Source organism: Canis lupus, chromosome X (genome assembly GCF_011100685.1).
Source record: "Canis lupus familiaris isolate Mischka breed German Shepherd chromosome X, alternate assembly UU_Cfam_GSD_1.0, whole genome shotgun sequence".
Taxonomy (NCBI): domain Eukaryota; kingdom Metazoa; phylum Chordata; class Mammalia; order Carnivora; family Canidae; genus Canis; species Canis lupus.
The window spans coordinates 49,796,480-49,868,568 of NC_049260.1; the positions used below are offsets into that span (position 1 = coordinate 49,796,480).

The 72,089-nt window shown below is 40.9% G+C and overlaps 1 non-coding gene and 1 pseudogene across 1 annotated transcript; one reads left to right on the plus strand and one right to left on the minus strand.

The window, feature by feature from the left end:
* Positions 1-4,772: 4,772 nt before the first annotated feature.
* MIR8834A-2 (microRNA mir-8834a-2) lies at positions 4,773-4,913 on the plus strand. The gene has a single exon (NR_128891.1). It is a non-coding gene; the product is annotated as a microRNA mir-8834a-2 (primary transcript).
* Positions 4,914-17,760: 12,847 nt separating this feature from the next.
* Positions 17,761-58,176, minus strand: LOC100855645 (annotated as a pseudogene).
* Positions 58,177-72,089: the final 13,913 nt, after the last annotated feature.

The following is a 72,089-nucleotide window of genomic DNA, read 5'->3' on the forward strand; positions in this document are numbered from 1 at the left end:
TTAACTTTGGTTATTAATTGATTGATATACTTGGGAGCTCCCACATTAGGGGCATAAATATTCATGATTGTTAGGTCCTCTTGTTGAATAGATCCTTGAAGTATGATATAGGGTCCCTCTTCATCTGTTACTACAGTTTTGGGGATAAACTTTAATTTATATGATATTATGCTAGCTATTCGTGCTTTCTTCTGAGGACCACTTGAATGGTACATGGTTCTGCAACCTTCTTTTTTCAGGCTGTAGGTGTCCTTATATCTAAAATGAGTCTCTTGTAAACCGGAAATAGATTGGTCTTGCTTTTTTATCCAGTCTGAAACCCTGCGCCTTTTGATGGGGTCATTAAGCCTGTTTATATTCAGAGTTACTATGGAAAGATATGAATTTAGTGTCATCATGATTCCTAGTCAGTCCCTGTTTTTGTGGATTATTTCCTTGGACTTGCTCTTTCTTTTACAGAATCCCCCTTAATATTTCTTGCAGAGCTGGTTTGGAAGTCACATATTCTTTCAGTTTCTGCCTCTCTTGGAAGCTCTTTATCTCTCCTATTCTGAATGAGAGCCTTGCTGGATAAATTATTCTTGGCTGCAGGTTCTTCTCATTTAGGACCTGGAATATATCCTGCCAGCCCTTTCTGGCCTGCCAGGTCTCTGTGGAGAGGTCTGCTGTTACCCTAATACTCCTCCTCACAAAGTTTAGAGATTTCTTATCTCTTGCTGCTTTAAGGATCTTCTCTTTATCTTTGGAATTTGCAAGTTTCACTCTTAAATGTTGAGATGTTGAGCGGTTTTTCCTGATTTTAGGGGGGGTTCTTTCTATCTCCTGGATCTGAATGCCTGTTTACCTTCCTAAGTTAGGGATGTTCTCAGCTATGATTTGTTCAAATACACTTTCTGGTCCTCTGTCTCGTTCAGCGCCATCTTGAACCCCATTAAACATAGATTTTTCCTTCTGAGGCTGTCATTTATTTCCCTCGACCTATCCTCATGATCTTTTAATTGTTTTTCTCTTTTTTCCTCAGCTTCCTTCCTTGCCATCAACTTGTCTTCTATGTAACTCACTCATTCTTCTACCTCGTTAACCCTCATCATTAGGACCTCCAGTTTGGAGTGCATCTCATTTAATTGATTTTCAATTTCTGCCTGATTAGATCTAAATTCTGCAGTCATGAAATCTCTTGAATCCTTTATGCTTTTTTGTAGAGCTACCAGTAGCTTTATAATTGTGCTTCTGAATTGGCTTTCTGACATTGAATTGTAATCCAAATTTTGTAACTCTGGGAGAGAGGACTGTTTCTGACTCTTTCTTTTGTGGTGAGTTGTTTCCTTCTAGTCATTTTGCTCAGTGCAGAGTGGCTAACAAGAAGTTGTACTGGAAAAAGAAAGAAAGAGAAAAAAAGGGGGGAACAAACAGAAAACAAAAAACAAGGAGGGGTATCCTCTGTCTATATACTCTAAGTCCCATGACTTCCCCTGGAACTTTCCAGCGAGGCTTGGTCAATAATTTGCTTTCCCCCTGTCCTTCCAGCTGGTCTTCTTCTTTTTTTTAAAATTTTTTATTTATTTATGATGGTCACAGAGAGAGAGAGGCAGAGACACAGGCAGAGGGAGAAGCAGGCTCCATGCACCGGGAGCCCGACGTGGGATTCGATCCCGGGTCTCTCTTGCTGATATGATGAATCACATTGATTGTTTTACGGGTGTTGAACCAGCCTTGTGTCCCACGGATAAATCCTACTTGGTCAGGGTGAATAATTTTCTTAATGTACTGTTGGATCCTATTGGCCAGTATCTTGTTGAGAATTTTTGCATCCATGTTCATCAGGGATATTGGTCTGTAATTCTCCTTTTTGGTGGGGTCCTTGTCTGATTTTGGAATTAAGGTGATGCTGGCCTCATAGAACGAATTTGGAAGTACTCCATCTCTTTCTATCTTTCCAACAGCTTTAGGAGAATAGGTATGGTTTCTTCTTTAAACGTTTGATAAAATTCCCCTGGGAAGCCATCTGGCCCTGGACTCTTGTGTCTTGGGAGGTTTTTGATGACTGCTTCAATTTCCTCCCTGGTTATTGGCCTGTTCAGGTTTTCTATTTCTTCCTGTTCCAGTTTTGGTAGTTTGTGGCTTTCCAGGAATGCGTCCATTTCTCCTAGATTGCCTAATTTATTGGCGTATAGCTGTTCATAATATGTTTTAAAAATCGTTTGTATTTCCTTGGTGTTTGTAGTGATCTCTCCTTTCTCATTCATGATTTTATTAATTTGAGTCTTCTCTCTCTTCTTTTTAATAGGGCTGGCTAATGGTTTATCTATCTTATTAATTCTTTCAAAGAACCAACTCCTGGTTCTGTTGATCTGTTCCACAGTTCTTCTGGTCTCGATTTCGTTGAGTTCTGCTCGAATCTTTATTAACTCCCTTCTTCTCTTGGGTGTAGGATCTATTTGCTGTTTTTTCTCTAGCTCCTTTATGTGTAAGGTTAGCTTTTGTATTTGAGCTCTTTCCAGTGTTTGAATGGATGCTTGTATTGCGATGTATTTCCCCCTTCAGACTGCTTTTGCTGCATCCCAAAGATTTTGGATGGTTGTATCTTCATTCTCATTAGTTTCCATGAATCTTTTTAATTCTTCCTTAATTTCCTGGTTTGCTCTTTCATCTTTTAGCAGGATGGTCCTTAACCTCCATGTGTTTGAGGTCCTTCCAAACTTCTTGTTGTGATTTAGTTCTAATTTCAAGGCATTATGGTCTGAGAATATGCAGGGGACAATCCCAATCTTTTGGTATCGGTTCAGACCGATTTGTGACCCAATATGTGGTCTATTCTGGAGAAAGTTCCATGTGTACTTGAGAAGAATGTGTATTCAGTTGAGTTTGGATGTAAAGTTCTGTAGATATCTGTGAAATCCATCTGGTCCAGTGTATCATTTAAAGCTCTTGTTTCTTTGGAGATGTTGTGCTTAGAAGACCTATCGAGTATAGAAAGAGCTAGATTGAAGTCACCAAGTATAAGTGTATTATTATCTAAGTATTTCTTCACTTTGGTTAATAATTGATTTATATATTTGGCAGCTCCCACATTCGGGGCATATATATTGAGGATTGTTAAGTCCTCTTGTTGAATAGATCCTTTAAGTATGATATAGTGTCCCTCTTCATCTCTCACTACAGTCTTTGGGGTAAATTTTAGTTTATCTGATATAAAGATGGCTACCCCTGCTTTCTTTTGAGGACCATTCGAATGGTAAATGGTTCTCCAACCTTTTATTTTCAGGCTGTAGGTGTCCTTCTGTCTAAAATGAGTCTCTTGTAGACAGCAAATAGATGGGTCCTGCTTTTTTATCCAGTCTGAAACCCTGCGCCTTTTGATGGGGTCATTAAGCCCGTTCACATTCAGAGTTACTATTGAGAGATATGAATTTAGTGTCATCATGATAACTATTCAGTCCTTGTTTTTTTGGAATGTTCCACTGAACTTCTTCTTAAAGGGGAATTTTAAGAGTCCTCCTTAAAATTTCTTGCAGAGCTGGTTTGCAGGTCACATATTCTTTTAGTTGCTGCCTGTCTTGGAAGCTCTATATCTCTCCTTCCATTTTGAATGAGAGCCTTGCTGGATAAAGTATTCTTGGTTGCATGTTCTTCTCATTGAGGACCCTGAATATATCCTGCCAGCCCTTTCTGGCCTGCCAGGTCTCTGTGGAGAGGTCTGCTGTTACCCTAATACTCCTCCCCATAAAAGTCAGGGATTTCTTGTCTCTTGCTGCTTTAAGGATCTTCTCTTTATCTTTGGAATTTGCAAGCTTCACTATTAAATGTCGAGGTGTTGAACGGTTTTTATTGATTTTAGGGGGGGATCTCTCTATTTCCTGGATCTGAATGCCTGTTTCCCTTCCCAGATTAGGAAAGTTTTCAGCTAGAATTTGTTCAAATACATATTCTGGCCCTCTGTTCCTTTCGGCACCCTCGGGAACCCCAATTAAACGTAGGTTTTTCTTCCTCAGGCTGTCGTTTATTTCCCTTAATCTATCTTCATGGTCTTTTAATTGTTTGTCTCTTTTTTCCTCAGTTTCCCTCTTTGCTATCAACTTGTCTTCTATGTCACTCGTTCTTCCACCTCGTTAACCCTCGTCGTTAGGACTTCTAGTTTGGATTGCATCTCATTCAATTGATTTTTAATTTCTGCCTGATTAGCTCTAAATTCTGCAGTCATGAAGTCTCTTGAGTCCTTTATGCTTTTTTCTAGAGCCACCAGTAGCTGTATAATAGTGCTTCTGAATTGGCTTTCTGACATTGAATTGTAATCCAGATTTTGTAACTCTGTGGGAGAGAGGACTGTTTCTGATTCTTTCTTTTGAGGTGAGGTTTTCCTTCTAGTCATTTTGCTCAGTGCAGAGTGGCCAAAAGCAAGTTGTATTGGGAAAAGGAGAAAAAGAGAGGAGAGAAAGAAGGGAAGAAAAGAGAAAGAGAAAAAAAAAGGAAGAAAAAAATGAAAAAAAAGAAGAAAAGGAGAAAGAAAAAGAAAGAAAGGAGAAAAAAGGGGGGTGGGGGAAGGAAACAAATCAAAAAGCAAAAAAAAAAAAAAAAAAGGAACCACCGGGGAGTATCTTCTGATTCTGTGTACTTTAAGTCCCTTGGCTTCCCTTGGAAGTTGTCAGTCAGTCTAGCTGGTCTTCTGGGGGAGGGGTCTGCTGTGCTGATTTTCAGGTGTTAGCAGTTGGGGGAGCTGCTCTGCCCCTGCCTGGTGCAGGGCTCAGTGGGGGTTGTTTACCCCGTGAGGCCCCAGGAGCTACAGCCCTAGTGGCGGGGCCAGCTCTGGAAACCTGGATTCAGCTCTGGCAGGAACTCCGGAGCTCTCCGTCTGCCGGGCCTGGAGGCTCCGGGGCGGGGCCGCTGATCTGCTCAGCTGGGGCAGGAGCGTCTTTGCTGTCCTGGGCCCTCCCGGCCTCTGCCTGTCCCGGGGGAGGCCGGATCCTGGGCTGTGTCCCGGCGCCCTGTGCTCCGGAGCCTGCGCTGTTGGATTCGCGCTCCCGGGCCGCGCAGCCCCCTCCGCGGAGTCGCCGCCCGAGCCCCTCCAAGCTGCTCCTGGAACCGCGCAGCCCCCTCCGCACGGAGTCTCTTCCTGTGCCCGAGCCCCTCCGAGCTGCTCCTGGGGCCTCGCAGCCCCCTCCGCGGAGCCGCGCCCCGAGCCCCTCCGAGCTGCTCCGGGTCCCACCGGGTCCCGCCGTGCGCGCTGCAGCCCTTAGGGAGCTCGGCGCACTCTCCTGGGCGCGCAGTTGCTCTGTTACTGTCCCGGGGAGCCCGAGGGCATCCTCGCCCTTCTGGGTCCTGCTCCACCTCCCTGCGAGCCCCTTTCCTCCCGGGAAGGTTGGTGCAGCTCCTGCTTCTCCGGGACGAGGCTCTCCTGTCCTGGGGACACTCGCCCCGGCCTCAGCCCGGCTCCTCGCGGGGCCCCTCCCCCGTGGAGGCCTTTGTTTCTTTATTTCTTTTTCCCCCGTCTTCCTACCTTGATAGAAGCGCAAACTCTTCTCACTGTAGCATTCCAGGTGTTCTCTCTTTAATTCTCAGGCCGAATTCATAGATTTTCAGGATAATTTGAAGGTTTTCTAGGTAATTTGGTGGAGACAGGTGATTTGGAGACCCTACTCTTCCGCCATCTTGCCCCTCTATTTTTCCATCTCTTTGTGTCTTCCTCCATTTCTTTCAGAAGTGTTCTGTAGTTTTAAGGGTATAGATGGTTTACCTCTTTGGTTAGGTTTATTCCTTGTTATCTTACAGTTCTGGGTGCAATTATAAATGGAATTAACTCTTTAATTTCTCTTTCTTCAATCTCATTGTTAGTGTATAGAAATGCCACTGATTTCTGGTCATTGATTTTGTATCCTGCCACATTGCCAAATTGCTGTATGAGTTCTAGCAATCTTGGGGTAGAGTCTTTTGGATTTTCTATGTACATTATCATGTTATCTGTGAAGAAGAAGAAGAGTTTGACTTCTTCTTTACAATCTGAATGCCTTTTATTTGAATAACAGTGGTGAGAGTTGACATCTCTGTCGTTTTGTTTTTCATAGTGGAAAGGCTCTCAGTTTTACCCCATTGAGAATGATATTTGCTGTGTTTTTTTTCTTTTTTTAAAAAAAGATTTAATTAATTAATTAATTAATTAATTAATTAATGAGAGAACAGAGAGAAATAGGTAGAGACACAGTCAGAGGAAAAAGCAGGCTCCATCCAGGGAGTTTTACTCGGGAATCAGTCCCGGGAGCCCAGGATCACGCCCTGAGCTGAAGGCAGGCACTTTAACTGCTAAGATACCCAGGTGTCCCTGCTGTGGTTTTTTTTATAGATGGACATTACGTCTCTGAGGAATCTTCCCTCTATCCCTACACTCTGAAGAGTTTTGATCAGGAATGGATACTGCCTTTTGTCAAATGCTTTCTCTGCATCTAATGAGAGGGTCTTATGCTTCTTTTTTTTTTCTCTTGTTGATATGATCTATCACATTGATTGCTTTACAAGTGTTGAACCAGCCTTGCATCCCAGGGATAAATCCCACTTGGTCATGGTGAATAATCTTCTTAATGGATCCTATTGGCTAGTATCTTGTTGAGAATTTTTACATCTGTGTTCATCAGGGATATTGGTCTATAATGCTCCTTTTTGGCGGGGTCTTTGGTTTTGGAATTAAGGTGATGCTGACCTCATCAAACGAGTCAGGAAGTATTCTGTCCCTTTCTATCTTTCGGAACAGCTTTAGTAGAATAGGTATTGTTTCTTCTTTCAACGTTTGATAGAATTCCTCTGGGAAGCCATCTGGCCCTGGACTTTTGTGTCTTGAAAGGTTTTTGAAGGCTGCTTCAATTTCCTCCCTAGTTATTGGCCCATTAAGGTTTTCAATTCTTCCTGTTTCAAGTTTGTTAATTTGTGGTTTTCCAGAAATGCATCCATTTTTTCTAGATTTCCTAATTTACTGGCTTAGAGCTGTTTATAATATGTTTTTAAAATCGTTTGTATTTCCTTGGTATTTGTTGGGATCTCTCCTCTTTCATTCATAATTTTATTAATTTGAGTCTTTTCTCTTTTTCTTTTTAATAAGGCTGGCTAAAGGTTTATCTATCTTATTAATTCTTTCAAAGAACCAACCCCTGGTTTTGTTGATCTGTTCTACAGTTCTTCTGGTCTCTATTTCATTGACTTCTGGTGTAGGTTTTATTTGCTGTTCTTTCTCCAGTTCATTTTAGGTGTAAGTTTAGCTTATGTATTTGAGTTTTTTCCAATTTTTTGAGTGATGCTTGTTACAATGTATTTCCCACTTAGGACTGCTTTTTCTATGTCCCAAAGGTTTTGAATGGTTCTATATTCATTTTCATTAGTTTTCATGAATCTTTTAAATTTTTAAATTTCCTGGTTGACCCATTCATGTTTTAGCAGGATGCTCTTTAACCTCCACATATTTGAATTTCTTCCAAATTTCTTCTTGTGATTGAGTTCAAGTTTCAAAGCATTATGGTTTGAAAATATGCAGGGGACAATCCCAGTCTTTTGGCATTGGTTGAGACATGATTTGTGACTCAGTATGTGGTCTATTCTGGAGAAAATTCCATGTGCACTTGAGAAGAATGTGTATGTATTCACTTGCTTTCAGATGGAAAGTTCTGTAAATATCTTTGAAAATCATCTCATCCAGTGTATCATTTAAAGCCTTTGTTTCCTCGGTGATGTTGTGCTTAGAATATCTGTCATTTGTAGAATGTGCCATGTTGAAGTCTCCTACTCTTAGTGTATTATTATGTAAGTATGTCTTTACCTTGGTTATTAATTTCATTGATCTACTTCTCAGTTCCCACATTAGGGGCGTAAATATTCATGATTGTTAGGTCTTCTTGTTGGATAGACCCTTTATGTATGATATAGTGTCCCTCTTCATCTCTTACTGCAGTCTTTGGAATAAACTTTAATTTATTTGATATGAGAATTGCTACCCCAGCATTCTTTTGAGGACCATTAGAATGGTAAATGGTTGTCCAACCTTTCATTTTCAGGCTGGAGGTGTTCTTAGGTCTCCAATGAGTCTTGTGTAGACAGCAAATAGATGGGTCTTGCTTTTTTATCCAGTCTGAAACACTGCGTCTTTTGATGGGATTATTTAGCCTATTCACATTCAGAGTAACTATTGAAAGGTATGAATTTAGTGTCATAGCAATACCTATTCAGTCCCTGTTCTTGTGGATTATTTCTTTGAGCTTCCTCTTTCTTTTACAGAGTCCCCCTTAATATTTCTTGCAGTTCCAGCACCATTGGTTGAAGAGAATATCTTTTTTTCCATTGGATATTCTTTCCTGCTTTTCAAAAGTTAGTTGACCATAGAGCTGAGGTTCCATTTCTTGGTTCTCTATTTTGTTCCACTGATCTATATGTGCCAGTACCATGCTGTCTTGATGATCAGAGCTTTGTAATATACCTTGAAGTCAGACATTGTGATACTCCCAGATTTCATTTATTTTTCAATATTCCTCTGGCTGTTCTGAGTCTTTTCTGGATCCATACAAATCTTAGGATTATTTGTTCCAGCTCTGTGAAAAAAAAACTTGATGATATTTGAATAGGGATTGGAAAGAATGTGTAGATTGCTCTGAGTAGCATAAACATTTTAACAATATTTATTCTTCAACCCATGAACAGAGACTGTTTTTCCATCTCTTTTTGTCTTCTCAATTCTGTTCCTAAGTGTTCTGTAGTTTTTAGAGTACAGATCCTTTATCTATTTGATTAGGTTTATTCCTAGGTGTCTTAAGGTTTTTAGTAGAATAGTTAATGGAAGCAGTTCTTTAATTTTTCTTAATTATTAGTGTATATAAATGCAACTTCTTTCTGAGCATTGATTTTGCATCCTGTCACATTGCTGAAATACTCTATGAATTCTAGCAATTTTGTGGTGGAGTCTTTTGGGTTTTCCGCATAGAATATCATGTCCTCTGTGAAGAGTGAGAGTTTGACTTCTTTACCAGTTTGAAGGTCTGTTATTTCTTTTTGTTGTCTGATTGCTGAGGCAAAGAATTCTAAGACTAGGTTTAACATAAGTAGTTGAACTGGTCTTCCCTGTCATATTCCTGACCTTAGAGGGAAAGCTCTTGGCTTTTCCCTAGTGAGAATGATATTCGCCACGGGCTTCTTGTAGATGCCTCATATGATATCAAGGTATTTTCCCTCTGTCCCTACACTGTGGAGAGTTTTAAACAAGAAAGGATGCTGCTGTGGATTCTCAAATCCTTTTCTATAACAGTTGATGGGATCATATGAATCACCCTGTTGATTTGGGAATTTTGAACCACTATTGCAGTAGAGGAATAGATACTATTTGGTTCTAGTGAATAATCCTTTTAGTGTCCTGTTTGATCCTATTGGTTACTATTTTGTTGAGAATTTTTTCATCAATGTTCATCAGGGTCTGTGATTCTCCATTTTCATGGGATTTTTGTCTGTTTTGGAATCCAGATAATGTTGGCCTCATAGATCAAGATTTTATGATTTCCTTCCATTTCTTTTTTTTTTTAAACAGCTTCAGAAGAATAGGTATTATTTTTCTTGAAATGTTTGGAATAATTTCTCTGGGAAGCCATGGGCTTGTGATTTTGAGGAGGTTTTTGATTATTGCTTCAATTATCTTACTGTTTCTGGGACTGTATAGATTTTCGATTTCTTGTTTCAGTTTTTCAGAAATGCATCCATTTCTTCCACATTGCCTAATTTGTTGGCATATAGTTGCTCATAATATGTTTTTAAAATTGTTTGTATTTCCTTGGTATTGGTTGTGATCTCTCCTCTTTAATTAATGATTTTCTTAATTTGGGTCATTTCTCTTTTCGTTAAGTCTGGCTAGGGGTATATCCATCTTATTAATTCTTTCAAAGAATTAGATCCTAGTTTCTTTGATCTCTTTTACTGTTCTTCTGGTAACTATTTCACTGATTTCTGCTCTATATTTTTTCTCTTCTGCTTCCTTTAGGCTTTATTTGCTGTTTTTCTCAGCTCCTTTAGGTATAAGGTTCACTTCTGTATATGAGTTTTTTCTAATTTTTTCAGAGAGGCTTGAACTGAAATGTACCCCCCGCCCCAGGACTGCCTTTGCTGAATCCCAACGATTATGAACAGTTGGGCTTTCATTGTCATTAGTTTCTTTTTTTTTATTTCATAGCATCTCTATTTTTTTAACAATAAATTTATTTTTAATTGGTGTTCAATTTGCCAACATACAAAATAACACCCAGTGCTCATCCCAACAAGTGCCTCTCTCAGTGCCTGTCACCCAATCACCTCCACCCCCCGCCCTCCGCCCCTTCCACCACCCCTAGTTCATTTACCAGAGTTAGGAGTCTTCATGTTCTGTCTCCCTTTCTGATATTTCCCACACATTTCTTCTCCCTTCCCTTATATTCCCTTTACTACTGTTTACATTCCCCCAAGAATGAGACCATATAATGTTTGTCCTTCTCCGATTGACTTACTTCACTCAGCATAATACCCTCCAGAGCCATCCACGTCGAAGCAAATGGTGGGTATTTGTCGTTTTCAATGGCTGACTAATATTCCATTGTACACATAGACAACATCTTCTTTATCCATTCATCCTTCGATGGACACTGAGGCTCCTTCCACGGTTTGGCTATTGTGGACATTGCTGCTAGAAACATCGGGGTGCAGGTGTCCCGGCGTTTCATTGCATCTGAATCTTTGGGGTAAATCCCCAACAGTGAAATTGCTGGGTCTAGGGCAGGTCTATTTTTAACTCTTTGAGGAACCTCCACACAGTTTTCCAGTGTGGCTGCACCAGTTCACATTCCCACCAACAGTGTAAGAGGGTTCCCTTTTCTCTACATCCTCTCCAACATTTGTGGATTCCTGCCTTGTTAATTTTCCCCATTCTCACTGGTGTGAGGTGGTATCTCATTGTGGTTTTGATTTGTATTTCCCTGATGGCAAGTGATGCAGAGCATTTTCTCATGTGCGTGTTGGCCATGTCTATGTCTTCCTCTGTGAGATTTCTCTTCATTTCTCTTGCCCATTTCATGATTGGATTGTTTGTTTCTTTGGTGTTGAGATTAATAAGTTCTTTATAGATCTTGGAAATTAGTCCTTTATCTGATACATCATTTGCAAATATCTTCTCCCATTCTGAGGGTTGTCTTTTAGTTTTGTTGACTGTATCCTTTGGTGTGCAAAAGCTTCTTATCTTGATGAAGTCCCAATAGTTCATTTTTGCTTTTGTTTCTTTTGCCTTCGTGGATGTATGTTGCAAGAAGTTACTGTGGCCAAGTTCAAAAAGGGTGTTGCCTGTGTTCTCCTCTAGGATTTTGATGGAATCTTGTCTCACATTTAGATCTTTCATCCATTTTGAGTTTATCTTTGTGTATGGTGCAAGAGAGTGGTCTAGTTTCATTCTTCTGCATGTGGATGTCCAATTTTCCCAGCACCATTTATTGAAGAGGCTGTCTTTCTTCCAATGGATACTCTTTCCTCCTTTATCGAATATTAGTTGACCATAAAGTTGAGGGTCCACTTCTGGGTTCTCTATTCTGTTCCATTGATCTATGTGTCTGTTTTTCTGCCAGTACCACACTGTCTTGATGACCACAGCTTTGTAGTGCAAACTGAAATCTGGCATTGTGATGCCCCCAGATATGGTTTTCTTTTTTAAAATTCCCCTGGCTATTCGGAGTCTTTTCTGATTCCACACAAATCTTAAAATAATTTGTTCTAACTCTCTGAAGAAAGTCCATGGTATTTTGATAGGGCTTGCATTAAACGTGTAAATTGCCCTGGGTAACATTGACATTTTCACAATATTAATTCTGCCAATCCATGAGCATGGAATATTTTTCCATCTCTTTGTGTCTTCCTCAATTTCCTTCAGAAGTGTTCTATAGTTTTTAGCGTATAGATCCTTTACCTCTTTGGTGAGGTTTATTCCTAGGTATCTTGTGCTTTTGGGTGCAATTGTAAATGGGATTGACTCCTTAATTTCTCTTTCTTCAGTCTCATTGTTAGTGTATAGAAATGCCGTTGATTTCTGGGCATTGATTTTGTATCCTGCCACGTTACCAAATTGCTGTATGAGTTCTAGCAATCTTGGGGTGGAGGCTCTTGGGTTTTCTATGTAGAGTATCATGTTATCAGTGACGAGGGAGAGTTTGACTTCTTCTTTCCCAATTTGAATGCCTTTAATGTCTTTTTGTTGTCTGATTGCTGAGGCTAGGACTTCCAATACTGTGTTGAATAGCAGTGGTGAGGGTGGACAACCCTGTCTTGTTCCTGATCTTAGGGGAAAGGCTCCCAGTGCTTCCCCATTGAGAATGATATTTGCTGTGGGCTTTTCATAGATGGCTTTTAAGGTGTCGAGGAAAGTTCCCTCTATCCCTACACTCTGAAGAGTTTTGATCAGGAATGGATGCTGTATTTTGTCAAATGCTTTCTCTGCATCTAATGAGAGGATCATATGGTTCTTGGTTTTTCTCTTGCTGATATGATGAATCACATTGATTGTTTTATGAGTGTTGAACCAGCCTTGTGTCCCGGGAATAAATCCTACTTGGTCGTGGTGAATAATTTTCTTAATGTGCTGTTGGACCCTATTGGCTAGTATCTTGTTGAGAATTTTTGCATCCATGTTCATCAGGGATATTGGTATGTAATTCTCCTTTTTGGTGGGGTCTTTGTCTGGTTTTGGAATTAAGGTGATGCTGGCATCATAGAACGAATTTGGAAGTACTCCATCTCTTTCTATCTTTCCAAACAGCTTTAGTAAAATAGGTATGGTTTCTTCTTTAAACGTTTGATAGAATTCCCCTGGGAAGCCATCTGGCCCTGGACTCTTGTATCTTGGGAGGTTTTTGATGACTGCTTCAATTTCCTCCCTGGTTATTGGCCTGTTCAGGTTTTCTATTTCTTCCTGTTCCAGTTTTGGTAGTTTGTGGCTTTCCAGGAATGCGTCCATTTCTCCTAGATTGCCTAATTTATTGGCGTATAGCTGTTCATAATATGTTTTTAAAACCGTTTGTATTTCCTTGGTGTTGGTAGTGATCTCTCCTTTCTCATTCATGATTTTATTAATTTGAGTCTTCTCTCTAGTCTTTTTAATAAGGCTCACTAATGGTTTATCTATCTTATTAATTCTTTCCAAGAACCAACTCCTGGTTCTGTTGATCTGTTGCACAGTTCTTCTGGTCTCGATTTCGTTGAGTTCTACTCGAATATTTATTAACTCTCTTCTTCTCCTGGGTGTAGGATCTATTTGCTGTTTTTTTCTCTAGCTCCTTTATGTGTAAGGTTAGCTTTTGTATTTGAGTTCTTTCCAGTTTTTGAATGAATGCTTGTATTGTGATGTATTTCCCCTTTAGGACTACTTTTCCTGCATCCCAAAGATTTTGAACGGTTGTATATCCATTTTCATTAGTTTCCATGAATCTTTTTAATTCTTCCTTAATTTCCTGGTTGACCCTTTCATTTTTTAGCAGGATGGTCCTTAACCTCCATGTGTTTGAGGTCCTTCCAAACTTCTTGTTGTGATTTAGTTCTAATTTCAAGGCATTATGGTCTGAAAATATGCAGGGGACGATCCCAATCTTTTGGTATCGGTTCAGACCCGATTTGTGACCCAGTATGTGGTCTATTCTGGAGAAAGTTCCATGTGCACTTGAGAAGAATGTGTATTCAGTTGAGTTTGGATGTAAAGTTCTGTAGATATCTGTGAAATCCATCTGGTCCAGTGTATCATTTAAAGCTCTTGTTTCTTTGGAGATGTTGTGCTTAGAAGACCTATCGAGGGTAGAAAGAGCTAGATTGAAGTCACCAAGTATAAGTGTATTATTATCTAAGTATGTCTTAACTTTGGTTATTAATTGGTTTAAATATTTGGCAGCTCCCACATTCGGGGCATATATATTGAGGATTGTTAAGTCCTTTTGTTGGATAGATCTTTTAAGTATGAGATAGTGTCCCTCTTCATCTCTCACTACAGTCTTCTGGGTATATTTTAGTTTATCTGATATACGGATGGCTACCCCTGCTTTCTTTTGAGGACCATTTGAATGGTAAATGGTTCTCCAACCTTTTATTTTCAGGCTGTAGGTGTCCTTCTGTCTAAAATGAGTCTCTTGTAGACAGCAAATAGATGGGTCCTGCTTTTTTATCCAGTCTGACACCCTGCGCCTTTTGATGGGGTCATTAAGCCCGTTCACGTTCAGAGTTACTATTGAGAGATATGAGTTTAGTGTCATCATGATATCTATTCAGTCCTTGTTTTTGTGGATTGTTCCATTGGAGTTCTTCTTAAAGAGGAATTTTAAGAGTCCCTCTTAAAATTTCTTGCAGAGCTGGTTTGGAGGTCACATATTCTTTAGTTCCTGCCTGTCTTGGAAGCTCTTTATCTCTCCTTCCATTTTGAATGAGAGCCTTGCTGGATAAAATATTCTTGGTTGCATGTTCTTCTCATTGAGGACCCTGAATATATCCTGCCAGCCCTTTCTGGCCTGCCAGGTCTCTGTGGAGAGGTCTGCTGTTACCCTAATACTCCTCCCCATAAAAGTCAGGGATTTCTTGTCTCTTGCTGCTTTAAGGATCTTCTCTTTATCTTTGGAATTTGCAAGCTTCACTATTAAATGTCGAGGTGTTGAACGGTTTTTATTGATTTTCGGGGGGGATCTCTCTATTTCCTAGATCTGAATGCCTGTTTCCCTTCCGAGATTAGGAAAGTTTTCAGCTATGATTTGTTCAAATATATATTCTGGCCTTCTGGCCCTTTCGGCGCCCTCAGGAACCCCAATTAAACGTAGGTTTTTCTTCCTCAGGCTGTCGTTTATTTCCCTTAATCTGTCTTCATGGTCTTTTAATTGTCTGTCTCTTTTTTCCTCAGTTTCCCTCTTTGCCATCAACTTGTCTTCTATGTCACTCACTCGTTCTTCCACCTCGTTAACCCTCGTCGTTAGGACTTCTAGTTTGGAATGCATCTCATTCAATTGATTTTTAATTTCTGCCTGATTGGATCTAAATTCTGCAGTCATGAAGTCTCTTGAGTTCTTTAAGCTTTTTTCTAGAGCCACCAGTAGCTGTATAATAGTGCTTCTGAATTGGCTTTCTGACATTAAATTGTAATCCAGGTTTTGTAACTCTGTGGGAGAGAGGACTGTTTCTGATTCTTTCTTTTGAGGTGAGGTTTTCCTTCTAGTCATTTTGCTCAGTGCAGAGTGGCCAAAAACAAGTTGTATTGGGAAAAGGAGGAAAAGAGAGAGAGAGAAGGAAAGAAAAGAGAAAAAGAAAAAAAAAGGAATAAAAGGAAAAAAGAGAAGAACAAGAGAAAGAAAAAGAAAGAAAGGTGAAAAAAAGCGGTGGGGGAAGCAATCAGAAATCAAAAAGAAAAAAAAAACACGGGGGAGTATCTTCTGATTCAGTATACTTTAAGTCCCTTGACTTCCCCCTGGAACTTGTCTGTCTAGCTGGTCTTCTGGGGGAGGGGCCTGTTGTGCTGAATTTCAGGTGTTAGCACTTGGGGGAGCTGCTCTGCCCCCTGCCTGGTTGTAGGTCTCAAGCCCCACGCTTGTTTACCCTGTGAGGCCCCAGGAGGAACAACCCCAGTGGTTGCTCTGGAAACCTGGATTCAGCACCCGCAGTCTCTCCGGAGCTCTCCGTCTGCAGGGCCTGGAGGCTCCGGGTCGGGGAGCTGATCTGCTCAGCTCGGGGCAGGAGAGTCCTTGCTGTCCTGGGCCCTCCCGGCCTCTGACTGTCCCGGGGGGAGGCCGGATCCTGGGGTGTGTCCCGGCGCCCTGTGCTCCCGGTCTGCGCTGTTGGATTCGCGCTCCCGGCCGCATACCCGCCTCTCCGCAGAGCCGCCGCCCTAGCCCCGCCGAGCTGCTCCCGGAGCCGCGCAGCCCCCTTCGCGGAGCCGCCAGCCGAGCCCCTCCGATCTGCTCCCGGGTCAATGTGTGCGCGCTGTAGCCCTTAGGATGCTCGCAGCAGGTGTCTGTTTGTGTCCCCGGGAGCCCGAGGGCATCCCCGCCCTCCTGGTGTCCTGCTCTAACTCCCTGCGGGCGCCTTTCCACCCGGGAAGATTGGTGCAGCTCCTGCTTCTCCGGGATGGGGTTCTCCTGTCCTGGGGACATTCGCCCCGGCCTTAGCCTGGCTCCTCGCGGGGCCCCTCCCCCTTGATGCCTTTTGTTTCTTTATTTCTTTTTCCCCGTCTTCCTACCTTGATAGAAGCGCGAACTCTTCTCACTGTAGCGTTTCAGCTGTTCTCTCTTTAAATCTCAGGCCGAATTCGTAGATTTTCAGGATGATTTGAAGGTTATCTAGGTAATTTGGTGGGGACAGGTGATTTGGAGACTCTACTCTTCCACCATCTTGCCCCTCCTCTCACCCATTGCCTAACAGCACTGATCTACCCCGGTTAGATAAACAGCACTACCAAATGGAGAAGGAAGCTGCTACCTTAAGCACCTCCTGGTGTCCACTACAAGATCATATTCACTAGGGCAAGTCTACCAGAGAATCAAAGCAGCCCCTAGAAGGCCAGCACAAACCCGTTCCCACTCACTAAGCATACTGATCCTAGAATACTGCAAAGCTCTAGCTCTAAGAGAAACAGGATATAACTTTCTCTGGGTTTGTTTGTATTTTTCTCTGTTTTGCATACAGAAAGACCAATTTTTAAATTTATTTTTATTATAGTTTTTTTATTACTTTTTTTCTGCCAAGCCTTTTGTCAGAAGCAGACCAAAACACACCTAGGATCTAGCTTCCTTCCTTTTATTTATTTATTTATTTATTCATTTAAAATTGTATTTCTTTCTCTTATTAGTTTTCTTCTTTAGAGAAGGACAGAGAGAATGTGAGCCAGGGGTGGGGGAGGGACAGAGGGAGAGAGAGAGAAAGAGAGAGTAGAGAGAGAATCCTAAGCAGGCTCCATGCCCAGCACAGAGCCCAATGCAGGGCTCAATCTCACAACCCTGGCACCATGACCTGAGCTTTAAATCAAGAAACAGATGGTTAACTGACTGAGCCATCCAGGTGCCCCTATTTATTTTTCATAATTTTTAAGTTATTTTCCTATACCTATCTTTCTTTTTTTTTTTTTACATTTTCCTCCAAACTGACAAGACAGAAGAATTCACACAAAAAGAAAGAACAGGAATTAGAACTCATGAATAGGGATTTAATCAATACAGATGTAAGTATGATATCTGAACCAGAATTTATAAAAATTATAAGGATACTATGCTTCAAAAAAGCATAGAAGACACTAGAGATCCCTTACTGTAGAGATAAAAGAACTAAAATCTAGTCAGGCCGAAATAAAAAATGGTGAAACTGAGATGCAATCCTGAATAGATACCATAATGATGAGGATGGATAAAGCAGAGGAATGAATGAATGATATAGGAAAAAATATGGGGAAAATGGAGCTGAAAAAAGAGGGGAACAATGGTAATGGATCACAAAAGTAGACCTTGGTAATTCAGCAACTTATTAAAACAGAAAAATATTCATTTCATAGGAGTCCCAGAACATGAAGAGAGAGGAAAAAAGTGCAGGAGGTTTATTTGAGTAAATTATAGCTAGTAACTTCCCTAATCTGGGGTAGGACACAGACATCAAAATCCAGGAAGTACAGAGAACTCTCATTAAATTCAACAAAAACCAGCCATTGCTAAGGCATATCATAGTCAAATTCACAAAATACACAGACAAGGAAAGATTCTTGAAAGCACAAAGGGAAAAAAGTCCTTAACCTACAAGGGAAGACAGACAAGGTTTACAGCAATCTGGCCACAGAAATTTGGCAGGATAGAGAAAAGTAGCAGGAACTGTTCAACATACTGAATGAGAAAAATATATAGCTCTGAATTCTTTATCCATCAAGGCCATCATTCAGAATAGAAGGAGAGAGAAAGAGTTTCCCAGACAAACAAAAACTAAAGGGGTTTGGTACCACTAAACCAGCCTTGCAAGAAATTTTAATGGGGACTCCATGGAGAGAAAAAAAAAAAAAAAAAGACCAAAATCAACAAAAACTAAAAGGTACAGAGAATGTCATGAGACTCACCAACTCTACAGGTAACACATTGACCCTAATTTCATATCTTTCAAAGACCACTTTAACTGTAAATGGAATACATACTCCAATAAAAAGACATCGGAAAGCACAATGGATTTAAAAATAAAATCCATCTATCTGCGGCCTACAAGAGACTTATTTTAAACCTAACAACACCTGCAGATGGAATGTGAGGGAGTGGAGAAACATCTATCATGCTAATGGAGATTAAGAGAAAGCCAGAGTACACATACTTACTTCAGACAAACTAGGTTTTAAATCCAAGAATATAACAAGAGTTAATATGGGCACTGTATTATAATAGTCTATCCATCAAGAAGACTGAATAATCTTGAGTACTTATGCCTCAACTTGGGAGCACCCAAACATATAAATGAATTAATAATAAACATAAAGGAAGTCATTGATAACAATAAAATAATGGTGGGGGACTTTAGTACCCTACATAAACAATGGACAGCTCATCAAAGCAGAAAATCAACAAGAAAACAAAGGCTTTGAATGACAATCTGGACCCAATGTACTTAACAGACATATTTAAATCATGTCATCCCAGAGCAGCAGGATACACATTCTTCTCAAGTGCAGATGGAATATCTTCCAGAAGAGATCATATCTTGGGTCACAAATTGGTCCTCACAAGCACAAAAAGATGGAAATCATATGATTCATAGTTAGACCACAATGCTATGAAACTTCAAGTCAACCACAAGAAAATTTTGGAGTACAAACACATGGAAGTTATAGAACATCCTACTAAAGAATGAATGGGTTAACCGGGAAATTAAAGAAAAATTTAAAAACAACCGCAGGGGGATCCCTGGGTGGCGCAGCGGTTTGGCGCCTGCCTTTGGCCGAGGGCGCGATCCTGGAGACCCGGGATCGGATCCCACGTCGGGCTCCCGGTGCATGGAGCCTGCTTCTCCCTCTGCCTGTGTCTCTGCCTCTCTCTCTCTCTCTCTCTCTCTCTGTGTGACTATCATAAATAAATAAAAATTAAAAAAAAAAAAAAACAACCGCAGGGCAGCCTGGGTGGCTCAGTGGTTTAGCGCCGCCTTCAGCCCAGGGTGTGATCCTGGAGACGGGATCGAGTCCCATGTCGGGGTCCCCGCATGGAGCCCGCTTCTTCCTCTGCCTGTGCCTCTGCGTCTCTCTCTCTGTGTCTCTCATGAATAAATAAATAAACAAACACATGGAAGCAAATGAAGATGAAAGCACGACAGTCCAAAACCTTTGAGATTCAGCAATGGTGATCCTAACGGGAAGTATTTAGCAATACAACCCTTCCTCAGAAGCAAGAAAAGTCTCAAATACACAACCTAACCTTACACCTAAAGGAGCTGGAGAAAGGATAGTAAGAAAAGGTGGAATCCAGTAGAAGGAGGGAAATAATAAAGATTAGAGCAGAAATAAATGATATAGAAATTACAAAAACAGTAGAACAGATGCACGAATATCTAGGAGTTGGTTCTTTGAAAGAATTAACAAAATTGATAAACTCTTAGCCAGACTTCTCAAAAATATTAGAGAAAGGACCTGAACAAAATCATGAATGAAAGAGGAGAGATCACAACAAACACAACAAAAAATGCAAACAATTATTATGAGTAATATATGCCCCACAAAAATTAGGCAGTCTGGAAGAAATGGATAAATTCCTAGAACCATTTAAACTCCCAAAACTGAATCAGGAAGAAATAGAAAATTTGGACAGACCCATACCCAGCAAAGAAATTGAACCAGTAATCAAAAATCTCCCAACAAACAAAAGTCCAAGGCTGGATGGCTTCCTAGGGCAATTCTAACGAACATTTAAAGAAAAGTTAAAACTTATTCTTCTGTAACTCTTCCAAACAATAGAAATGGAAGGAAAACTTTGAAATTCATTCCACGAGGCCAAAATTACATTGATTCCAAAATGATACAAAGATCCCACTAAAAAGAATTACAGACCAATATATCCTTGATGAACATGGATACAGAAATTCTCAAGAAGATACTAACTAATTGAATCCAATAGTACATTAAAAACATTAGTCATGATCAAGTGGGATTTATTCCTATGCTATAGGTGTAGTTCAATATTCATGAATCAATCAACATTATATACCATATTAATAAAAAAAGGATAAGAACCATATGATCCTATCAATAGATGGAAAATAGAAAATAGAAAAAGCATTCGACAAAGTACAACATCCTTTCTTGATAAAAAAAAAAAAACCTCAAAGTAGGGATAGAGGGAACATACCTCAATATCATAAAAGCCATCTATGAAAGACACATAGCTAATATCATCCTCAACAGGAAAAACTGATACCTTTCCCCCTAATTTCAGAAACAAGACAGGGATGTTCACTCTCACCATAGCTTTTCAACATAGTACTAGAAGTCCTAGCCTCAGCAGTCAGACAACAAAAAGAAATAAAAGGCAACCAAATCAGCAAAGAAGCTGAACTTTCACTCTGCAGATAACATGATACTCTGAAAGAATCCAACAAAAAATTGCTAGAAATGATACAGGAATTCAGCTAAGTCACAGGATATAAAATCAATGCACAAAAGTCTGTGCATTTCTATACACTAACAACGAAGCAGCAGAAAGAAAAATCAAGGAATTGAACTCATTCACAATTGCACCAAAAAACCATAACATACCTAAGAAGAAACCTAAGCACAGAAGTAAAACATCTGTACATTGAAAAGTATAAAACACTTATGAAAAAGTTGAGGACAAAGATATAGAAAAACATTCCATCCTCATGAATTGGTTCCATGTTCATGAATTGAAAGAACAAATATTGTTAAAATATCTATACTTCCTAAAGCAGTCTACATTTTCAATGCAATCCCAATCAAAATAACACCAGCATTTTTCACGGAGGTAGGACAAACAATTAAAAAAATTTGTATGGAACCAGACAATAACCTGAATAGCCAAAGTAATGTTGAAAAAGAAAACTAAAGCTGGAGGCATCACAGTTCTGGACTTCAAGATGTATTACAAAGTTGTAACCATCAAGTCAGTTTGGTACTGATGCATAAACAGAAACATAAATCAATGGAAACGAACAGAGAACCCAGAAATGGACCCTCAACTATATGGTCAATGAATCTTTGACAAAGCAGGAAGGAATATCCAAAGGAAAAAAGTCTCTTCAACAAATGGTTTTTGGTAAACTAAATGGCAACATGCAAAAGAATGAAACTGGGATGCTTTTTACATCATACACAAAAATAAATTCAAAACGGATGAGAGACCTAAATGTGAGACAGGAAAAACATCAAAATCCTAGAGGACAGCACAGGCAGAAGCCTCTTTTACCTTGGCTGTAGCAACTTCTTTTTAGACATGTCTCCAGAGACAAAGGAAACAAAAGCAAAACACAAACCACTGGGACTTCATCCACCTAAAAATCTTCTGCACAGCAAAGAGTCAACAAAATTCAAAGGCAATGAATGGAATGGGAGAAGATATTTGCAAATGACATATCAAATAAAGGGGTAGTGTCCAAAATCTGTAAGGAACTTATCAAACTCAATACCTCAAAAACAAATAAAGCAGTTAAGAAATGGCCAGAAGACATGAATAGACATTTCTCCAAAGAAGATATCCAAATAGCTAACAACACATGAAAAGATGCTCAATATCACTCATCATAAGGAAAATACAAATAAAAACCATGATGAGATAGCACCTTACACCTGTCAAAATGGCTAAAATTAACAACACAGGAAACAAGAGTGTTGGTGAGGATGTGGAGAAAGGGGAACCTTCTTACACTGTTGGTGGGAATGCAAACTGGTGCAGCCATTCTGGAAAACAGTATGGAGATTCTTCAAATGGTTAAAAATAAAACTACCTTGGGATCCAGCAATTGAACTAGGCATTTGCCCAAAGAATGTGAAAATACTGATTCAAAGGGATACATGTGCCCCAGTGTTTATACCAGCAACATCGACAATAACCAAACTATGGAAAGAGCCCACTTATCTATCAACTGATAAGTGGAATATTACTCAACCATAAAAAGGAATGAAGTGTTGCCATAAGTCAGATAGAGAAAGACAAAGACCATGATTTTGATTTCACTCCTATGTGGAATTTAAAAACAAATCAGATGAACATATGGGAGGGAGAAAATAAAAGAGGGAGGAAAACATACCATAAAAGTCTCTTAAAGATAGAAAACAAACTCAAGCTTGATGGAGGGAGGTGGGTGGGGATGAGCTAGATGGCTGATGGGTATTAAGGAGGGCATTTGTCATGATGAGCACTGGGTGTTGTATGTAAGTGATGAATCACTGAATTCTACTCCTGAAACCAATACTGCACTGTATGTTATCTAACTGGGATTTAAATAAAAATTTGGAAAAAATGGAGATCCCTGGGTGGCTCAGCGGTTTAGCACCTGCCTTCGACCCAGGGCGTGATCCTGGAGACCCGGGATTGAGTCCCATGTCAGGCTCCCTGCATGGAGCCTGCTTCTCCCTCTGCCTGTGTCTCTGCCTCTCTCTCTCTCTCTCTCTCTCTCTCTCTCTCTCTCATGAATAAATAAATAAAATCTTTAAAAAATTGGAAAAAATGAAAAATACATACACATATATACATATATACATACCTGATACTAAATCCACTTAATCGAAGGCTTGCTGAATTCTCTTTTGTGGGAATGTGCCATAGGCAGGTGTTTCTGCTGGTCTTCTGAGGGAGGGGGCCTGCTGCTGGAACAGTGGCAAACTTGACCAATAAGGGCAGTAGCAGCAGAGGACAGGATTGTGGGACATAGTGTCAGCAGGTTAGGCAGCCGTTATAGTTCATGTAGCATTTACTGCAGGTGATTCTGTGTTATGCTGAGGTCAGTGGGAAGAAATTGTGCTAGCCAATTCCTTTGTCCCTGCAGAGAAGTTTCTGTGCTTGCTGTTCTCTGGGAAGCACTCAGAGAAGAGCAAATAATCTCCCCCCTTGTATGTCTCACATGTTTTTCAGATTAGTCTTTCCATGATGCCTCCCTCATGATTGTTTGCCTGTTTGCTCTCCAGGAGCAGTGCAGTGCTCTCCAGGCTCCATCCCAACCAAGACTGCTGACTTTTAAAACTCCAGGGTTTAAGGTCATGGAGTTGGCAGGGGCCTGTGCTGTTTTCCTGTGGGGGGGGTTGACCAAGAAAGTCAATTGTACCGGAGTGCAACTGTGTGTGTCTTGGAGCAAGCAGGCTAGGCAGCCAGTGTTGGGGTGGAGCCATCCTTTGCATATAGCTAGGCTTTCATACTAAGGGGCAAAGGAGGGAAATGGTGCCTGCTGGCTCCCGTGTTCCCAAAGACATGTCCCCTGTGAATGTTACCTCTCTGGGCTGGCTTCAAGAAGAGAGAACAGGGGCACCCAGAGAACTGGGTGACTCAGTTGGTTAAGCATCTGCTTTCCATGTTGTGCCCAGGATCGGGAATCTGAGAAAACCACCAAGGAGCCAACACCGATGCAAGTACATGGGGGTTTATTAACAAGCTTGAGCTTGGGTCCAAGTATACCCGACACAGCAGAGCAGGGACTTGGACCCTGCGGTGAGCTACATCTGGGTCTTATTAGCAAGCTCGAGCTTGGGTCCAAGTATACCTGACATAGCGGAGCAGGGACTTGGACGCCGAGGTGAGTTACAGCTGGGTTTTTATGGGCTGGTCTAGGGGTAAGGTGAGGTTTTTCAGTAAGGGTAGGAGTGTGAGAATCTCCAGTAAAGAGGTCTCACAAGCTCTTGCTTCCTTATTCTGATAAGGGCATGCTTTGTGGTTTTTTCTGTAGCCAGGGTAAGGTAGAGTTCAGTTCCTGGTCACAGTGGCCTGGTCACAGTGGCCTGAGATGGCTGCCGAAGCTACAATGGCTGTACTTGTGCCAATGTTAAACTTGAATGGCCCTAATTTTCTCGGCCTACACATTTCCCCCTCTCAGTGAAACCTGAAGAAGGACTCAATCATGGGTCCAGGTTGGTCTCAGTAACAAGGTCTAGTGGTTGGTATTGTTGTCTAAGTACCATTACCTGGACTGTACTGATTCTGTCTTTGACAAATGTTATTAACCTGTTGATAATGCAGGGTCCGAAAGTGAGGAGAAGGAGGAGGATTATGAAGGGCCCAGCTAGGCTGGACAAGGTAGTGAGCCAGGAGGTTATTCCATCGACCTTGAGAGCGGTGGGCATAGTCAGGATCACGATGTAGGGTCCTTTCCAGCGAGGTTGGAGTGTCTGCTGTTGATGTCTCCACACGTACACCCAATTGCCTGGTCAATATTGATGGGGGTCAGGGGGTGGCCTGGTTTCGTAGAGGGCCTTCAGCTTAGGCCACACCTGCTCATGGGCTCTTTGTAACATTTAGAGGGAGAAAAGAAGTTGTTGATCATCAAATTCAGCAAGTACCTCAGGTTTTAAATTGGGAATAATAGGTGGAGGAATACAGAACATGATCTCATAGGGGGTAAGTTCCATCTTATATGGGGAGTTTCATACCCTAATAGGGCGAAGGGGAGGAGAATCACCCAGTCCCCAACAGTCTCCAGGGCTAATTTAGTTAAGGTCTCCTTTAATGTTCTGTTCATCCTCTCTACCTGTCCTGAGCTTTGGGGCGTATATGCACAATGTAATTCCCAATCTGTCTCAAGTACTAGTGCCACTACTCCCTGTGTTACCTTAGAGATGAATCCTGGTCCCTTGTCTGATCCAATCTTAACAGGAAAACCATACCTCAGTAAGATGTCTTCCAGCAGTTTCTTGGTCATGATCTGTGCTGTTTCATGTTGGTGGGAAATGCCTCTGTCCACTCTGAAAAAATATCTACAAATACTAGTAAATACCTGTATTCGTATTTTCCAGGTTTTACCTTAGTGAAGTCCATCTCCTAGTAGGCTCCTGGGCGGTCCCCACCCCCACCCCCGGAGCCGGGTGCCTGGGGTTAGATCCATGGGTAGTGGCATTAATTAACTGGCATGCATGGCAGCTTGCCACAATCTGCTCAATCTTTGCTCGAGAGTCTTTAATAGTGATCTTTGCATGTTGTATGAGGTCTTCCATCTTTCTTGTTCCCATATGTACTTGCATATGAGTACTCTGATGCATTTTGGATAAGATTTGTCATCCTAGTTCCTCTGGCAGGATGATGCTGGAGTCTTTGGCCCTTCACCAGCCACGCAAGCATTGGGCCATAGGCAAGCGTTTGATCCAGTGTAAGTCAGCATCAGTATAGTTGGGGGTGTCCAGCAGGGTCAGTGCCCCCGGATCGGGTGGCATTATTGCTAAGACCTGGGTCACCAAAAGGGCCACCTCCTCTTATTTTGAATCGGCTAGCCAGTTTCCCCTAGCTATTGGTGTATCTGCCTTCTGGTGTCCCAGACAATGGATGATGGCTAGGGCCTTGGGCAGCCAGAGGGCCCTAAAGAGGTCAAGGACCTCTGTTTTGTTTTTCATAGTCTCCTGCTGTCAGAAGCCCGTTCTCTCTATAAAAGGGATCCGTGGATATGAGTGGTGGTGAAGGTGTACCTGCTGTCGGTGTAAATGTTTATTCGTTTACCTTCTCCCATGGTCAGCGCTTTGGCCAGTGCGATCAGTTCTGCCCATTGAGCCGATGTTCCAACTGCCAATGGCTCTGCCCAGATGGTCTCTGTTTCCGTGGTTATGGCTGCCCCTGCATATCTGGCAGTCTGTCTTGACCACACCTAAAATTCCTTTCCAAGGATTTCCCTTCACAAACCTTCAGAATTTGTCCCAAGCCATTTCTTTCAGTCAGTCTCATTTAGGACAAAATTACTTTATTTTACCTTGAACAAAAATATATTCCCATTCCATATATCTTTCTTACACATCTCCTTTCCTACATACAGAGTTGCTTTCCTTATCAGTCATCAGTCTTATTTTAGCAGAGTTTTTCATTCTTAGAAACCTTAGTCTCCAGTGAAAACTAAGGAGTAACCGATTTTGAACTGTCACACCAGAACTCTTTAGACGGCAAATTTATGAAACAGTTAAGTACAAAGCATGTTCACCAACAGATTCAAATCCACGTTGCAGCATTTTTTCCTGTTTGGAAAAGACCTAAATGTCCAATGAATTTAATCCCATTTATCATCAAAGTGTAACTAAGGTTTCAGATTACCAAGGACGTTGAAAGGTATCTTAGCAATTACAGACAATTACAGAGTCCCTGAAGCCAGCTTCTTGAGGTGCCTCCATTTTTCCTGTGGGTCATCCATGGTTGTGGCCAGGAGGATCTTGGCCAGGTTTTGGGTCTGCTGGTCTCTTAGTTTAGTTTGTTGCTCTTCTGGAATTTCTCTATTATTATAAACTTTTTCTGCTATTATTAAGTCCTGCAAGCTCTTCTCTTCTAGTCTTTCTACTCTTTGCAATTTTCTTTTGATGTCTGGAGCAGCCTGGTTAACAAAAGCCACAATAATTGTGGTCTTTGTTTCTGGGGCTTTTGGGTTCATAGGGGTGTACTGCCTAAAAGCCTCTATAATTCTCTCTAAAAAGACTGCTGGACTCTCATTCTTACCTTGTTTTACATCATATACCTTTGCCAGATTGGTAGGCTGGTGTGTGGCAGCCTTGAGACCTGCCATTAGATTCTGGTGGTAGACTCCAAGTCTCTCCTTACATTCAGCCGAGTTGTAGTCCCAGGTGGGGCAGGATAAGGGGAAGGCAGCGTTTATGAGGTCTGGGTTTTGAGTCCGCTGTCTGTCCTCTCCCAGAACAGATTTTTGGGCTTCTGCCTGAATTCGTTCTCTCTTTTCCGTGGTAAAGAGAACCTGCAAGAGTTGTTGGCAGTCATCCCAAGTAGGCTGGTGGGTAAAGAGAACAATATCTCAAAGCCCAATTAGATCTTTCAGATTATCAGATAATTTTGCGCTCTGGGTTTTCCAATTATATAAATCACTGGTGGAGAATGGCCAATATAACATTGGCTGTCCACCAGTCTCGTCGGGAGGCCCCATGGCGTGGAGAGGAAGGGCGGGGCCCTTAGGGGGCGGGGCCGCCTGGTGGGTCCGACCGCGTGTCCCTGCTGCCGGCCCTCACACAGGAACTCCCTCGTCAGGGAGGGGTAGAGCCCCTTCTGCAGCCCCCAATGCCTCTGATGGGGGGGGGGGGCGGAAGGGCGAGGGGGCACCAGGTAGGGCGGTGGGAAAATCAGGTCCTCTGGGGAGGAATCCTGCAAGACCGAATAAAGGGGCTTTTTGGTCTTAGAGTCGGTCTCCTTCTGGCCTTTCACAGGGCTAGAATCTTGGTAGGTCCTGCTTTGGGGTGTAAAAATAGTTTTAGCCAAGGAAGGGGATTCTCAATCATGTCCTGTCAGACCAGGATGTAGGGCACCTGGTCAGGGTGGCCGTCCGGTTTGTCCCTGAAGATCATGGCCTTAACCTGTAAGATAATAGGTAGGTGGAAAGTTCCTTCTTGGGGCCATCCTGCATCAAAGGTTGGCCATTTTGACATGTAGTAAGTCTGAAATTTCCCTCTCCTTATGTCTATGCTCAGATTATGAGCTCTTTCCCTAACACCCGAGTAGTGGGAGATGATGAGACAGGGGGGTGGTTTGTGTCTGCCCCATTATGTTCCCCTTCCACACCAAGGCACAGACAGTTATGACACTTAACAAAGACACAGTAACACAGGCAAACGCACAAACAGTTAACATGGACACAGGAACACAGACAAACGTTCCAGTGGGGCCGGAGACAAAACAGAAAGTAAACCGAAGGGCTGGCAGTCGGCCCTCCTTTCAGGTGAGGACTTCCATCCTCCAGGCGGGGGCAAGAGACATCTCCCAAGACCCCCCAGATCAGGACTTCATCCTCCAGGCGGGGGCAAAGGACGTGTCCCAAGACCCCCGGTTGATGGCCTGCCAGCGTGTCCGCCTAAGCCAATGTCGACCTAATACAGATTGGAATACCTACAGGTAAAAATACAGTTTAGAGCTCTCAGAAAATATGCAAGCAAAAGGTGGAAAAAGTTGAGTACTCACGAGACATGGAACCCTCCGGATGGGGTCCTGGGGGTTTCTCGGATCCTGGACGAGCCCCCAAATGTGCCCAAGATTGTGAATCCAAGAAAACCACCAAGGAGCCAACACCGATGCAAGTACATGAGGGCCCAAGTACAGCTTGGGCCCAAGTATACCCGACATAGGGGAGCAGGAACTTGGACCCTGAGGTGAGTTACAGCTGGGTTTTTATAGGCTGGTCTAGGGGTAAGGTGGGGTTTTTCAGTAAGGATGGGAGTGTGAGAATCTCCAGTAAAGAGGTTTTACAAGCTCTTGCTTCCTTATTCTGATAAGGGCATGCTTTGTGGTTTTTTCTGTAGCTGAGGTAAGTTAGAGTTCAGTTCCTGGTCACAGTGACCTGATCAGAGTGGCCTGAGATGGCTGCCGAAGCTACAATGGCTGTACTTGTGCCAATGTTAAACTTGAATGGCCCTAATTTTCTCGGTCTCCACATTCCACTCAGGTCATGATCCCAGGGTCCTGGGATTGAGCTCCATTGATCTCCCTAAGCAGGGAGACTGCTTTTCCCTCTCCCCACCTGCTTGTGCTCTCTCTGGCTATCTCTCTCACAAATCAATCAGTGTATCTTTTTTAAAAAAAGTAAAAAAGAAGAGAGAACAATCTCCCCTCTGTGTGCCCCAGGGGTTGCTCAGTTCACTATTTCTATGCTGTCAGACCCCAGGTTGTTTGCCTGCCTTCTCTCCAGGAATAGGGCAGTGCCCTCAAGGCTCTATGCAGCCAAGGTTATTGACTAAAATTCTAGTCTTCAAGCCTTTTGGTTGCAAAAACTCAGGAAAAATCAACCTTTCTCATTTTTCCAGCCAATGGTTTTGGGGAATTATCTTCCTTGTGTGTTCCCCTCTGTGCTCCCTTCTCTCTTGTCTTTCTCTGCCAACCATGGCTCTCTTCTCTCCCCAGCACCTGCAATCCATTTTTTTCCCAAACCCCATCTCTGCATTCCCTATCTTCATTGATGTGACCTCTTCTCTTCCCCTTGTAGTGGAGTGTGTTATGTCCATCCTCAGGTTGATTTCTTGGGCATTCAGAATCATTTGATAGTTATGTAGTTGTGCTCAGTGGACTAAACAAGCTTATGGACCTCCTACTATGGTGCCATCTTAGCTTGTCCTCCTTGGGTCTTGCTTTCTCTTGTATTCAGTCACCCTATGTCTTTTACTGGGAGCATTTTGACCATTTACTTTCAAAGTAATTATTGATAAGTATGTATTTATTATTATTCTATTACCTCTGTTATGGTTGTTATATTCACAGATTTCTTTCTCTTTATTTTATGCATATCTATTACAGGCCTTTGATTCGTGGTTACCATTAGGCTCACATATAATATCTCATGACAGATTGTTATACATTTATTTAGTTTTACTCCTTTTGTGCTTTAAGCTCTGTCCTGATTTTATAAGTGATTAATCTACTTTTATTATGTTGAATTTAAACTGTTTTTTTCATTTTCTTTTTATAATATTTTTACTCCTGATTATGGACTTTTCTTTCTGGTCCAATAATTTCTGTTTACATTTCTTGTAAGACTGTTTAGTGGTAATGACCTCCTTTAACTTTGGTCTGGAAAAAAAATTATCTCCTTTTCTGAATGATAACTTTACTAAGCAGGGTATTCTTGGTTGCAGGGTTTTTGGTTTTGTTTTTTAGCACTTTGAATATATTATGCTATTCCTTTCTGGCCTGCAAAGTTTCTCTTGAAAACATCAGCTGATACACTGATCAGATTTTCCTTTTATGCATAACTGTTTTCTCTTCTCTTGCTCCTTTTAAAATTCTCCCTTTATTACTCTTTTTGCCATTTTAAATATTATATGCCTCAGTGTGAACTTCTCTATGTTGATTTGGTGGGGACTCTCCATGCCTCCTGGATCTGGATCCGTTTCTTTCCACACATTAGGGATGTTTTCAGCTATTATTTCATTAATATGTTTTTCTGCCCCCTTTACCATCTCTTCTCCTTCTGGATCCCTATAATACAAATGTTACTACATTTGATAATGTCACTGAGTTCCTTAACTACCTCCTTTAATTTTCTATTGATTCCCTTTTAGTGTATTTTTAACTTCAGTTATTGAGTTCTTCCCTGTTTGCATCTTTTTAATGTTTTCTGTCTTTTTGTTGAAGATCTCCTTGACATCTTCAATTCTTTTCTCAGGTCTGGTAAGTATCTTTATGACCATTACTTTGAATTCTCTATCAGGTGTATTGCTTGTCTCCATTATATTTAGCTCCTATGCTGTGGTTTTGTCATGTATTTTTCAATTGGTACATATTCCTCTGTCTCTTCTTCTTGTCTGTTCATTTTCATGTATTAAGAAAGTCAGTTATATCTCCTGATCTTGAAAGTAGTGGCCTTATAAAGAGGTCCTGTGGTGCCCCTTAGGGCAATATTTCCAGAACCATGCTCTTCAGGGCTGTCTCCTTTGTGGGTTGCATACACCCTCCTATTATGTTCAAGCCTCATCTGCCTTCAGCTCAGTCAACTGCAATGGTCCACTTTGCCTTTTGTGGGCTGGGTTTGTTCCATATGCTATTAAGGTTCAAAGCTGAGGCTGCTGTGGGCTTATAGTTTGGTTATGTCAGCACTCAGACCCATTTGCTGAGTCTTCAGTCACACTGACATTCAGGGTGCTGTTCCTGAATTGCCCTCCCAAGAGGCTTTTGGTGGTGGTCAGGGCTGGCCGCCAGACCTGATGCCTGCCTGTAGTCCATCTGTTGGGGCTGCAGTAGCACCAGCCTGCAAAGTTCTTTCCCTGCCTTGTCCCCCATGAATCTTTTACTGATGTTTAGGGCTGACAGTCAAATCAGATGCCTGACCCTAATCTGTCTAACAAGGATGCAGTGACCCCAAACTACAGGGCTCCCTTGCTGACCCCTGAGACACTTTTGTTGGAGGGTGAGGCTAGTAGTTAGATCAGGTATCTGCCCCCTGGACATTTTATGGTGCTTCAGTTGAACTGGTGTGTGTGATTGTTTTTCCCTTTCTGAAGGCAGGAGTCACTTTGAAGTGGCACCAGTCCTTGCCAGGGATGCTTGCAGGACATGAGGTGGCAGGTGCCACTTTGGAGGGACTCTTGCTGGGTAAGGCAAATTGGATGCAGAGATCCACAGGAGAATGTGGGAGTGGAGCATGCGGTGTTAACAACATAGGTGGAGAGTTTTCCTGTGGACTACTGCAAATCTCCAGCTATCTAGGCTGGGGAGAGGAGAGAAATGGCACCTGCCAGCTCATTTCTTCTTTGAGAAGGCCCCTGAAGACCCCTGCCCCTCCAGCATACATTCTGAGATTAGTAAATAAATCTTCACATATAAACCATTAACCTTTCAAACTGCTTCTTCGATGCTCTATCTTGGCAAGGATGTTACGTTGTCTCCTTATGGGCAGGGACTGAGTTTCCTGTTACACTCCAGCTATCCCAGAGCAATGCTCACTGATTTTTAACAAACTTAAAATTAAGTACCACTGATTGCAAAAACTTGCAAAGCTAAGCCCCATTGATTTTCAAAACCAAATGTTAAGAGACTTATCTTCTCAGTGCAGGTTTCCTGTATCTGGGGTACTTGGTGTGGGGTCTGTCCCTTTCCCTTATCTATTATTGTGCTGTCCCTCCTGTTTATGCTTATTCTCACTGGGAGTTTGGTTCTGACCATGTCTTCATTCCTCCTACCCTTTTGAATGTGGCTTCCTCTTTATGATTAACTAAAATGAGTGTTCTTTCTGTCTTCAGGTAATTTATTGGGGTTAGTTGCACTGATGTGGCCACTATGTAGGTGTGTCTGTGGGAAGAAGTACACTTAGGATTCTTTTATTCAGACATCTTAGGAGTCTCTCCTCAATAGTTAATTTAAACATAAATGGATTAAATTTTTCCAATCAAAAGACATAAAATGGCTGAATGGACCAAAAAAGAAAAAGAAAAGGTCCCACAATAGGCTGCCTACAAGAGACTCACTTTAGTCTCAAAGACTCATATATGGAGTATACAGAGAGTGAAGGGATTTAAAAAATGTCAAATAGTGACCAATAAAAAAATAGGAGTAGCTATAACTATATCAAACAAACCAGATATTAAAAAGGTAAAGAAAGACAGGGAAGGTCATCATATAGTGGTTGTTGGTTTGCAAACCTGGGAGTTCCCTGGGTAAAATTCTAAACTGTTTACCATACATGGAAGACAAGGCTATCTGTTCTTTTTTTAATGGATACACCAGGCTGTTAAAGCACTATAGGCAGGGTGTACAGTACTCATTTGTTGCAGTTCTTGGATAGTTTCTCCTATTTCCTTATGTACCTCCCCCAGAAATTTATATTTTTTGACACTTAACACTCTGTGTAGGGTAGTAGGGTTACAGGTTTACAGATGGCATATTCCCTTAGCACTAGTTTGATTAACTCAGAGCCAGTATTCATTGATAAAGGTTTACAGAGTTTAACCTTGCAGGATATTAATACACATATATCCTCTGGTATTGGAGAGATAAAAACCTCATCTACTCATGAGAGTGACTGCCCAGTTTGCAGTACCAAAGGAACCTCCCTGGCTATAAACTTTTGCCCTTCTTAGCCATTGATGATTAGGTAGTAAAAATTTTTTTCCAAGATTTTATTTATTCATGAGGGACCCAGAGAGAGAGAGAGAGAGAAAGAGAGAGAGAGAGAGAGAGAGAGAGAGGCAGAGACACAGGCAGAGGGAGAAGCAGGCTCCACATGGGGAGCCGGATGTTGGACTCGATCCCGGGTCTCCAGGACCACACCCCGGGCTGATGGTGGCACTAAACCACTAAGCCACTGGGGCTGCCCAGGCAGTAAAATTCTGAGGGTTACCATATATTAGAGTAAATTTGGCTCCAGGATCACTCAGAGCTATTACCTTGTGTTTGTTTCTGGTGAACCAGTGAATAGTGGGCTTAATATGGGGTCCTCAGTCATGACCAATGGCCTTCACCTGGAGGCACTCATGGCCTGTATCCTATCCTCAGAGAGGGAGAGGCCACTACCTCAAATAGGACTGTAGACATGAGGCTGCTGCTGGACCTGCCAATGCACTTGAATTTGTAGAGGTGCATGGTTAATCTAAACTGTTGATTGGAGGGGGAAAATGGTGGAAGAGTAGGGTCCCCAATTCACCGGTCCCCACCAACTTACCTAGATAACTTTGAAATCATCCTGAAAACCTATGAACTCGGTCTGAGACATAAAGAGAGAACGGCTGGAATGCTACAGTGAGAAGAGTTTGCGCTTCTATCAAGGTAGGAAGATGGAAAAAAAATAATAAAGAAATAAAAAAGCATCCAAGGGGGAGGGGCCCCCATGAGGAGTCGGGCTAAGCCACACAGCAAGTGCCCCCAGGACAGGAAAGCTCCGACCTGGAGAAGCAGGAGCTTTACCAATCTTCCCTGATGGAAATGTGCTCGCAGGGAGTTGGAGCAGGATCCTAGGAGGGGCGGGGTTGCCCTCAGGCTCCCAGGAGCACTAACAGAGGAACCGCACCCCGGGGGAGAGCACGCCACACACTGCAGCCGAGCTCCCTAAAGCCCTGGAGCACGCACCTTGGCAGGGCCCCTGGAGCAGCTAAGCGGTGGCTGCCGGAGTGTGATTCCAGCGGTGCAGGCCCTGGAGCCCAGGGAGCAGGGAGAAACAGCCCAACATCTGGCGCTCCCCCCATGACAGGTAGAGGCCCGGAAGGCCCAGGACAGCAATGACAGTCCTGCTGCCAGGTGGCTCCGAGCTGTGCAAATCGCCGACCCCCCCCCCCCGCGCCCTGCCCCCAGAGCATCCAGGCCCCTGTGGACTGAGAGCTGCAGTAGTTACTTCGGGAGCTGACTCCAAGGCTGGAGAGCTGGCCGCCGCCACTGTTGTTGTTCCTCTTGGTGTCACCTGTACCTGGGACTGAGCAGGAACCTCACAGGATAAGCAGCTCCCAGTGAACCGTGCACCTGGCAGGGGGCTGAGCAGCTCACCCAGGTGCACACACCTCAGAATCAGCACAGGAGGCCCCTCCCCCAAAAGATGAGCTAGAAGGACAGGGGAAAAGCAAGTTATTGACCAAGCAGCACTGGAAAGTTCCAGGGGAAGTCGAGGGATTTACAGTATATAGAATCAGAGGACACTCCCCCTTGTTTTTTGTTTTCTTTTTGCTTCCCCCCCCTTTTATTCCCCCCCCCTTTTTTTTTCTTCCTCTCTCTTTTTTCTCACCTTTCCAGTAGAACATGTTTTTGGCCACTCTGCACTGAGCAAAATGACTAAAATGAAAAACTCAACTGAAAAGAAAGAATCAGAAACAGTCCTCTCTCCCACAGAGTTACAAAATGTGGATTACAATTCAATGTCAGAAAGCCAATTCAGAAGCACAATTATAAAGCTACTTGTGGCTCTAGAAAAAAGCAAAAAGGATTCAAGAGACTTCATGACTGCAGAATTTAGATCTAATCAGGCTGATATTAAAAATCAATTAAATGAGATGCAATCAAAGCTGGAGGTCCTAACCACAAGGGTTAATGAGATGGAAGAATGAGTGAGTGACATAGAAGACAAGGTGATGGCAGGGAGGGAAGCTGAGGAAAAAACAGAAAAACAATTAAAAGATCATGAGGACAGGTTAAGGGAAATAAATGACAACCTCAGAAGGAAAAACCTATGTTTAATTGGGGTTCACGAGGGCACCAAAAGGGACAGAGGACCAGAAAGTCTATTTCAACAAATCATAGCTGAGAACTTCCCTAACTTGGGAGGACAACACATTCCGATCCAGGAGATAGATTCCCCCCCCCAAAAAAAAATCAATAAAAACCGTTCAACGTCTCAACATTTAATAGGGAAACTTGCAAATTCCAAAGATAAAAAGATCCTTAAAGCAGCAAGAGAAAAGAAATCCCTAATGTTGATTGGGAGAAGTATTAGGTTAAGAGCAGACCTCTCCACAGAGACCTGGCAGGCCAGAAAGGTCAGGATATCCTGGCAGGATATATTCAGGGTCCTAAATGAGAACAACCTGCAGCCAAGAATACTTTATCCAGCAAGGGTCTCATTTAGAATAGAAGAAGAGATAAATAGCTTCGAGATAGGCAGAAACTGAAAGAATATGCGAATACCAAGCTGGCTCTGCAAGAAATACTAAGAGAGACTCTGTAATAGAAAGAGGAAGTCCAAGGAAACAATCCACAAAAACAGGGACTGAATAGGTATCATGAAGACACTAAATTCATATCTTTCCGTAGTAACTCTGAACGTGAATGGCTTTAATGACCCCATCAAAAGGCACAGGGTTCCAGACTGGATAAAAAAGCAATACCCATCTATTTGCTGTCTACAAGAGACTCATTTTAGACCTAAGGACACTACAGCCTGAAAATAAAAGGTTGGAGAACGATTTACCATTCAAATGGTCCTCAAATAAGGCAGGGGTAGCCATTCTTATAACAGATAAATTAAACTTTATCCCAAAGACTGGAGTAAGAGATGAAGAAGGACACTATCATACTTAAAGGATCTATCCAAAAAGAGGACCGAACAATCACGAATATTTATGCCCCGAATGTGGGAGCTACCAAGTATATCAATCAATTAATAACCAAACTAAACATACTTAGATAATAATACACTTATGCTTGGAGACTTGAATGTAGTGCTTTCTACAATCGACAGGTTTTCTTTTTTTTAATTTATTTTTTATTGGTGTTCAATTTACCAATATACAGGATAACCCCCAGTGCCCATCACCCATTCACTCCCACCCCCCACCCTCCTCCCCTTCCACCAGCCCTAGTTTGTTTCCCAGAGTTAGCAGTCTTTACGCTCTGTCTCCCTTTCTGATATTTCCCACAAATTTCTTCTCCCTTCTATTCCCTTTCACTATTATTTATATTCCCCAAATGAATGAGAACATATAATGTTTTCTAAGCACAACATCTCCAAAGAAACAAGAGCTTTAAATGATTCACTGCACCAGATGGATTTCACAGATATTTACAGAAATTTACATCCAAATGCAAATGAATACACATTCTTCACAAGTGCACATGGAACTTTCTCCTGAATAGACCACATAATAGGTTACAAATCAGGTCTCAACTGATACCAAAAGATTGGAATCGTCCCCTGCATATTTTCAGACCATAATGCTTTGAAAATAGAACTAAGTCACAAGAAGTTTGGAAGGATTTCAAGCACGTGGAGATTAAAGAGCATCCTGCTAAAAGATGAATGGGTCAACCAGGAAATTAGAGAAGGATTAAAAAGACTCATGGAAACTGTCAAAAATAAAAATACAACGGTTCAAAATCTTTAGGATACAGCAAAAGCAGTCCTGAGGGGGAAATACGTCGCAATACAAGCATCAATCCAAAAGCTGGAAAGAATACAAATACAAAAGCTAACCTTACAACTAAAGGAGCTGGAGAAAAAACAGCAAATAAAACCTACACCAAGCAGAACAGAGTTAATAAATATTCGAGCAGAACTCAATGAAATAGAGACCAGAACTGTGGAACAGATCAACAAGACCAGGAGTTTGTTCTTGGAAAGAATTAATAAGGTAGATAAACCATTAGCCAGCCTTAGTAAAGAGAAGAGAAAAAAGAATCAAATTAATAAAATCATGATGAGAAAGGAGAGATCACCACCAATACCAAGGAAATACAAACGATCTTAAAAACTTATTATGAGCAGCATTACGCCAATAAATTAGGCAATCTAGAAGAAATGAATGCATTTCTGGAAAACCACAAACTAACCAAACTGGAACAGGAAGAAATAGAAAACCTGAATGGGCCGATAACCAGGGAGGAAATTGAAGCAGTCATCAATAACATCCCAGATACAAAAGTCCAGGGCCACATGGCTTCTCAGGGGAATTCTATCAAATGTTTAAAGAAGAAACCATGCTAATTCTACTAAAGCTATTTGGAAAGATAGAAAGAGATGGAGTACTTCCAAACTCATTCTATGAGGCCAGCATCACCTTAATTCCAAAACCAGACAAAGACCCAACCAAAAATGAGAATTATAGACCAATATCCCTGATGAACATGGATGCAAAAATTCTCAACAAGATACTAGCCAATAGGATACAACAATACATTAAGAAGATTATTCACCCTCACCAAGTGGGATTTATCCCTGGGATGCAAGGCTGGTTCAACAGTCGTAAAGCAATCAATGTGATTGATCATTTGAGCAAGAGAAAAAACAAGAACCATATGATCCTCTCAATATATGCAGAGAAAGAATTGGACAAAAGACATCATCCATTCCTGATCAAAACTTTTCAGAGTGTAGGGATAGAGGAAACTTTCCTCAGCATCTTAAAAGCCATCTACGGAAAGCCCACAGCTAATATCATTCTCAATGGGGAAACACTGGGAGCCTTTCCCCTAAGATCAGGAACAAGACAGGGATGTCCACTCTCACCACTGATATTCAACATAGGACTAGAAGTCCTAGCCTCAGTGATCAGACAACAAAAAGAAATAAAAGGCATTCAAATTGGCAAAGAAGAAGTCAAACTCTCCCTCTTCGCAGATGGCATGATACTGTACTTACACAACCCAAAAGACTCCACCCCAAGATTGCTAGAACTCATACAGCAATTTGGTAGTGTGGTAGGATACAAAATCAATGCCCAGAAGTCAGTGGCATTTCTATACACTAGCAATGAGACTGAAGAAAGAGAAATTAAGGAGGCAATCCCATTTACAATTGTACCCAAAAGCATAAGATACCTAGGAATAAACCTCACCAAAGAGGTAAAGGATCTATACCCTAAAAACTATAGAACACTTCTGAAAGAAATGGAGGAAGACACAAAGAGATAGAAAAATATTCCATGCTCATGGATTGGCAGAATTAATATTGTGAAAATGTCAATGTTACCCAGGACAATTTACACGTTTAATGCAATCCCTATCAAAATACCATGGTCTTTCTTCAGAGAGTTGGAACAGATTATTTTAAGATTTGTGTGGAATCAGAAAAGACCCCGAATAGCCAGGGGAATATTAAAAAAGAAAACCATAGCTGGGGGCATGACAATGCCAGATTTCAGGTTGTACTACAAAGCTGTGGTCATCAAGACACTTGGTACTGGCACAAAAACAGACACATAGATCAATGGAACAGAATAGAGAATCCATAAGTGGACCCTCAACTTTATGGTCAACTAATATTCGACAAAGGAGGAAAGACTATCCCCTGGAAGAAAGACAGTCTCTTCAATAATGGTGCTGGGAAAATTGGACATCCACATGCAGAAGAATGAAACTAGACCACTCTCTTGCACCATACACAAAGATGAACTCAAAATGGATGAAAGATCTAAATGTGAGACAAGATTCCATCAAAATCCTAGAGGAGAACACAGGCAACACCCTTTTTGAACTCAGCCACAGTAACTTCTTGCAACATACATCCACGAAGGCAAAAGAAACAAAAGCAAAAATGAACTATTGGGACTTCATCAGAATTAGAAGTTTTTGCACAGCAAAAGAAGCAGTCAACAAAACTAAAAGACAACCTACAGAATGGGAGAAGATATTTGCAAATGACATATCAGATAAAGGGCTAGTTTCCAAGATCTTTAAAGAACTTATTAAACTCAACACCAAAGAAACAAACAATCCAATCATGAAATGGGCAAAAGACACGAAGAGAAATCTCACAGAGGAAGACATAGACATGGTCAACAAGCACATGAGAAAATGCTCCGCATCACTGGCCACCAGGGAAATTCCAATCAAAACCACAATGAGATACCACCTCACACCAGTGAGAATGGGGACAATTAGCAAGGCAGGAAACCACAAATGTTGGAGAGGATGTGGAGAAAGGGGAACCCTCTTGCACTGTTGGTGGGAATGTGAACTGTTGCAGCCACTCTGGAAAGCTGTGTGGAGGTTCCTCAAAGAGTTAAAAATAGACCTGCCCTATGACCCAGCAATTGTACTGTTGGGGATTTACCCCAAAGATTCAGATGCAATGAAACGCCGGGACACCTACACCCCGATGTTTCTAGCAGCAATGTCCACAATAGCCAAACTGTGGAAGGAGCCTCGGTGTCCATCAAAAGATGAATGGATAAAGATGATGTGGTTTATGCATACAATGGAATATTACTCAGCCATTAGAAATGACAAATACCCACCATTTGCTTCAATGTGGATGGAACTGGAGGGTATTATGCTGAGTGAAGTAAGTTGATCAGAGAAGGACAAACAGTGTATGTTCTCATTCATTTGGGAATATAAATAATAGTGAAAGGGAATATAAGGGAAGGGAGAAGAAATGTGTGGGAAATATCAGAAAGGGAGACAGAACATAAAGACTCCTAACTCTGGGAAACGAACTAGGGGTGATGGAAGGGGAGGAGGGCGGGGGTTGGGGGTGATTGGGTGACGGGCACTGAGGGGGACACTTGACGGGATGAGTACTGGGTGTTATTCTGTATGTTGGTAAATTGAACACCAATAAAAAATTAATTTATTAAAAAAAATAAAGAAACGTCAAATACCCACCATTTGCTTCGACGTGGATGGAACTGGAGGGTATTATGCTGAGTGAAGTAAGTTGATCAGAGAAGGACAAACAGTGTATGTTCTCATTCATTTGGGGAATATAAAGAATAGTGAAAGGGAATAAAGGGGAAAGGAGAAATAATGAGTGGGAAATATCAGAAAGGGAGACAGAACATGAGAGACTCCTAACTCTTTGAAACGATCTAGGGTGGTAGAAAAGGAGGTGGGCGGGGGGTGGGGGTGACTGGGTGATGGGCATTAAGGGAGGCACTGATGGGATGAGCACTGGGTGTTATTCTATATGTTGACAAATTGAACACCAATAAAAAATAAATTTATTATAAAAAATAAAAAATAAAAATAAATTAAAAAAACAAAATTAATCATATGCTCAACCATAAAAGAAAAACAGTGAAAGGGAATAAAGGGGAACGGACAAAAAATTGAGTGGAAATATCAGAAAGGGACACAGAAAATGAGAGACTCCTAACTCTGGGAAATGAACTAGGGGTGGTGGAAAGGGCGGTCGGTGGGATGTGGGGTGACTGGGTGACGGGCACTGAGGGGGGCACTTGATGGGATTAGCACTGGGTGTTATGCTATATGTTGGCAAATGTAACTCTAATAAAATTTTTTTTTAATTAGGAAAGAAGAGTTCAAGCTTTCATTATTTGCAGTTACATGATACTCTATGTAGAAAACCCAAAAGACTGCTCCCCAAAATTCCCAGAATTAATGCAGTAATTCTGCAGTGTCACAAGATATAAAATCTATGCACAGAACGCTGGTTCATTTCTATATACTAACAATGAGGCAGAAGAAAGAGAAATTAATGAATCAATCCCATTTACAATTGCACCAAAACCCACAAGATACCTAGGAATAAACTTAACCAAAGAGGTAAAAGATCTATACTCTGAAATTTATAGAACACTTATGAAAAATGGAATAAGACACACAGAAATGGAAAAACATTCCATGTTCATGGACTGGAAGAACAAATATTGATAAAATATCTATTCTACTCAAAGCGATCTACATATTCAATGCAAGGCCTATGAAAAATACCATCAACTTTTTTTCACAGAGCTGGAACAAACAATCCTAATATATTTTTAATTTTTTTGTTTTTTATTTTTATTTATTTTTTTAAGATTTATTTATTTATGATAGAGAGAGAGAGAGAGGCAGAGACACAGGAGGAGGGAGAAACAGGCTCCATGCCAGGAGCCTGACATGGGACTCGATCCCAGGACTCCAGGATCGCGCCCTGGGGCCAAAGGCAGGCTGAGCCACTCAGGGATCCCACAATCCTAATATTTGTATGGAATCAGAAACGGCCAGGAATATCCAAATGGACGTTGAAAAAGAAAACCAAAGCTGGAGACATCACAATTCTGGATTTCAATCTGTCATCATCAAGACAGTATAGAATTGGCACAAAAAACAAACATATATATCAATGTCACAGAATACAGAACCCAGAAATGGACCCTCAACTCTATGGTCAACTAATCTTCCACAAGACAGGAAAGAATATCCACTGGAAAAAAGATAGTCTCTTCAATAAATGGTGTTGGGAAAATTGGAGAAGAGTAAAACTAGACCACTTTATTTTGCCAAACATATTAATAAATTCAAAATTGATGAAAGACCTAAATATGAGAGAAATACATCAAAATCCTAGAGGTGAACAATGGCAGCAACCTCGTGACCTCCACCACAGCAACTTCTTGCTAGACACGTCTTCAAAGGCAGGAGAAACAAAAACAAAAATGAACTATTGGGACGTCATCAGGGTGAAAGCTTTTGCACGGCATAAGAAACAGTCAAAAAATTAAACGGCAACTTACAAAATGGACGAAGATATTTGCAAATGTCACATAAGATAAAGGGCTAGTTTCCAAGATCTATAAAGAACATACCAAACTCAACACCTAAAAAAACAAAGAAAATCCAGTCAAGAAATGGACAGAAGATATGAACAGACATTTCTCCAAAGAAGACATACAAATGACCAGCAGACATGAAAAAAGGCTGAACATCTCTCAGCATCAGGGAAGTACAAAACAAAACCACAATGAGATACCAGCTCACACCATTCAGAAAGCCTAAAATTAACAAATAAAGAAACCACATATGTTGGAGAGGATGAGGAGAAAGGGGAGTCCTTTTTCATTGTTAGTGGGAATGAAAGCTGGTACAGCCACTCTGGAAAACAGCATGGAGATTCCTCAAAAAATTTAAAAATAGAGACCCTATGACCTAACAATCTCACTATGAAGTATTTATCCAAAGGATACAAGCACAGTGATTCAAAGGGGCTCATGCAACCCAATGTTTATAGCAGCAATATTCACAATTACCAAAATATGGGAAGAGCCAAAATTTCCATTGACAGATGAATCGATAAAGATGTGATACATATATACAATGGAATATTACTTAGTCATCTGAAAGAATGAAATTTTGCCATTTGCAACAACCTGGACAGAACTAGAGGGTATTATGCTAAGTGAAATAAGTCATTCAGAGAAAGACAAATAATCATATGATTTGACTCATAGGTGGAATTTAAGAAACAAAACAGATCAAAATAGGGGAAGAAAGGAAAAATAAAATAAGACAGAAACAGAGATGGACACAAACCATAAGAGACTCTTAACTATAGGAAACAAATTGAGGATTGCTGGAGGGGAGGTGGTTGGGGCCATGGGGTAACTGTGTGATGGGCATTAAGGAGGGCACTTGATGTAATGAGCTCTAAATGTTATATGGAATTGATGAATCGCTGAATTCCACCTTGGAAATTAATAATACAATAGATTTTAATTAACTTGCATTTAAATAAAAATTTTTAAAGAGTCAGTGGCTTGTTTCTCTCTTTCTTTTCCCCCTTCCCAAATGTTCATCTGTTTTCTTTCTTAAATCCCAATATATAAGTGAGATCATATGGTATTTGTCTTTCTCTGACCAACTTAAATCACAAAGCATAATAAACTCTACCTCCATCTATGTTATTGCAAATGGCAACATTTCATTCTTTTGGATGGATGAATAATTTCTATCTAGCTGTACCACAACTTCTTTATCCATTCATCAGTTTATCAACATTTGGGCTCTTTCCATAGTTTGGCTGGTTTTGGTAATAGTGCCATAAACATCAGAATGCATGTGCCAGATTAAATCTGTATTTTTTGTATTCTTTAGGTAAATAGTAGTTTAATTGCTGGGTCATAGGGTAGCTCTACTTCTAACTTTTTGAGGAAACTCTATACTGTTCTCCAGAGTGGCTGCACCAGTTTGCATTCCTACTTATAGTGTAAGAGGGTTCCCCTTTCTCTACATCCTTGCCAACACCTGTTGTTTATTGTTCTGCGAATTTTAGCCACTCTGTAAGATGTGAGGTTCCATCTCATTGTGGTTTTGATCTATTTCCCTGATGTTGAGTATTTTTTCATGTGTCTGTCATCTATCTAGATATCTTCTTTGGAAAGCATCTATTCGTGTCTTCTGCCCATTTCATAACTGGATTATTTGTTTTTTGGTTGTTGAGTTTGGTAAGTTTTTATACATTTTGGATAATAACCTTTTATCAGGTTACATATGTCATTTGCAAATATTTTCTCCCATTTCATAGGCTGATTTTTAGTTTTGTCGACTGTGTCCTTTGCTGTGCAGAAGCTTTTTATCTTGATGAAGTCCCAATAGTTTATTTTTGCTTTTGTTTCCCTTGCCTTTGGAGAGGTGGGTAGCAAGAAGTTGCTGCAGACAAAGTCAAAGAGTTTTCTTTTTTTAAGATATTATTTATTTATTCATGAGAGACACAGTAAGAAAGGCAGAGACATAGGCAGAGGGAGAAGCAGGTTCCCTGCAGGGAGCAGGATGTGGGACTGGATCCCAGAACTCCAGGATCACGCCCTGAGCCAAAGGCTCAACCGCTGCCACCCAGGCATCCCTTGGTCAAAGAATTTTCTGCCTGTGTTCTTCTCTATGATTCTGATAATTTTGGAAATTATTTAAATTCAAATTTAGGTCTTTCATCCATTTTGAATTTATTTTGTGTATAGTTTAAGAACATGATCCAGTTTCATTCTTCTGAATGTTACTATCTAGTTTTCCCAACACTATTTGCTGAAGTGACTGTCTTTTTTCCATTGGATATTCATTCCCAGGAATAAATAGCACTTAATTATGGTGAGTAAGTCTTTTAACGTACTGTTGAATTCTACTTGCTAGTATTTTATTGAGAATTTTTGCATCTACATTCATCAGGGATATTGGCTTATAATTCTTCTTTTTAGAGGAATCTTTGTCTCGTTTTGGAATCAAGGGTAACATTGGCTCATAGAATGAGTTTGGAAGTTTTCCTTCCATTTCTATGATTGGAACAGTGTGAGGGGAATCAGTATTTACACTACTTTAAAATCCCCTGAAAATCTACCTGGCCCTGGAGTTTTGTTAGTTGGGATATTTTTGACCATTGATTCAATTTGTTGGTTATTTTCTATTTTTTCCTGTTTTGGTAGTTTGTAGATTTCTAGGAATTTGTGCATTTCTTTAGTTTGCCCCTTTTGTTGGCACATAGTTTTTCATAGTATCTCATATAATTGTTTGTATTTCTGTGGTTTTTGTTGTGATATCTCCTCTTCCATTCATGATTTGTGTACCTGAGTCCTTTCTTTCTCTTTTTAACAAGTCTGGTCATGGGTTTATTAATATTATTAATTCTTTTGAAGAAGCAGGTATTAGTTTCATTAACCCATTCTAATTGGTTTTTGTTGTTGTTTATAATATCATTTATTTCTGCTGTAATCTTTTCATTTCCCTTATTCTACTGGCTTTGGGCTTTACATGCTAATCTTTTTCTCACTCCTTTAGATATAAGGTTATTTTGTGTATTTGAGCCTTTCTTCCTTCTTGAGGTGGGCCTATATTGCAATGTACTTTCCCTTGTGACTGCCTTTGCTGCGCCACAAAAATGTGGGACTATCATGTTTTTGTTTTCATTTCCTTTCATTTATTTATTTCTTATTTAATTACCTGGTTAGCCCATTCATTCCTTAGTGGGGTGTTCTTTACCCTTCATGATTTGTGGTCTTTCCAAATTTTTTCTTGTGGTTTACTTCAAGTTTCATAGCATTATAGTCTGAAAACATGCACGGTATGATCTTAATATTTTTTTACTGATGGAAGCCTGATTAGTGACCCGGTATGTGATCTATTCTGGAGAATATGCCAAATGCACTTGAAAAGAATGTGCATTCTCCAGCTTTAGGATAAAATGTTTTGAATATATGGTTTCTGGAAAATAAAGTCCAGGTGGTCTAGTGTGTCATTCAATGCCATTTTTTCCTTGTTGTTTCTCTGCTTTGATGATCTTTCCATTGCTTTAAACAAGCGATTTAATTTCCCTATTGTTTTTGTATTATTATCAATGAGTTTCTTTATGTTTATTGTTAATTGATTTATATATTTAGGTGCTCCCAATTTTGGGGAATAAATATTCACAATTGCTAGATCTTCTTTAGTGGATAGACCCCTTAATTATGATTTAATGCCCTTGAATATAACACAAGGCTGGTTCAACACTCGTAAAACAATCAATGTGATTCATCAAATCAGCAAGAGAAAAACCAAGAACCATATGATCCTCTCATTAGATGCAGAGAAAGCATTTGACAAAATACAGCATCCATTCCTGATCAAAACTCTTCAGAGTGTAGGGATAGAGGGAACATTCCTCAACATCTTAAAAGCCATCTAGGAAAAGCCCACAGCAAATATCATTCTCAATGGTGAAGCACTGGGAGTCTTTCCCCTAAGATCAGGAACAAGACAGGGATGGCCACTCTCACCACTGCTATTCAACACAGTACTAGAAGTCCTAGCCTCAGCAATCAGAAAACAAAAAGACATTAAAGGCATTTAAATTGGCAAAGAAGGAGTCAAACTCTCCCTCTTCGCCGATGACATCATACTCTACATAGAAAACCCAAAAGCCTCCACCCCAAGATTGCTAGAACTCATACAGCAATTTGGTAACGTGGCAGGATACAAAATCAATGCCCAGAAATCAATGGCATTTCTATACACTAACAATGAGACTGAAGAAAGAGAAATTAAGGAGTCAATCCCATTTACAATTGCACCCAAAAGCATAAGATACCTAGGAATAAACCTGACCAAAGAGGTAAAGGATCTATACCCTAAAAACTATAGAACACTTCTGAAAGAAATTGAGGAAGACACAAAGAGATGGAAAAATATTCCATGCTCATTCATGGATTGGCAGAATTAATACTGTGAAAATGTCAATGTTACCCAGGGCAATTTACACGTTTAATGCAATCCCTATCAAAATACCATGGACTTTCTTCAGAGAGTTAGAACAAATTATTTTAAGATTTGTGTGGAATCAGAAAAGACCCGGAATAGCCAGAGGAATTTTAAAAAAGAAAACCATATCTGGGGGCATCACAATGGAGATTCCGGCTTGTACTACAAAGCTGTGGTCATCAAGACAGTGGGGTACTGGCACAAAAACAGACACATAGATCAATGGAACAGAATAGAGAACCCAGAAGTGGACCCTCAACTTTACGGTCAACTAATATTCGATAAAGGAGGAAAGACTATCCATTGGAAGAAAGACAGTCTCTTCAATAAATGGTGCTGGGAAAATTGGACATCCACATGCAGAAGAATGAAACTGGACCACTCTCTTGCACCATACACAAAGATACACTCAAAATGGATGAAAGATCTAAATGTGAGACAACATTCCATCAAAATCCTAGAGGAGAACACAGGCAACAGTAACTTCTTGCAAGATACACCCACGAAGGCAAAAGAAACAAAAGCAAAAATGAACTATTGGGACTTCATCAGAATTAGAAGCTTTTGCACAGCAAAAGAAGCAGTCAACAAAACTAAAAGACAACCTACAGAATGGGAGAAGATATTTGCAAATGACATATCAGATAAAGGGCTAGTTTCCAAGATCTTTAAAGAACTTATTAAAATCAACACCAAAGAAACAAACAATCCAATCATGAAATGGGCAAAAGACATGAAGAGAAATCTCACAGAGGAAGACATAGACATGGCCAACATGCACATGAGAAAATGCTCTGCATCACTGGCCACCAGGGAAATTCCAATCAAAACCACAATGAGATACCACCTCACACCAGTGAGAATGGGGACAATTAACAAGGCAGGAAACCACAAATGTTGGAGAGGATGTGGAGAAAGGGGAACCCTCTTGCACTGTTGGTGGGAATGTGAACTGGTGCAGCCACTCTGGAAAACTGTGTGGAGGTTCCTCAAAGAGTTAAAAATAGACCTGCCCTACGACCGAGCAATTGCACTGTTGGGGATTTACCCCAAAGATTCAGATGCAATGAAACGTCAGGACACCTGCACCCCGATGTTTCTAGCAGCAATGTCCGCAATAGCCAAACTGTGGAAGGAGCCTCAGTGTCCATCGAAAGATGAATGGATAAAGAAGATGTGGTTTATGTATACAATGGAATATTACTCAGCCATTAGAAACGACAAATACCCACCATTTGCTTCAACGTGGATGGAACTGGAAGGTATTATGCTGAGTGAAATAAGTCAATTGGAGAAGGACAAATATTATATGTTCTCATTCATTTGGGGAATATACATAATAGTGAAAGGGAATATAAGGGAAGGGAGAAGAAATGTGTGGGAAATATCAGAAAGGGAGACAGAACATGAAGACTCCTAACTCTGGGAAAAGAACTAGGGGTGGTAGAAGGGGAGGAGGGCGGGCAGTGGGGATGAATGGGTGACGGGCACTGAGGGGGGCACTTGACGGAATGAGCATTGGGTGTTATTCTGTATGTTGGTAAATTGAACACCAATAAAAAATAAATTTAGTATAAAAATGCCCTTGAATATATATCACTATAGTTTTGTTTTCAAATCTAGTTTGTCAGATATAAATATGGGTATTCTGACTTTCTTGAGACATCCATTCTCATGTTAAATTGTTGTCCATCCTGTCACTTTCAATCTGCAGCTGTATTTAGCTCTAAAATGAGCTTCTTGTAGGCAGAAAATACATGGAACTTGATTTGGGGGTGACCTGGGGTGAGGTGTTTTGTTTTGTTTTACCATTCTGAAACCTATGTCTTTTGATTGGAGCACTTAGTCCATTTATAGTCAGAATGATCATTGAAAGAAATGGATTTCAGGGGGAAGCTAGGGTAAGATGGCGGAGGAGTAGGAGTCCTCAACTCACCTGGCCCCACCAACTTACCTAGATTACTTCCAAACCATCCTAAAAACCTACTAATTCGACCTGAGATTTAAAGAGAGAACAGCTGGAACGCTACAGAGAGAATGGTTTTCACTTCGAACAAGGTAGGAAGGCGGAAAAATATAAAAAAGAATCAAGGAGGGCGGCACCACAAGAAGCCAGGCTAAAGCCAGGTGATGAAAGCCTCCAGGACAGGAAAGCCCAGTCCCTGAGAAGCAGGAACTTTAAAAAAATCCACACCAGATTCTTCCTGGACGGAAAGGCGCTTAGCAGGGAACTCAGGCAGAATTGCAGGAGGGGCAGTGGAACCTCCACTTTCCCGAAGTCACTAATAGAGGAATTGTGCGGGGGGGGGGGGGGGGGGGGGGGGGGGGGGGGGGGGGGGGGGGGGACGAGCCACAGACTGTGGGCCAATCTCGGTAAGGGGCTGGAGCAGGCACCCAGCAGGGCATCTTGGAGAAGCCAGTCAGTCAGGCAGGGGCTCCAAACAGAGGGGTGTACACCCTGCTGCTCTCCGGAGCCATGGCCCTGGGAACACAAATCCAGCAGCACAGGCCCTGGATCCCAGGGCGCCTGGCTGACACAGCCTATGATCCTGCACTCCCATGGGACAGGCAGAGGCGGGGAGGGCACAGGACAGCCAGGACTCTCTTGCTGCTGGGCGCCCCCAAGCTGTGTAGATCAGCACTCCCCCCCCCCCCCCCGCCCCCGCCTCCCCGGGAGCATCTAGGCCAGTGCAGACTCGGAGACTGTGTTAGTTACTGCGAGGAGCTAACTCCAAGGCTGGAGACCTGGCTGCCCCCAGTGTTGTTGCTCCTCCTGGTGTCACCATGTGCCAGGGAAAAAAGCCTCATGGGGTAAACTGCTCCCACTAAGCCCAGCACCCATCAGGGGGCAGAACAGCTCCCACAGGTGCACACACCTGAGAATTAGCACAGCAGTCCCTGCCCCAGAAAACCAGCTGGAAGAACAGGGGAAGAGTAAATTCTTGACCAAGCAGAACTGGAAAGTTCCAGGGGAAGTCAAGGGATTTACAGTATATAGAACCAGAGGTTACACCTCCTATGTTTTTCTTCCTTTTTCCAGTACAACTCATTTTTATGTCAGACTGTAAATTTCCAATTTTTCCCCACCTTAACTAGAATATTTTACCACCTCTTCATTTTTAAGATTCTTCCTTTTTGACTTTCATATTTCTACAATTACAGGTCCTAGATATATTTTCCACTTCTAGATTCCCATCAACATACTCAACTTAATTTTGGAAGATATACAAGATATGTTTTTGTTTTGGTTTGTGTTTTTTGTTTTCTCTGGATCATTTTGTTCTACAATGGTGGAAGTTAATATCTTCTAGAACATGATCAGCATGCACCCAGAACCAAGTGGTATACCATGCTGGTTCATTCTATGAGATTCCTAATTGCAATTCTGCCCCTGTCTTTTATCTCATTTATGTTTTGTTGGTCAATGTTGGGGCCTTCTACAAGTATTTCTTGTTTATATAAATTTGGGACTGAGACTCTTCTAACATAGAGAAATTAATATACTCAAAAGCAAGAGGATCACCCTCTAAACCCCTCAGGTAGACTACATTCTTCCTCCACTACAACTTTGTCATCACCATGATCAACCAGTCCCCCCCTTTTTTTTCCTTCTCCTTTTTTTCCTTTTTTTTTTCTCTTTTTCTTTGGGATTCTTGGCCACTTATTTTTTACTACTTTGTTTTAAATTTTTTCATTTTAATGGTCCTTTTGTTTTATTTCATTCTGATCTTTGTTTTCAATTTCTGGTCTGTGACCTTGGCAGAATCACCTAGGGTGAAATTTGCTTATGTCATGGTTCTTTAATCAGCCCACTAATACAACCACTCTGCACTGAGCAAAATGAATAGAAAGAAGAAATCAGCACAAAAGAAAGAATCAGAAACAGTACTCTCTGCCACAGAGTTAGAGAATTTGGATTAAAATTCGATGTCAGGGATCCCTGGGTGGCGCAGCAGTTTGGCGCCTGCCTTTGGCCCAGGGCACGATCCTGGAGACCCAGGATCGAATCCCATATCGGGCTCCCAGTGCATGGAGCCTGCTTCTCCCTCTGCCTGTGTCTCTGCCTCTCTCTCTGTGTGACCATCATAAATAAATAAAAATTAAAAAAAAATTCGATGTCAGAAAGCCAATTCAGAAGCACAATTATAAAGCTACTGGTGGCTCTAGAAAAAAAGCATAAAGAATTCAAGAGACTTCATGACTGCAGAATTTAGATCTAATCAGGCTGAAATTATAAATCAATTTAATGAGATGCAATCCAAACTAGAGGTCTTAACGACAAGGGTTAATGAGGTAGAAGAAAGAGTGACTGACATAGAAGACAAGGTGATGGCAAGGAAAGAAACTGAGGAAAAAAGAGAAAAACAATTAAAAGACCATGAGGAGGGGGCAGGGCAATATGGCGGAGGAGTAGGGTCCCCAAGTCACCTGTTCCGCCAATTTGCCTAGATACTTTCAAATAATACTGAAAACCTAGGAATTTGACCTGAGATTTATTTTTTTTAAGATTTTATTTATTCATGAGAGAGACACAGAGAAAGAGAGAGAGGCAGAGACACAGGCAGAAGGAGAAGCAGGCTCCATGCAGGGAGCCTGACATGGGACTCGATTCTGGGTCTCCAGGGGCACACCCTGGTGACGGGCACTGAGGTGGGCACTTGAAGAGATAAGCACTGGGTGCTATTCCATATGTTGGCAAATTGAACACCAATAAAAAATAAATTTACAACAACAAAAAAAGAAAGGTGTCCATGGATACTATCTTAAAAAGAAGGAATACTACACATTTTTGATTGGTTACTGTTATTCACTTCTCATGCCCTTGATTCCACTGGGAATCCATTTGGTTCTAGGCATATATATCCTAGGCTTCAGGGATGGAATACATGCCATGGCTAAGCCAATCAATGCAATCTGTTAGACTTATTTGATGGATGCTGGTATGTGATCCATACCAGCATAGAATTCATCACAAGACATAGGCTCTTTCTCTTCCTCTAGAATGGAACTATTATAGCCTAGAACTGCTACTCTAACTTTGCTACCATGAGGAAAAGTGACATGAGAATTAAACTTAATGTACAGAGAAAGGAAATTCCTAAAGATCCACAGACATAGCCTAAGTCCTAATCAAACTGTGCCTGAAGCCCTTCCAACCCCTGGATTATTTTAGTTATATGAATCAATGATGCTTGGTAACTGTTTAGATCTGTTTAAAATGAGTCTACTGAAATCTGTTGCATTTTTATACACCAATAGTGAAACACAAGAAAGAAGAAAGAAAGAACGAGAAAGAAGAAAGAAAGAAGAAAGAAAGAAAGAAAGAAAGAAAGAAAGAAAGAGAAAGAAAGAAAGAAAGAAAGAAAGAAAGAAAGAAAGAAAGAAAGAAAGGCAATACCAGTTGCAACTGTCCCCAAAATAATAAGGACGTCTAGAAATAAACCTAACCAAAAAGGTGAAAGTCCTGTACCTGGAAACTATAAAGCACTAATGAAAGAAATTGAGATTGACACAAAGAAATGGAATGACATTCCATGCCCATGGATTAAAACAACAAATATTGTTAAAATGTCTATAATACCCAAAGCAATACATATTTAATGCAATCCCTGTCAGTATTTTTCACAGAGCTAGAACAATAAATCCTACAATTTGTTTGGAACCACAAAACACTCCAAATAGCCAAAGCAAACTTGAAAAAGAAAAGCAAAAAAAAAAAAAAAAAAAAAAAAAGCAAAAAAAAGCAAAAAAAAAAAGCAAAAAAAAAAAAAAAAGAAAAAGAAAAGCAAAGCTGGAGACATCACAATTCTGGACTTCAAGTTATATTACAAAAGTGTTGTGATCAATACAGTATGGTGCAAACACAGACAAATCAATCAATGGAACAGAATAGAAAATCCAGAAATGAACCCATAGTTACATGCTCAATTGATTTCAACCAAGCAGGAAAGAGTATGAAATGAGGAAAATCTCTTTAACAAATGGTATTCGGAAAACTGGACAGCAACATGCAGAAGAATGAAACCGGACCACTTCCTTACACCATACCAAAAATAAATTCAAAATGAATTAAATGCCTAAATGTGAGACCTAAAACCATAAAAATCCTAGCAGAACATAGGCAGGAGCTTCTTTGACATCAGCCATAGCAACATTTTTTTAGATATGTCTTCTGAGGCAAGGGAAACAATGATAAAAATAAACTACTGGGACTATATCAAAATAAAAAGCTCAGCACACTGAAGGAAACAACATTAAAAGACAACCAACTTAATGGGACAAGATAATTACAAATGACATATCTGATAAAGGGTTATTATCTAAAATATATAAAGAAGTTCTAAAACCCAGCACCCCCCAAAAAACAAATAATCCAACTAAAAGATGGGAAGAAGATATGAATAGGCATTTTTCCAAAGAAGATATCCAGATGGTCGACACATGAAAAGATGGTCAACATCACTAATCATTAGGGAATTACAAATCAAAACTATGATGAGATATCACCTCATACCTGTCAGAATGGCAAAAATTAACAATGCAAGAAACAACAGGTTTCTTTTGTGGAGAAAAGAAACCCTCTTGCATTTTTGGGAATGCAAACTGGTGTAGCCACTCTGTAAGACAGTATGAAAGTTCCCCAAAAAGTTAAAAATAAAACTACCCTATGATTCAACAATTGCACTACTAGATATTTACCCAAAGGATTAAAAAAATATGGATTCAATGGGACACATGCACCCAATATTTATTGCAGCATTATCAACAATATCCAAATTATGGAAAAAGCCAAAATGTCCATTGACTGATGAATGGATAAAGATGTGATATATATATATATATATATATATATATATATATATATATATATATAATTTCTGTCCATCTCCACTTGCTATGCTCATTCAGTTTTCCATATGAGAGGAAGAATAACAATGAAATTTTTTTTAAGTTTATAGATAAGCAGCCTAGGCCCTTCTTCACTATTGAGTACATATATAATGTATGTATGTGGTAGATGTGGTATATATGTATGTATATATGTAATGGAATATCACTCAACCACCAAAAAGAATGAAATCTTGCCATTTACAATGACATGGATGGAGCTAGAGTATATTATGCTAAGCAAAATAAGTCAGAGAAAGACAAATACCATATGATTTCACTCATATGTGGAAATTAAGAAACAAAATAGATGAGCATATAGTAAGAAAAAAAAGAGAGGGATGTAAACCATAAGAGTCTTAACTATTCACAACAAACTGAGGGCTGATGGAGGGGAGATGGGCGGGGCTGGGCCAAATGTGTGATGGGTATTAAGGAGGGCACCTGTGTTGAGCACTGGCTGTTGTATATAAGTGATAAATCACTAAATTCTACTCCCAAAGTCAATATTACACTATATGTTAATTAAGTAGAATTTAAATTTAAAATGTGGAAAAAAAGAGTTGAATTAGTTATGCCTCCTCCCCTTCCAGATTCTGAACCAACTGCAATATATACATATGAGTGAGAGGGATTAAAATATCAGGTTTAATATATCAAGTGAAAAAACAAAGTTCAGAATACCATGTATAGCATGCCATAATTAGTATTAAAAAACTGATACACACACATATTATGTTTGTAAATACTTTATTATCTCTGGAAGGACACATAGTAACTGGTAACAGTGTTTACTTTCAGAAAATTAGACTAGGGGATTGATGTCAGGGATGGAAAGGAAGAAAGGAGACTTTTTACTGTATAGCCTTTTTTTACTGTTTGAATTTAGCTGAAGGATGTGGGGGTTTTTTCCCCCAGTAAACAACTTCTATATTTAAAAAATCATTTTTAAAAGAATAAAAATAGATACCAGCTTTATTGATGATAGGTCTGGACTAGAGAATGTGAGTTGGACCTGGGCCTAACATGAACTTCTACTGCAAGTAAAGACTGTGGGATTCCCCCACCTCAGAGAGATAAAGGGGTCTACAGAGTGGATGTTTACCCAGCCATGTAATGAAAGACTGCAGTCTTTCCCATGCCTACAATGAGAAATGTACTCAATAGTCAAGAAGGGCCTACGCTGCTTATCTATAAACTTATAAAAAATTTCATTGTAATTCTTCCTCTCATATGGAAAACTGAGTGAGTATAGCAAGTGGAGATGGACAGAAATTTTCTTCCAAATATTTCTGATAGATGCAAATCCTTTTTTTTGTTTGTTTGTTTGTTTTTTAATAAATTTATTTTTTATTGGTGTTCAATTTGCCAACATATAGAATAACACCCAGTGCTCCCATCAAGTGCCCCCCTCAGTGCCCGTCACCCATTCACCCCCGCCCACCTGCCCTCCCACCACCCCTAGTTTGTTTCCCAGAGTTAGGAGTCTCTCATGTTCTGTCTCCCTTTCTGATATTTCCCACTCATTTTTTCTCCTTTCCCCTTTATTCCCTTTCACTATTTTTTATATACCCCAAATGAATGAGACCATATAACGTTTGTCCTTCTCTGATTGACTTATTTCACTCAGCATAATACCCTACAGTTCCATCCACGTCGAAGCAAATGGTGGGTATTTGTCGTTTCTAATGGCTGAATAATATTCCATTGTATACATATACCACATCTTCCTTATCCATTCATCTTTCGATAGACACTGAGGCTCCTTCCACAGTTTGGCTATTGTGGACATTGCTGTTATAAACATCGGGGTGCAGGTGTCCCGTCGTTTCACTGCATCTGTATCTTTGGGGTAAATCCCCAGCAGTGAGCAAGTCCTTTTCTTTCATTTTTTTTTTTTCTTTTTAGAATCAGAAACAGGCAGAGGCAGAGGATAAATCCCTTCATACCCTTGGGCATTTTTGTTCTCTTAAGCTACAGTGGTTAATACCCAAGGCTGTGGTTAACAAATAGGGCTTGGCTGCCCCCTTTGGGGGAGACTATTAGTATTTTATGAATGTCTTGCTCCCATCTGTGTAAGTTTTGTTTTTGGCCCTAGAAGACTTTGAAAGAAGTAGGAATAGAACATTAAATAAATTAACTCCAAAGCTATATTACATCCCAAGCTGAGAATTCACTCACTATTTTATCCCCAATTTACAATTATGTCAAGCCACATTATTTGCTATAGCTTACAAAGGTTACATAGTGAGCCTCAAAAATAGCATTAAATATCAAATAATACAATGTCAACAACATAATAAAAATACCTTAATTTGAACTATATGAAACCATTTGACTCCAAGGGAGAAATGAATACTCCAAATTAAATTAAATTCTGCCATTCCCAATTTCTTGTTTTTCTCATTTTAGCCATATAGATCTCACAAAGATGTTTGTATAGACAGGGATTCCTTCAGCAGCTGCAGCCTGGACTGTTTTCCTCTTGATTGGATGTAGTTCCTTCACAACTTCAGGAGCTGAATTAATATAACTCATAACTGCATTTCATACATTTTTTAGTCCACAGGACAACAGCCTCACATCCGAAAAATTAGAAAGCGCACTAATCCCCAGCTATTAGAACAGATATCCCAAGCAAATTTATGTCCGTAGGCTAAGTACATTAGGTAATACAGATCCACATTGCTGTTATCAGTCAAATATCTGAGCAAAGACTTAGTGGTATCAAAAGGAATAAAAGCTGACAGAGAAAACATGGAAGACAAGAGAATATTTTCTTGGTTTCACCCCCAGCAGGATCCCAGTCTGTGCTGGTAGTCGGGACTCCATAACCTGTGAACTTAAACTAATTTGAAATATATTTCCCAAGTGGTTAATTGTAATGTTGTGAGTCTCAGCCCCAAAGTTGCAGAAGTCCAAGGCCTGTTTTTTGATGCTTAATGGAGCTTCTATTAGAAACCCAATGAGAAAGCACTAGCTTTTGCCAAATGCTTCTCTCCAAAACCTTGTGTATTTTTCAAACTTGCTTTCCTAAGCTTAGTTTAACCTTCACCAATGCCTTTAATAATGGAACATATATGGCCCATCCCACTACCTATTTTTGTGCTGCAGTAGGGCTCACCTTTTCTGCACAGAAGTTTCATAGGACCAGCCAAGAAACAGTATAAAGTTAAAAACATAAAACTAACAAATATCTATTATATTTCTATCTACCAATGCCAGCACTTAAAACACCAATAAGTGTATTGATCACCAAACACTAAGTTTAATCAATGCTAAGACACCATAAAAAATGAGCCCACCAGTTCCCATAAAGAAGTAAAACCTATTCTTATTTCTAGCAAGTGCCTTGCCCACTTCATAATCTGGAGCTTGGAAGTACCCTAAGAATCAAATCTAAAGCCTAATCTAAAATTTTTTAGACTCTCTCTTCACATAAGAAATAAATCTGTATCTTAGTCTGATTCTAGATTTTTGCTTTTTCATTTTGTTTTCCTAGACAGAACTGCCAACGCTTGCTATACCCAGCATTCACCCTGTGACTAGAAGAGAGGTTGGCTTAATCCTCCATTGGCCTGGCAAAGCCCAATTGTGGTAAAGTTTGCTTATACAGCCTGCATCTGTTAAAACCCACTCCATGTCTACAGGCATCAGCCAGAGCTACAGCAGACAACAGAGACCCTAATGCCATTGATGGCCAACTTTTATTTGTCCATTTGGAGTTTTATTTCCAAATGCTTGCCTTTCTATCAATTTTGCTAGGTTTCTTAGCTTATGCTTATATATTAAAATGCAAAGTAATTACCCTCTTGATTTTGAACCAAGTTGTACCATACATGAAAGAAACAGGGGGCAAAATGTTAGCCTTACTTTAATTCAACTTGGAAAGGAGACCAAAATGGGATTCCTGCTCCTCTCCAAATTAGACTTTTGAAGTCACCTGGGGAGAGAATTGAAGTTGCAAAGACACACAACCAGACAGTCACATATCTCAGGAAGCTTCACACTTTAATGAATACAGAGAATTCAACTGCCCAAAAGAATGAGGCAAGATGTGTTCAGCTACCTTTAATCTATTACCACCACCCAAGATGAAAATAAGGGCTACTGGATATCAGACTTTACATTTCTCACTTATTAGACAAATCAATCATTCTCCTGTGGAGAAGTAGTTAAAAGTTTGGAGAGAAGGGCAAAAGGTTTTATACAAAAATATCTGAGAGGGTGGAACTTTCTTTTTCTTTCTTTCTTTCTTTCTTTCTTTCTTTCTTTCTTTCTTTCTTTCTTTCTTTTCTTTCTTTCTTTCTTTCTTTTTGACAATTGTGCAAAAAGGGAGAAGACTGTTCTTACAAATTAGAAAGCAGTCAAGACCTTCTGTGTTTACAGATTTTACAAATAGTATCACATATTTGGCAAATTTCAAGATGATCTCTAAGATGTTTTTAACCAAATCATAGACATACATATGAAATCATCATCAATTTTGATGAAGTACACAAGGTTTTGCTTCTACTTGATGAATGACCATGCCACTTCTCTTGGAGCCATCATCTTTGGCATATTCCACCTGTTTGCCTACGAGGCTGTCGACTACTTCTCCTGCTCCCTCTCTGCAGGAGGAGAATCATTGGAATCTAGAAGCATGCTTAGGTTACCATCTTTATAATACAAGATCTTTCTCATAGGTAATGTAAAACCATGTGTTCATGACAGGTGCCTGAGCTAAGACAATCCCCCTCCATTCATTTTTGGAACCTTACTCTGTCTCAAAAATATATTCCACTGCTTTGCCAATCATAATTTCTGTGAGTATCACTGATTCTAGAGGATGCAACTCTATTAGGAAGGACTTCAAGTGATGACATTCTTTCATCTCTGTGAAGTTCTAATCCATATACACAGTCAAATCCATCATATTTGATAAGATACAAAGAGGGATTTACAAGTACCTGATCCAGAACAGTTCCCTTCCACTCTTAGAGGTTCATCTCCATCTTTCCATCCATGCTGAATTCTGCAGCCCACAATGTTCCTTTGAGGCTGGGAGGTGGGCCTGCTTTTAAGCTTCTTGTCTGGAGCCTTTCTCTTCATCATGGTAACAGACACGCTGGTATGTTCCATGCCTGTCCTGGACTGCTGCCCTGCATCCGCCATTCTCTTATGCACACTGAGACTCCATCCACATATTGGCTATTGGGAAATTGCTGCTAGAAACATCGGGGTGCAGGTGTCCCGGCGTTTCATTGCATCTGAATCTTTGGGGTAAGTCTTCAGCAGTGCAATTGCTGGGTCGTAGGGAAGGTCTATTTTTAACTCTTTGAGGAACCTCCACACAGTTTTCCAGAGTGGCTGCACCAGTTCACATTCCCACCAACAGTGTAAGAGGGTTCCCTTTTCTCCGCATCCTCTCCAACATTTGTGGTTTCCTGCCTTGTTAATTGTCCCCATTCTCACGGGTGTGAGGTGGTATCTCATTGTGGTTTTGATTTGTATTTCCCTGATGGACAGTGATGCAGAGCATTTTCTCATGTGCATGTTGGCCATGTCTATGTCTTCCTCTGTGAGATTTCTCTTCATGTCTTTTGCCAATTTCACGATTGAATTGTTTGTTTCTTTGATGTTAAGTTTAATAAGTTCTTTAAAGATCTTGAAAACTAGCCCTTTATCTGATACGTCATTTGCAAATATCTTCTCCCATTCTGTAGGTTGTCTTTTAGTTTTGTTGACTGTATCCTTTGCTGTGCAAAAGCTTCTTATCTTGATGAAGTCCCAATAGTTCATTTTTGCTTTTGTTTCTTTTGCCTTCGTGGATGTATCTTGCAAGAAGTTACTATGGCCGAGTTCAAAAAGGGTGTTGCCTGTGTTCTCCCCTAGGATTTTGATGGAATCTTGTCTCACATTTAGATCTTTCATCCATTTTGAGTTTATCTTTGTGTATGGTGCAAGAGAGTGGTCTAGTTTCATTCTTCTGCATGTGGATGTCCAATTTTCCCAGCACCATTTATTGAAGAGACTTTTTTCCAGTGGATAGTCTTTCCTCCTTTGTCGAATATTAGTTGACCATAAAGTTGAGGGTTCACTTATGGATTCTCTATTCTGTTCCATTGATTTATGTGTCTGTTTTTGTGCCAGTACCACACTGTCTTGATGACCACAGCTTTGTAGTACAACCTGAAATCTGGCATTGTCACGCCCCCAGCTATGCTTTTCTTTTTTAATATTCCGCTGGCATTTGGGATCTTTTCTGATTCCACATGAATCTTCAGATGATTTGTTCCAACTCTCTGAAGAAAGTCCATGGCAATTTGATAGGGATTGAATTAAATGTGTAAATTGCCCTAGGTAACATTGCCATTTTCCTCTATATTAATTCTTCCAGTCTATGAGCATGGAATATTTTTCCATCTCCTTGTGTCTTCCTCAGTTTCTTTCAGAAGTGTTCTATAGTTTTTAGGGTATAGATCCTTTACCTCTTTGGTCAGGTTTATTCCTAGGTATCTTATGCTTTTGGGTGCAATTGTAAATGGGATTGACTCCTTAATTTCTCTTTCTTCAGTCTCATTGTAAGTGTATAGAACTGCCACTGACTTCTGGGCATTGATTTTGTTGTATCCTGCCACACTGCCAAATGGCTGTATGAATTCTAGCAATCTTGGGGTGGAGTCTTTTGGGTTTTCTATGTAGAGTATCATGCCATCTGCAAAGAGGGAGAGTTTGACTCCTTCTTTGCCAATTTGAATGCCTTTTATTTCTTTTTGTTGCCTGATTGCTGAGGCTAGGACTTCTAGTACTATGTTGAATAGCAGTGGTGAGGGTGGCCATCCCTGTCTTGTTCCTGTTCTTAGGGGAAAGGCTCCCAGTGCTTCCCCATGAGAATGATATTTGCTGTGGGCTTTCCGTAGATGGCTTTTAAGATGCTGAGGAATGTTCCCTCTATCCCTATGCTCTGAATAGTTTTGATCAGGAATGGATGCTGTATTTTGTCAAATGCTTTCTCTGCATCTAATGAGAGGATCATATGGTTCTTGGGTTTTCTCTTGTTGATATGATGAATCACATTGATTGTTTTACGAGTGTTGAACCAGCCTTGTGTCCCGGGAATAAATCCTACCTGGTCGTGGTGAATAATCTTCTTAATGTGCTGTTGGATCCTATTGGCTAGTATCTTGTTGAGAATTTTTGCATCCATGTTCATCAGGGATATTGGTCTGTAATTCTCCTTTTTGGTGGGGTCTTTGTCTGGTTTTGGAATTAAGGTGATGCTGGCCTCATAGAACGAATTTGGAAGTACTCCATCTCTTTCCATCTTTTCGAACAGCTTTAGTAGAATAGGTATTATTTCTTCTTTAAAGGTTTGATAGAATTTCCCTAGGTAACCATCTGGCCATGGACTTTTGTGTCTTGGGAGGTTGTTGATGACTGCTTCAATTTTTTCCATGGTTATTGACCTGTTCAGGTTTTCTATTTCTTCCTGTTCCAGTTTTGGTAGTTTGTGGTTTTCCAGAAATGCACCCATTTCCTCTAGGTTACCTAATTTATTGGCGTATAGCTGCTTTTAATATGTTTTTAAAATCATTTGTATTTCCTTGGTATTGGTTGTGCTCTCTCTTCTTTCGTTCAGGATTTTATTAATTTGAGTCTTTTCTCTTTTGTTTATAATAAGGCTGTATAATGGTTTATTTATCTTATTAATTCTTTCAAAAAACTAACTCCTGGTTTTGTTGATCTGTTCTACAATTCTTTTAGTCTCTATTTTATTGAGTTCTGCTCGAATCTTTACTATCTCTTTTCCTCTGCTTGGTGTAGGTTTTATTTGATGTCCTTTCTCCAGTTCCTTTAGGTGTGAGGTTAGCTTGTGTATCTGAGGTTTTTTTTCTCCAATTTTTGGAGGGATTTTTGTATTGCGATGTATTTACTCCTGGGGTTGCTTTTGCTGTATCCAAAGATTTTTAATGGCTGTATCCTCATTTTCATTAGTTTCCAAGAATTCTTAATTTTTAATTCTTCTATAATTTCCTGTTTGACCCATTCACCTATCAGTAGAATGCTCTTTAACCTCCACATGTGTTTCTTCCACATTTCTTCTTGTGATTGAATTTTAGTTTCAAAGCATTGTGGTCTAATAATATGCAGGGGACAATCCCAATTTTTGATATCAGATTAAAACTCTTTTGTGACCCAGTATGTGGTCTATTCTGGAGAAAGTTCCATGTGGACTTGAGAAGAATATGTATTCAGTTATGCCCGGATGGAAAGTTCAGTATATATCTGCGAAATCCATCTGGTCCAGTGTATCATGTAAAGTTCTTGTGTCTTCCGAGATGTAGTGCTTAGAAAATCCGTCATTTGCAAAAGTGCTGTGTACAAGTCTTCTACTATTAGTGTATTATTATGGAAGCATGTCTTTACCTCATTATTGATTGATTGATATAATTTTCAGCTTTAGGGACATAAATATTCATGATTGTTTGGCCTTCTTGTTGGATAGACCCTTTAAGTATGATATAGTGTCCTGCTGCATCTCTTAATATAGTCTTTGGGATAAACTTTAATTTATCTGATATGAGGATTGCTACTCCAGCTTTCTTTGGGGGACCATTTGAAGGGTAAGTGTTTCTCCAAACTTTCATTTTCAGTCTGGAGGTGTCCTTAGGTCTAAAATGAGTCTCTTGTAGACAGCAAGTAGATGGGTCTTGCTCTTTTATCCAGTCTCAAACCCTGTGTCTTTTACTGATATGATCAATCACATTGATTACTCTATGAGTGTTGAACCAACCTTGCATCCCGGGGATAAATCCCACTTGGTCATGGTGAATAATCTTCTTAAGGTATTGTTGGATCCCGTTGGCTAGTATCTTGTTGAGAATTTTTGCATCCATATTCATCAGGGATATTGGTCTACAATTCTCCTTTTTGGTGGGGTCTTTGTCGGGTTTTGGAATTAAGGTGATGCTGGCCTCATAGAACCAATTTGGAAGTACTCCATCTCTTTCTATCTTTCCAAACAGCTTTAGGAGAATAGGTATGGTTTCTTCTTTAAACGTTTGATAGAATTCCCTTGGGAAGCCATCTGGCCCTGGACTTTTGTGCCTTGGGAGGGTTTTGATAACTGCTTCCATTTCCTCCCTGGTCATTGGCCTGTTCAGGTTTTCTATTTCTTCCTGTTCCAGTCTGGTATTTGGTGGTTTTCCAGAAATGCGTCCATTTCTTCTAGATTGCCTAATTTATTGGCGTATGGCTGCTCATAATAAGTTTTTAAAATGGTTTGTATTTCCTTCGTACTGGTGGCGATCTCTCCTTTCGCATTCATGATTTTATTATTTTGAGTCTGTTCTCAGTTCTTTTTAATAAGGCTGGCTAATGGTTTGTCTATCTTATTAATTCTTTCAAAGAACCAACTCCTGGTTTTGTTTATCTGTTCCATAGTGCTTCCGGTCTCTATTTCATTGAGTTCTACTCAAATCTTCATTAATTCTCTTCGTCTGCTGGGTGTCGGATGTATTGGCTATTTTTTCTCCAGCTCCTTTAGGTGCAAGGTTAGCTTTTGTATTTGAGTTCTTTCCAGTTTTTGGATGGATGCTTGTATTGCGATGTATTTCCCCCTCATGACTGCTTTTGCTGTATCCCAAAGATTTTGAATGGTACTATCTTCATTCTCATTAGTTTCTATGAATCTTTTTTTCTTAAAGAGGTCACTTTATTTGTTTAGTTTTTAAAAGATATTATTTTTTTATTCATGATAGAAAGAGTGAGAGAGAAGGAGAGAGAGAGACAGAGACAGAGACAGAGACACAGGCAGAGAAAGAAGCAGGCTCTATGCAGGGAGACTGACATGGGACTCGATCTCAGGACTCCAGGATCACACTCTGGGCTAAAGGCAGGCGCTTAAACCGATGAGCCTCCCCGGGCTGCCCTCCATGAATCTTTTTAATTCTTCTTTAATTTCCTGGTTTATCCTTTCATCTTTTAGCAGGATGGTCCTTAACCTCTACGTGTTTGACATCCTTCCAAACTTCTTCTTGTGATTTACTTCTAGTTTCAAAGCATTATGGTCTGAAAATATGCAGGGGATGATCCCAATATTTTGATATCGGTTAAGACCTAATTTGTGACCCAGTATGTGGTCTATTCTGAAGAAAGTCTATGAAGGTCTATTCCGAAGAAGGTTCCATGTGCACTTGAGAAGAATGTGTATTCAGGTGCATTTGGATATCAAGTTCTGAAAATATCTGTGAAATCTTCTATCCAGTGTATCATTTAAAGCTCTTGTTTCTTCAGAGATGTTGTGCTTAGAAAATCTGTCGATTGTAGAAAGTACTGTGTTCAAGTCATCTAGTATAAGTGTATTATTATCTAAGTATGTCTTAACTTTGGTTATTAATTGATTGATACACTTGGCACCTCCCACTTTCGGGGCATAAATATTGATGATTGTTAGGTCCTCTTGTTGGCTAGATCCTTTAAGTATGATATTCGGTCCCTCTTCATTTCTTAATACAGTCTTTGAGATAAACTTTAATTTATCTGATATAAGGATGGGTACCCTGCTTTCTTTTGAGGACCATTTGAATGGTAAATGGTTCTCCAACCTTTAATTTTCAGGCTGTAGGTGTCCTTAAGTCTAAAATCAGTCTCTTGTAGACAGCAAATAGATGGGTCCTGCTTTTTTATCCAGTCTGAAACCCTTCGCCTTTTGATGGGGTCATTAAGCCCGTTCACATTCAGAGTTACTATTGAGAGATATGAATTTAGTGTCATCATGATATCTATAGAGTCCTTATTTTTGTGGATTGTTCCACTGAACTTCTTCTTAAAGGGGAATTTTAAGAGTCCCCCTTAAAATTTCTTGCGGAGCTGGTTTGCAGGTCACATATTCTTTAGTTCCTGCCTGTCTTGGAAGCTCTTTATCTCTCCTTCCATTTTGAATGAGACCCTTTATGGATAAAGTATTCTTGGTTGCATGTGCTTCTCATTTAGGACCCTGAATATATCCTGCCAGCCCTTTCTGGCCTGCCAGGTCTCTGTGGAGAGGTCTGCTGTTACCCTAATACTCCTCCCCATAAAAGTCAGGGATTTCTTATCTCTTGCTGCTTTAAGGATCTTCTCTTTATCTTTGGAATTTGCAAGCTTCACTATTAGATGTCGAGGTGTTGAACGGTTTTTATTGATTTTAGGGGTGGATTTCTCTATTTCCTGGATCTCAATGCCTGTTTCCCTTCCCAGATTAGGAAAGTTTTCAGCTAGGATTTGTTCAAATACATATTCTGGCCCTCTGGCCCTTTGGCGCCTTTGGGAACACCAATTAAACGTAGGTTTTTCTTCCTCAGGCTGTCGTTTATTTCCCTTAATCTATCTTCATGGTCTTTTAATTGTTTGTCTCTTTTTTCCTCAGTTTCCCTCTTTGCCATCAACTTGTCTTCTATGTCACTCACTCATTCTTCCACCTCGTTAACCCTCGTCGTTAGGACTTCTAGTTTGGATTGCATCTCATTCAATTGATTTTTAATTTCTGCCTGATTAGCTCTAAATTCTGCAGTCATGAAGTCTCTTGAGTCCTTTATGCTTTTTTCTAGAGCTACCAGTAGCTGTATAATAGTGCTTCTGAATTGGCTTTCTCACATTGAATTGTAATCCAGATTTTGTAACTCTGTGGGAGAGAGGACTGTTTCTGATTCTTTCTTTTGAGGTGAGGTTTTCCTTCTAGTCATTTTGCTCAGTGCAGAGTAGCCAAAAACAAGTTTTATTGGGAAAAGGAGAAAAAGAGAGAAAGGAGGAAAGAAAGGAGAAAGAGCAAAAAAAAAGGAAGAAAAAAAGAAAAAAGAAAAAGAAAAAGAAAGAAGGAAAAAAAGGGTGGGGGAAGCAAACAAATCAAAAAGCAAAACAAAACAAAACAAAAACAAAAAAACAAAAAACAAAAAACCCATGGGGGAGTTCTGATTCTGTATACTTTAAGTCCCTTGACTTCCTCTGGAACTTGTCCGTCTAGTTGGTCTTCTGGGGGAGGGGCCTATTGTGCTGATTTTCAGGTGTTAGCACTTGGGGGAGCTGCTCTGCCCCCTGCCTGGTGCAGGGCTCAGTGGGGGTTGTTTATCCCGTGAGGCCCCAGGAGGAACAACTGCAGTGGCGGGGCCAGCTCTGGAAACCTGGATACAGCTCCTACAGTAACTATTAGGAGCTTTCTGTCTGCGGGGCCTGGAAGCTCCGGGGCGGGGCCGCTGATCTGCTCAGCTGGGGGCAGGAGCGTCTTTGCTGTACTGGGCCCTCCCGGCCTCTGCCTCTTGGGGGGAGGCCAGATCCTGGGCTGTGTCCCGACGCCCAGTGCTCCCGGGGCCGCGCTATGGATTCGCGCTCCGGGCCGCGCAGCCCCCTCCGCGGAGCCGCCGCTCGAGCCCCTCTGAGATGCTCCCGGCCACGCAGCTCCCTCTGCGGAGCCACCCCCGAGCCCCTCCGAGCTGATCCGGGTCCGCAGTGCGAGCTGCTGTCTTTTAGGGAGCTCGGCCGCGGGGTATGGCGCACTCTCCTGGGCGCGCAGTTGCTCTGTTACTGTCCCAGGGAGCCTGAGGGCACCCCCTCCCTCCTGGGGTCCTGCTCCAACTCCCTGCGGGCCCCTTTCTGCCCGGGAAGGTTGGTGCAGCTCCTGTTTCTCCGGGACAGGGCTCTCCTGTCCTGGGGACACTCGCTCCGGCCTTAGCCCGGCTCCTCGCAGGGCCGCTCCCCCTTGGATGCCTTTTATGTCTTTATTTCTTTTTTACCGTCAAAATCCTAGAGGAGAACACAGGCAACATCCTTTTTGAACTCGCCATAGTAACTTCTTGCAAGATACATCCACGAAGGCAAAAGAAACAAAAGCAAAAATGAACTATTGGGACTTCATCAAGATAAGAAGCTTTTGCACACCAAAGGATACAGTCAACAAAACTAAAAGACAACCTACAGAATGGGAGAAGATACTTGCAAATGACATATCAGATAAAGGGCTAGTTTCCAAGATCTATAAAGAACTTCTTAAACTCAACACTAAAGAAACAAACAATCCAATCATGAAATGGGCAAAAGACATGAAGAGAAATCTCACAGAGGAAGACATAGACATGGCCAACACACACATGAGAAAATGCTCTGCATCACTTGCCATCAGGGAAATACAAATCAAAACCACAATGAGATACCACCTCACACCAGTGAGAATGGGGACAATTAACAAGGCAGGAAACCACAAATGTTGGAGAGATGCGGAGAAAAGGGAACCCTCTTACACTGTTGGTGGGAATGTGAGCTGTTGCAGCCACTCTGGAAAACTGTGTGGAGGTTCCTCAAAGAGTTAAAAATAGACCTTCCCTACGACCCATCAATTGCACTGTTGGGGATTTACCCCAAAGATACAGATTCAATGAAACGCCGGGACACCTGCACCCTGATGTTTCTAGCAGCAATGTCCGCAACAGCCAAGCTGTGGAAGGAGCCTCGGTGTCCATCGAAAGATGAATGGATAAAGAAGATGTGGTTTATGTATACAATGGAATATTACTCAGCTATTAGAAATGACAAATACCCAGCATTTGCTTCAAAGTGGATGGAACTGGAGGGTATTATGCTGAGTGAAATAAGTCAATCGGAGAAGGACAAACATTATATGTTCTCATTCATTCGGGGAATATACATAATCGTGAAAGGGAATATAATGGAAGGGAGAAGAAATGTGTGGGAAATATCAGAAAGGGAGACAGAACGTAAAGACTCTTAACTCTGGGAAAGGAACTAGGGGTGGTAGAAGGGGAGGAGGGCGGGGGGTGGGAGTGAATGGGTGACGGGCACTGAGGGGGACACTTGACGGGATGAACACTGGGTGTTATTTTGTATGTTGGTAAATTGAACACCAATAAAAAATAAATTAAAAAAAATAAAATCCTAGAGGAGAACACAGGCAACACCGTTTTTGAACTCAGCCACAGTAACTTCTTGCAAGATACATCTATGAAGGCAAAAGAAACAAAAGCAAAAATGAACTATTGGGACTTCATCAAGATAAGAAGCTTTTGCACAGCAAAGGATACAATCAACAAAACTAAAAGACAACCTACAGAATGGGAGAAGATATTTGCAAATGACATATCAGATAAAGGGCTAGTTTCCAAGATCTATAAAGAACTTATTAAACTCAACACCAAAGAAACAAACAATCCAATCATGAAATGGGCAAAAGACATGAAGAAAACTCTCACAGAAGAAGACATAGACATGGCCAACATGCACATGAGAAAATGCTCCGCATCACTGTCCATCAGGGAAATACAAATCAAAACCACAATGAGATACCACCTCACACCAGTGAGAATGGGGAACATTAACAAGGCAGGAAACAACAAATGTTGGAGAGGATGGGGAGAAAAGGGAACCCTCTTACACTGTTGGTGGGAATGTGAGCTGTTGCAGCCACTCTGGAAAACTGTGTGGAGGTTCCTCAAAGAGTTAAAAATAGACCTGCCCTAGACCCAGCAATTGCACTGTTGGGGATTTACCCCAAAGATTCAGATGCAATGAAACGCCGGGACACCTGCACCCCGATGTTTCTAGCAGCAATGGCCACAATAGCCAAACTGTGGAAGGAGCCTCGGTGTCCATCGATAGATGAATGGATAAAGAAGATGTGGTTTATGTATACAATGGAATATTACTCAGCCATTAGAAATGACAAATACCCACCATTTGCTTCAAAGTGGATGGAACTGGAGGGTATTATGCTGAGTGAAGTAAGTCCATCAGAGAAGGACAAACATTATATGTTCTCATTCATTTGGGGAATATAAATAATAGTGAAAGGGAATATAAGGGAAGGGAGAAGAAATGTGTGGGAAATATCAGAAAGGGAGACAGAACATAAAGACTCTTAACTCTGGGAAACGAACTGGGGGTGGTGGAAGGGAAGGAGGGCGGGGGTGGGGGTGAGTGGGTGACGGGCACTGAGGGGGACACTTGACGGGATGAGTACTGGGTGTTATTCTGTATGTTGGTAAATTGAACATCAATAAAAATTATTTTATTAAAAAAATAAAATAAAATGAGTCTCTGGGATCCCTGGGTGGCGCAGCGGTTTGGCGCCTGCCTTTGGCCCAGGGCGCGATCCTGGATACCTGGGATCGAATCCCACGTCGGGCTCCCGGTGCATGGAGCCTGCTTCTCCCTCTGCCTATGTCTCTGCCTCTCTCTCTCTCTCTCTCTGTGTGACTATCATAAATAAATAAAAATTAAAAATACAATAAAATAAAATAAAATAAAATAAAATAAAATAAAATAAAATAAAATAAAATACAATCAGTCTCTTGTAGACAGCAAATAGATGGGTCTTGCCTTTTTTTCCAGTCTGAAACCCTGTACCTTTTGATGGGCTCATTAAGCCCATTCACATTCAGAGTTAGTATTGAAAGATATGAATTTAGTGTCATCATGATACCTATTCAGTTCCTGTTTTTGTGGATTGTTCCCTTGGACTTCTTTCTATTACAGAATCCCCCTTAGTATTTCTTGCAGAGATGGCTTGGTGGTCACATATTCTTGCAGTTTCTGCCTATCTTGGAAGCTCTTTATCTCTCCTTCTATTCTGAATGAGAGCCTTGCTGGATAAAGTATTCTTGGCTGCATGTTCTTCTCATTTAGGACCCTGAATATACCCTGCCAGTCTTATCTGGCCTGCCAGTTCTCTGTGGAGAGGTTTGCTGTTAGTCTAATATTTCTCCCCATAATTTAGAGATTTCTTGTCTCTTGCTGCCTTAAGGATCTTCTCTTCATCTTTGGAATTTGCAATTTAATTTAATTTGCAATTAAATGTCGAGGTGTTGTGAGGTTTTTATTGATTTTAGGGGGAGATCTCTCTATCTCCTGGATCTCAAAGCCCGTTCCCTTCCCAAGTTAGGAAATTTCTCAGCTATGATTTGTTCAAATACATATTCTAGACCTCTGTCCCTTTCGGGGCCCTCGGGAACCACAATTAAACGTAGATTTTTCCTTCTAAGGCTGTCATTTATTTCCCTTAACCTATCCTCATGATCTTTTAATGGTTTTTCTCTTTTTTCCTCAGCTTCCTTCCTTGCCATCAACTTGTCTTCTATGTCGCTCACTCTTTCTTCTACCTCATTAACCTTCGTCATTAGGACTTCTAGTTTGGATTGCATCTCATTTAATTGATTTTTAATTTCTGCCTGATTAGCTCTAAATTCTGCAGTCATGAAGTCTCTTGAGTCCTTTATGCTTTTTTCTAGAGCTACCAGTAGCTTTACAATTATGCTTCTGAATTGGCTTTCTGACATTGAATTGTAATCCAAATTTTGTAACTCTGTGGGAGAGAGGACTGTTTCTGATTCTTTCTTTTGAGGTTAGTTTTTCCTTCTAGTCATTTTGCTCAGTGCAGAGTGGCCAAAACCAAGTTGTACTGGAAAAAGGAGAAAAAGAGAGAGGAGATAAAAGAAAAAAAAAGAAGAAAAAATAATAAAAAAGGGGGAGGTACGAACAGAAAACCAAAAACAAGGGGAGTATCCTCTGATTCTATGTACTGTAAATCCCTCAACTTCCCCTGGAACTTTCCAGTGCTGCTTGGTCAATAACTTGCTTTTCCCCTGTCCTTCTAGCTGGTCTTCTCCCAGAGGGACCTGCTGTGCTGATTCTCAGGTGTGAGCACCTGGGGGAGCTGCTCAGCCCCCTGCCTGGTGCCCCGTTCAGTGGGAGTTGTTTATCCTGTTTATCCTGTGAGGCCACTGTGAGGCTCAGTAGGGGTTGTTTATCCTGTGAGGCCCCAGGAGGAACAACAACAGTGGCGGCAGCCAGCTCTCCAGTCCTGAGTTAGCTCCCCGCTGTAACTACCGCAGCTCTCAGTCTGCAGGGGCCTGGATGCTCCGGGGGCGGGGGCCACCAATCTGCACAGCTCGGGGCGCCCAGCGGCAGGAGTTTCCTTGCTGTTCTGAGCCCTCCCGGCCTCTGCCTGTCACCGGGAGGAGCGCCGGATCTTGGACTGTGTCCCCCAGCGCCCTGGGCTCCGGGGCTTGCGCCACTGGAATGACGCTCCTGGGGCTGCGCAGCCCATTCCATGTGGAGCTGCCGCTTGAGCTGCTGCCCGAGCTGCTCCTGGGCTCCGTCGGGCTTGGGCTCCAGGTCTTTAGGGCGCTCCGCCTGCGGTGTGTGGCGCTCTCTCCCCCAGGTCGCAGGTCCTCTGTTAGTGCCCCTGGGAGTCAGCCCCTCCTGGGATCCTGCTCCAACTCCCTGCGAGCGCCTTCCTGTTGGGGAAGATTGGTGAAGCTCCTGCTTCTCCAGGTCGGGGCTTTCCTGTCCTGGGGACACTCGCCTAGGGGCCTTAGCCTGGCTCCTCGCAGGGCCCCTCCCCCTTGGATGCTTTTTTATGTCTTTATTTTTTTTCCGTCTTCCTACCTTGATAGAAGCGCGAACTCTTCTCACTGTAGCATTCCATCTGTTCTCTCTTTAAATCTCAGACCAAATTCGTAGGTTTTCAGGATGATTTGAAAGTTATCTAGGTAATTTGGTGGGGACAGGTGACTTGGGGACCCTACTCTTCTGCCATCTTGACACCCTCCCCTCCCTGCTTCTTTTGATGGGATCATTTAGCCCCTTCACGATTAGATGAACTATTGGAAGATATGAATTTAGCATCATTGTAATACCTCTTCAGTCCTTGTTTTGTGGATTCTTTGGCTTCCACTTTCTTTTGTAGGGTCCCCCTTAATATTCTTGCAGAGTTGGTTTGATGGCCACATATTCTTTCAGTTTCTGCCTATTTTGGAAGCTCTTTATCTCTCTTATTCTGAGAGCTTTGCTGGGTATTGTATTCTTGGCTGCACGTTCTTCTCATTTAGGACCCTCAATATATCCTGCCAGCCATTTCTGGCTTGTTAGGTCTCTGTGGGGACGTCTGCTGTTCATCTAATATTTCTCCCATTATAAGTTAGGAATCTTTGTCTCTTGCTGCTTTAAGGATTTTCTCTTTATCTTTGGAATTTGCAAATTTCACTATTCGAGCTGTTGAATGGTTTTTATTGAATTAGGGGGGACCTCTCTATCTCCTGGATCTGAATGCCTGTTTCTGCCTCTGTGTCCATCAAAAGATGAATGGATCAAGATGTAGTTATTGTATACAATGGAACATCATTCAGCCATTAGAAACGACAAATACCCACCATTTGCTTCAACGTGGATAGAACTGGAGGGTATTATGCTGAGTGAAGTATGTCAATCGGAGAAAGACAAACATTATATGGTCTCATTCATTTGGGGAATATAAAAAATAGTGAAAGGGATTAAAGGGGAAATAAGAGAAAATGAATGGGCAATATCAGAGAGGGTGACAGAACATGAGAGACACTTAACTCTGGGAAACGAACAAGGGGTGGTGCAAAAGGAAGTGGGCGGGGGACTGGCATGACTGGGTGATGGGCACGGAGGGGGGCACTTGACAGTGTGAGCACTGGCTGCTGTGCTATATGTTGGCAAATCGAACTCCAATAAAAAAATATACAAAACGAAATGAATGCCTGTTTCCCTCCCCATATTGGGGAATTTCTCAGGTATGATTTCTTCAAATATGCTTTCTGGCTGTCTGTCCCTCTCTGGAACCGCAATTATATGTAGATTCTCTCTTGGAAGCTCTTTATATATCCTTCTATTCTGAATGAGAGTCTTGCTGGATATAATATTCTTGGCTGCATGTTTTTCTCATTTAGTACCCTGAATATATCTTGCCAGCCATTTCTGGCCTGCCATGTCTCTGTGGGGAGGTCTGCTGTTCATCTAATATTTCTCCCCATATAAGTTTGGAATCTCTTGCCTCTTGCTGCTTTAAGGATTTTCTCTTTATTTTTGGAATTTGCAAGTTTTACTATTAAATATCAAGGTGTTGAACGGTTTTTATTGATTTGGGAGGGGCACCTCTCTATCTCCTGGATCTGAATGCCTGTTTCCCTCCCCATATTGGGGAAGTTATCAGCTATGATTTGTTCAAATATGCTTTCTGGCTGTCTGTCCCTCTCAGTGCTCTTTGGAACCCCAATTATATGTAGATCCTTCCTTCTGAGGCTGTCATTTATTTCCCTTAACCTTTCCTCATGGTTTTTTCATTGTTTTTCTCTTTTTTCCTCAGCTGTCTTCCTTGCCACCAACTTGTCTTTTATGTTGCTCACTCTTTCTTCCTCCTCATTAACCCTGGTCATTAAGACCTCCAGTTTGGAT